At 44.6% G+C, this 72089-nt stretch overlaps 1 protein-coding gene across 3 annotated transcripts; it reads left to right on the top strand.

Moving 5' to 3' along the window:
- The first annotated feature begins 3620 nt into the window (after nucleotides 1-3620).
- On the top strand, nucleotides 3621-44301 carry SCARA3 (scavenger receptor class A member 3). 3 transcript variants are annotated; one of them, XM_037813321.1, is made up of 7 exons: nucleotides 3621-3724; nucleotides 4384-4525; nucleotides 24704-24802; nucleotides 26054-26173; nucleotides 31127-31225; nucleotides 32200-33243; nucleotides 42414-44301. In XM_037813321.1, exons 2-7 carry the CDS (start codon nucleotides 4519-4521, stop codon nucleotides 42863-42865), a joined length of 1821 nt encoding a protein of 606 aa, XP_037669249.1. In that variant the 5' UTR covers nucleotides 3621-3724; nucleotides 4384-4518; the 3' UTR covers nucleotides 42866-44301. The 3 variants fall into 3 exon arrangements, with proteins under 3 accessions (XP_037669249.1, XP_037669248.1, XP_037669250.1); XM_037813320.1 differs by lacking the exon at nucleotides 3621-3724 and having other exon boundaries at nucleotides 4167-4525; XM_037813322.1 differs by lacking the exon at nucleotides 3621-3724 and having other exon boundaries at nucleotides 4167-4525; nucleotides 24746-24802.
- Nucleotides 44302-72089: the final 27788 nt, after the last annotated feature.

A 72089-nucleotide genomic window follows, 5' to 3' on the forward strand; every position in this document is an offset into this window, starting at 1 on the left:
CTGCTTTTGACTATATTTAGCAAAATAATGCAAGGACGACATGAGCTCAGGAGAATTGAGTGGTTTGCAAAGAGAGATGAATGGAAATAGAGAGTCCAGAAAGTTTAGGCCTGAAAGGGAAGCAAACACCATCTCCATCTAGATCCAAATAGCAGAAAATAAGATTGAGAAAACTTTTCAGCAACAAAGACCCATTAAGACCTAGCCTTGGCAAAAAGATCAATTAAAGGACCTGGCATTTCCAGTCCAATCTGTTAGTATCAAGGTAGCTAACTGCCCTTTACGAGAGGGAGAGGAGGGGGTGGGAGGAGGAAACGAAGAAATAAGGCAGGTTTAGAAACTATGTCCAGGGAAAAACTCTGGGTGTGGTCACAGACACGTGATACTGGAAGCAAAAAGATCAAACTTTGTTAAAAATTTAAGGACCTTTATTGCCATTTATCTTTTATCTTGATTGTTAGAGCTGAAAAACATTCTTGCTCCAGGAGGAAGTGGAGTGTGAGAACTGAGCAGCCCCCAAGGATGGCTCACTCCCCAGCATCTTCTACAGATGTGTACAAGAGGGTAATAGGCCAGGAAGAACCTTGCAGAGGCATAGCCTGGAGTTTAATGTGTAAGAGCGTTCCTCCAGAGAGCTGAATGAGCTTCTAGGCAAAGAACTTCCCCCACTCCAGGCTTAGGGGCCTTTACACTGCCCAACCCACATTGAATTGTGATGTGAGTGAGAAATGAACTCTTCTAGTTTTGAGACAGTGGGATTTGAGGGTTGTCACAGAAGTGAGTGTTACTCGCCCTAAATAATGTAAGGGTAAGGAATGCCTATATTTAGAAAATATACTGGAGAGTAAGAGTCAATAAAGAAAGAGGGATCAAAGATGTTTAGGAGGAGAAGCAGAAATACATAGAATCAAAGGAACCAGAACAGAAGAGAGATTCAAAAAGGAGCTGTTAATGGTGTTAAATGCTACAAAATAGTGGAAAAGGATACAAGATTTTCAAAAGGTTGTTATACTTGGCAACTAGGTAGCTCCTATTTTCCAGAGAAAGAGGAAGTTCAGCAAGAATTGAGGGCTGAAGCTACATTGTAAGAGTTAGAGGAAGAGAACAGGTGGAAGGGGAAATGGAAGTAATGCCCTAAGTCAGTCATTTCAAGAGGCTTAACTGTGAAAAGGAGACAGGCCATTTGCTGGAGAGAGCAGCAAGGTCAAGGTTTTCCTTCATATGACATGAGACCAGCATGGGTTGAGTCAGAGGCAACAAATTCAGACCAGAGAGATAGATAAAGTCCCATGAAATATAAAATAAAAGCTAATCAGTAGAGAGGGGCATGGAGGGGGTAGGGGTGGATCAAAGTAGCTGAATTAGTCTTTAGGAGAAATAGGGATATTTTTTGCCTAAAGTAAAAAAGAGAAGGGGAAGCCTGGGGGTATTCACTGGGAGATTTTGAAGCCAGGGGCTGGGGCAAACTAAAATATCCTGAGCAAGTCAGGAGACTGCTCAAGAATACTAAGATAGGACTTTCCACCTTCATTAATTCACAGAGGTTTCAACCATTAATGATTCTGTTTTTTCCCTCTACATGGCCCCTGCTTTTTAGTTACTTTCTTTGAATTTCCATGTAGTATGACTTATGTGCTGCAATCAACTGCTTTCTGTCCTACCCTTACCCCATGTCAAGTTAAAAGCAACATTAAGCAGTTCTCCTTACCCCACCCTACTCCACCCCATATGCTGCCTGCCCCTTGGCCTGAAATCCCAATCTGAGTCACATCCCAATGGCCCCCATACTCTGGTCTCTCTGGGGGAAGCTGTTCCAGTGGACCCTGGGTCCACCTTTCTATTTACAGAAAATTAACTAAAATTGCAGACGAAGGTTTTCAAAAGGCTGGTGTAACCCTGCCCGGACTCTGGGAAATCCTCCTCCCCTTTTGTTCTGTGATGTGAGCGCTAATCCTCCTTTACTCTCTTCTTTCTGCCTCTTTTTCTCTTAACTACTGTGGGGTTGTGGCCCCTGGCGGCTGCCAGCTCCTCTTTTCTAGCCCTTTCCTGCCACTCCACAAGGCTGGACTCCCTCTCTTCAGAATCCTTTTGGAATTGAAGTTCATCCTCTGTAATTTTTCAGAGCTGGAGTCCAGCTCTGCTCACCCAGGGCCCACTGCAATCGGACACCAGCATATTTCATATCCTAGCTGATGCACCTGCATCATCATAGCAACCCCACAAGTTACAAATATCCTCCAATCCCAAAGAGGACAGGGCTAGAGGTGGGGGGGACAGATCGGGTATTCTCTCACACTACTCACACCAGGGTTAGGCCTTTTTCCCACCAAATGTCTTGGACCTCACCAACTAAAGAAAGCATGAATAAAACCAAGGATCACTTATTTGTTCTTTCTGTCAACAAATACTGGAGTACCTACTATGAGAGGTGGTGCATGGCTAAGCACACAGGCACTGCATTTAGGCTGCCTGGATTTAAATCCCCAGATCTCCACTTACCAGCTATGTGACACTAGGCATGTTATTTTTACTCTCCATGCTTCAGTTTCCTTATCTCAAAAAGGGGTATGATAAGAGTGAGTGTAAAATAAGTTAGTACAAGGAAGTCCTCAGAGGAATGCATGGCAACATGTGCAAAATACTTGCACTAGGGTGGTTAAGCAGGTTTTTTTTACTGAGTGCAGAATTTTCCAGACCTGGAAAAATTTTACAATTTTCAAACTGTCTAGGTTAATTCGAGGTAACCCCTTAGGTAAAGATTTATTCCATGTGTTTACAAAGCTGCTTCCCCGATCCGTGCCACAGTCCTGGGAGACTGAGTGAGGCTGGTGAGCTAGACTGCAGACTCAAAATCCAAACACAAAGCTACAGGAGTACATCTTGGCCACTACCAGGTAGGTGAGGTCCTCTCTGAACCTCAATCTCCTCACATCTAAAACAGGCATCATCCTTCTTAGGCTCCCTCCTTTGCAGGTTTTTGTGGGAATTGGTGAGATCATGCACCTTTGTAAAAAAAACTGCAGTTGGGGCACAGAGATTAGCGAGTGGCCTGAATATTGCCCTTTTCAATCTGCTGGGATTTATGAATAGGGGAGACCCTTGTCCTCAGCCCCTTCTCTGAAGAATGTTTCACTTCACCTTGGGTCTCCCATACTTTACTCCAGCTGTTACATGGGAGTGCGAGTGAGAGTGTGGAGAAGAGAAAGACAGTAGCAATCAAAAGCATCCTGGGAGGAAAGACCGGGCTGGGTTGCCCCCTCTTTGTGGTCCTCTTTCTCCCTGCACTTTTCACACTCATCCCACTTCAGTCTTGTTTAATTGTTGGCTTTCCTCACTAGACTGAAACTCAGGAGGACAAAGACCGTGTCTGACTTGCTCATCACAGTCCCCACAGTTTAGGACAGAGCCTGGTACACGGTAGGTACTCAATAAATGTTTGCTCAGTGAAGAATAACACAGTGAGGTTGCAAAGAGAAGTAACAACTCCTTGCTTAAAGTCGGGTCTCTTTTTTTTTCACAGTTGAGACCCTTCCAGGGACGTAATCCTAGAATTTGGGAGCGCTTCCGGCCCAGCTCTCTCCTTTAGAAAACCGAGGCCCAGGTCAGAGCGAGGGTGACCAACCCGGCTTGCGGAACTTAACTTGCTAAAATTGGGACAGTCCCAGGCAAATCGGGACGGCTGGATTTGGGATTGGAGCCGAGGAATCCTTTACCCCATAGATGGGTGAGAAAAACGCCCAGATCTAAAATCCAGGGGCTTCCCCAGGCCTAGTCTAAGCCACCTCTAGAAGACCCTTCCTCCCGCGTCCTGCCCTTCCCCGCGTCGCAGCCGCGCCCCGGAGTGCAGCCTCCGGGGTTCCCGGCGCGGAGCAGGCGGCGTGCGGGGAGGGCAGGGCAGGCGGAGCCGGCGCTCGGAGCCCCAGGCCCGGCGTCTGCAGCGTGGGCGCGGGGCTGGCCCGAGGCCCTCCACCGGGTGCGGGGCGCGGAGGCGTGCGCGGGCCCTCGGGAGCTGGTGGGCGCGGGGACCGGCGGCGCACAGAGGCCTGGCCGCGGCAGTTTTGAAAATACCAAGGAAGTTGATCTGGGCCAGGGCCCAAGGAGTGACGAGGGAGTGAGGGAGGAGAGAGGAGGAGAGGGAGGAAGCGAGGGGCTCGCGGGGCCGGGATCAGACCGCGGAGCGCCGCCGCTAGCGGGGAGCGAGCGCCTGCCGCGGGGCTCCGGGCGGCCGGATGCGCGCCGAGGGCGGCGGGGCCCCGCGCTAGGCGCCCGGCGGGGGCGCCCCGAGGCTGCCAGACCCCGCGCGACCCTCACCTCCGCCGCCGCCTTCCGCGCGGGGGCCCGCTCCGGCATGACTGTGGCCTCGATCCCCCCTCCCGCGGGCAGCGCTTAGGGGGCGGCGATCGGGGGCCCTTTAAGGACCCGCAGGCATCACCCTGGGGGTCACTGCCTCGAGGGAGCCGCAGCCCGAGGCGCCTTCAGCGGGTCCCTCCCTTCAGCGAGGCCCCAGCAGAAGAAACCATGAAAGGTAAGCCTCGCGGGGCCCGGGGAAGGAGTTCGGAGGGTGAGACCTCACACCTGACCAGGGCACGGTGGGCGCCTTTCCCTGCAGGGCGGGCTAGGAGGAGGGGAGGACTCGGGGAAGGAATTCAGGGATCGTCTCCCCGCCTGCGAAAGTTATGGAGAGCAAAGGGCCCTGAAGTTAAGAGGGAAGGAGAGAGAAGAGGGAGAATAAAGTTCTCTCTCTCTCTCCCTCTCCCTCTCCCTCTCTCTCTCTCTCTCTCTCTCTCCCTCTCCCTCTCTCTCTCTCTCTCTCTCTCTCTCTCTCTCTCTCTCTCTCACTCACACACACACACACACACACACACACACACACACACGTTCACAGTCCTTTTCTCATATCCTTCAAAAGCAAGTTTAAATTCCAGAGATGTTTCTGGTGTCTTTACCAGTCAATGCAGGGCCAAAAGCTGTCACCAGCTCTACCTTCCAGCAGTTTGTAAAACCCCACCCATAGGACCAATCTCCGAGTCTCCTGCAGCTGGCACCCAGCCTTCTGCCCACATCCAGACCCAGGATTCTCCTCAAGGAACTTCAGCCCCTTCCCCTGGAGAGGCCTGCTGTGCCAGAGCCCCTCACCCAGGCATGGCCCTTCCCAACCTTTGAACCTTGTCTGACCTTCCCTCTGAGCTCCTCAGGACAGAGCAGCTGGGGAAGACCTGTGGCCCAGGGCTGAACTCTCCCTGGGGAGCATGAGTCATCACCGAGATAGACCTTACAGCCAATTTTGGGGTCAGAAATAAGAACCAGACTTGGTCCCATAGGTTCCTGAACCTGGCTTTTTTTGAAGCCCAGGAGAAAGAGTGCTCTTGGCCTTCAAACCCATTTTGAGGCCGGGATAAGGCAGGCTTTGGAGTGATGGTGAGAGTCAGGCGTAATCTGTGAGGTTTTTTTAATACTTTCGTTCATGCCTTTCAGTAATCCTTGCATAGCATCCCTGACAGAGGTGTATGCTCCTAGCCATGAGAAGCTCACCACCTCCTCGACTTGAATGTTGCAACTGAAAAGGACCTTCAGCTGCAGGGCTTTAAATGATACCCTCAGGTGTTATTGAAGAATGAATGTATGGGGAGTGAAAGAGGTGGGGCTGGAAACTCTCAACCTTCTTCAACCAGAGCAACTGTGTTTGTCTCTTTTACATGTAAGGTTCTCAGGGTTCATGTGAAGAAACAGTTCCCCACACAAACCCCTGATTGAATCCCAACTCCATAGGGTATAGTTGAGAGGCTGGGATAGGCAAGGCCGGCTTCATGCAGATGCAACCTGTGTAGTCACACAGGACCCCATGCTCAGAAGAACACTGCACTTGGTTTAATGCATTGCTGTTGTCTTGAAATTCTTTAATCACTTTTTTTAACAAGGGGACCCTGCATTTTCATTTTGCTCTGGGCCCTGCAAATTATGTAGCTGGCCCTATGGGCAAGAGAGGTGACTTGAGCCCAGGACTCTTGACTTCCCCTGCCTCTCCACTGCTTCCTTCTGTCTGCCCACTGGCCCCTTCTGTCTGTGTTTCCTGATGGCCTCCCTGTCCCATGGACTGTCTGGGATGAGCCAAGCAAATCCTAATCAACCCCAGCAAGTTCCCTTGGCAGCCAGAGAGGAGCCTTACCCACTCAGCTCCTGACGTGCACTACCTCATCCACGGAGCTGTGCGGGCACCACTCAGCAGGCCCTGGTGCAGGTCATTGCCCAAAAGTCTCCAGAAAGGTCTTAGGCCCCATCTGAGCACAGGTTTCAGGGCCCACGCTGCTCTGGACTGTAATGGTGATGCTAAGACACGGCTCGTTCTTAGAGTGGTTCTGGCTGCACCAACATTCCAGAAAAACACTGTAAGAGAAAACACAGTGAGGGAGAGGCAGGCGGGGCTGAAATCCTCTGAAACTGAATAGATATCCAGCTGCCAAGGAGCGGGTATGTTAGTAAGATGCAGGGACCCACCTTTCTGAACTCTGAGAGGCTATTCCGTTCCTCTGAATAAAGGAGAAAAGAGCTGGTGTGAATGAATATTCCAGAGAAGGTACCAGATGACCCCCTGAAACATTTTGTCTGTTTCCAGGTTCCTTCTTGTCTGCTGGCTGGGAGGCTTGTGGGCCTCTAGAAAGTCCTTCTCACCCCCTTTTCCCCTGCTCTGAACCAAAAGACCCACCATTCTGAGGGGTGGGATTCTGGGTCCACTGAGGCCTTCAGGGCAGACCCATGTATGTCTTTCTCCAGTAGCCAGGAGACCCTCAGCAACCTACCATAATATCCCAGGGACTGAGGCTGCAGAGATACCCAGGAAGGCAAAGGATTGACTCCCAGCCCATCTCCGCTTAGGGAGTCTCCCATCAGTTCTCCCTGCCAGTGGGAACCCTGCTGACTCTACCTGAGACGGAAACAGCAGAGCAGACAGCAAATATTTGGCATTTGGGAGCACTGGAGTGTGAAAAATCAGGGTGTTTTTTCACCCCCATGGAAAAAAAATAAAGTGCCTGGCATAGCAGGGAGCCTCATCCAGCACAGCCCTTCCCTGAGAGGAAGCCAGCTTCGGCACTCCTTTTCAAGGAGCCCCACCAATCTGCAGATTTACATCTGCTGGCAAAGATTCACGGTTTCTAGCTCACAGCAAATACTGTCAACATGCTTTTGGAGGAGAGGAGCGTTGGTGGGCACGGATCTTAAAACAGGAGAACTGGCTTGTTGAGGAAAGCTGCCCACCAGTGGTCAAGTGCCTGGGGCCACACCACCAGCTGAGCTTGTTTCAAAGCCTCTGGCCAGCTGGCTGGGCCCCCCAAGCAGCCCTCTTTTTTGTTGCAATTGTGCACCTGGCTCGCTGCAGTCCCTCTCACAGGTGTGTGAAGGGCCCACCTTGGAGCTTCCTGCTGGCTTGTCGGAGCCATTAACAGCCACCCATGGAATTGTTTACACACCTCCCAGTGAGCCGGAGCCTGATGAATATGAAACTGCCACCCCCACAAAAAGCAGCCCAGTGCACTGCAAAGACATGGGATCACATGCGGGCCCTGTGGGAGGCTGTGGTCAAATCACTTTCCTTCCCTGGGCCGTGTTTTCTGACTAGGTGGTCCCTGAAGCCCCGTTTTGCTCTGATGTGTTGTGACTTGACCCCGGAGCTGAGCTTGAGTACCACTTCGAGAGAGGAAGTGGCTTGGTGGAGATAGTTGGATGCTGGCCTGCTTCTTGGGCCCCTCCTTGCCCCTGAGAGATTTGCCTTTGGCTGCCATAAACAGGGCAGAGCCACACCCTGCTGTTCTCCAGGCGTGGGTGGAACAGCCCCTCCGGGCAGTCAGAGTGCAATACCCACACTACATGAGCCAGGGGCGGGCAGGGAGAGGAGGGGCTGCAAAAAAATACAGCAACATGATCCCAAGAAAAATCTACCTCACACCGCCTGGCTGGGAGCAGGCCCATGATCTCCTTTAAAGGGCGACCTCCATCCTTAGACCTTGGGGCACTAGGAAGAATCAGAGGCTAGACGAAAAGGAGCTGAAATGGCAAAGGTGTAGAAGAGCCACTAAATGGGGGACCCAGAGGAAGCCCCGGGAGCTTGATGTTGGATGTCAGATATCAGAGAGCAGCTCCAAACCCTCAGGCAAGCAGCACCAAATGGTCTCCCTGCCATCCAGCTGGGGTCATTTTAGTAATTGAAGACTCACATCCTAAAGTTAATTTGGGAGAGAGGAAAAAGCATCCTGCTTCTCAGTAGACGTTGGTAGGTTTCTTGGTGGTGTTCACGAGAGACAAGCAGCCGCTCTGGGTGTTAGCATCGGCACGCTGGGCAACGTGACCGAGTGTGCCACTCTTACGTGCACCACCCGTGTTCATGTTTAATCAAGCAATAGTGGGGTGGGTGGTGTGTGTGTGTGTGTATGGGGAGGTCCGTGTTGTGAGCCCTGGAGCCCTGAGTCCAGGCCTAGCCCCGTTACGGACGAGCTGCATAACCTTGATGAAATCACTGGTACTCCCTGGGCCTCGGTCTCTTCATCTAGAAGTGAACTGGTTGAACTGAGGTTCTTTCCAGCTCTAACATTCTACTCTACTGTTTATCCTTCTGTGAGAAATATCTTTCTATATACTATATATCTATATCCATATCCATATATGTATATCTATATCATTTTTTTCCTCTCCAGAACAAGACTGTAAAGCCCACAGGCTAATTATCTGAGCATGAGTTTCATGAGGGTGGGGACCCTGTCTGCCTTTTCACAGTTTCACTCCTGGCTCTATCCCTGGCCTCCACTGGGCTGAAAACCTTAAAGGCAAGATTCTTATATTCCTAGAACTTAACGTAGGATTCCAATAAATCTTCATGCTTCTTCCCACCCACCCCCTTTATTAGAGAAGTTGTAGGTTTACAGAACAATCATGCATATGATACAAGATTCCCATACACCCCACCACCACCCATACCTTGCACTGGTGTGGAACATTTGTTAAACTTGATGAAAGCACATTTTTATAATTGTATGTTTAATTAAAGTCCATGGTATAACTTAGGGTTCACCGTTTGTGTAGCATAGTTTCATGGATTTTTTTTTTTAATTTTGTATTCTGTTACCATATACATAATCTAACATTTCTCCCTTTTAATCACATTCAGATATATATTTCAGTGCTGTTAATTGCATTCACGGTGTTGTGCTCATCACCCCCATCCATTACCGAAGCTTTTCCGTCATTCTAAATAGGAGCCCTGTGCATTTTAAGACTTAATATCTCATTCCCTATCCCCACCCAATCCCCTGGTAGCCTATGTTCTAGATTCTGACTCTTGAGTTTTTCATGCTTCTTTTTACCACACATTTATTGAGCAACTGAAAAATACAAAGAAGAGCTCAGACACTGTCCTTTCTCTCAAGGAGTTTACTCTTTACTAGAACACCTAAGATGTGTGCACAAATCACTGTAGAAATAGTGACAGTGGTGTTTTAAGAGAGACCCCAAGGAGGGAGTTTGCAGGTAGTCTTAGTCTTCTGCTGTCTCTACTGCTTTGCTGCTCTTCTTCTGGATGAGTCTATGCTTTCAGCCAGTGACTCCTTGTTTCTTACCAGGCACCCATTTCTTGAATGGTCTCACCCAGTCTCCTAGTGTTGATGTGTGGGTATAGGCTGAGCTCTAAGGTCCAGACCCATATTTCTAACAGTGCCTTGAACATCTCTAGTTGGCATACTGCAGACACCTCCTTTAGGGTTCAGATAAGATAACTTCACCTCCACCTGAACCCAAGCTAAAAATTGGAGCATTCTGAGATATCACACCAAACTTTTCAGTCAGCAAGCATGTATTGAGTACCTACTTTTGCTAGTTCAAAGATAAACAAGGATGGTTCCTGCCCTCAAGGCAGAAATTACATACATACTTAATAAGAGAACCAAATAATCGCAGCAGATGATGCCAAGGAACAAATGAGTGGCATGTAAAATAGATTCAGTAGGATTCCCCAGGAGAGAGAGAGAGCATTTCAAGTTGGAGCAGATTGGAAAGGCTTCATGGAGGAGTTGAAAGGTGGGTAAATTTGGGATGAGATCAGTCCGGGGATAGGCAGGAGAGGCAGGAGATGACGTTGGTGAGAGCTGTGCACTGGGTTGTTGTGTAGGTGTGTTTACAGGTGGTGGGTGGAGGATTTGCTAAGAGAAGCAGGGAGCCATAAGGCTGGGGAGGTCTTGAATGTCAGAGTAAGAAATTCTGATGTGTCCTGCCAATGTTGGAGGGTCTCTGGAAGGCTTGAAGCAGAGGAATCCCTCTTTGCCACTTCTCCCTTGAGATGTTCTCTAGTGACTTTAGCCCACATTGGGAAATCTCTCCTTTTAGGGAGTGGGAGGAAGACAATGAGCATGTACAGGAACCAAGAGGAGTGGTCAGAGACAAGCAGAGAACTGTGATGGCAATGTCATGGAAATTGAAAAGAGAGAGTTTCAAGAAGGGAAAAGGTCAACAATGTTGAATATTATAGAGTTAGCATAGGATTATTTGATTATTAGAAACACTGACTGCAAAGGGTGAGAAAGGATTGGGTAGATTTGAAGCAAAGGCACAGATACGCCTCATGTTAAAGAAGTTTTGGACAAAAGGCACTAAGTAGTTACAGTGAGAAGGGGGGCCGCGTAATAAAGATTTCTCAAAGTAAGGTTGACCTGTGGTCAAGGTAGAGTGAAAGAAGAGAAGGGGAAATGGGGGGTGCACAGCAACAGAGGAGGTAGAAGTCGGTAGGATTTGCTTTGGAAAATGGAAAGGTTCTCTTCTATAGAGACTAAAGAGAAGGGTGAAATAATGGATGTAAACATAGGTCATTTGCATTAGTAGCTGGATTTAATCTTTTATGATATGTACTCATTGTAAAAAAAAAAATTGGAAAAATTCAGAAAAGCAATTCATAACACTTACATGACATCCTACCCCTCAGAGAGAAAAAATGACAAGATTTAGATGAACATTCTTCCAGAAATCATTCTGTGTATACTTGCACAGATTTTTTCACATAGGTAAGATTATACTATCCATGTTATTCTGTCATATGGATTTTAAAATTTCAACAATTGGACATAGATATCTTTCCCAGGCAATAAATATAGATTCAGATTATTCTTTTAAATGGTTGTATAACATTCTTTGGCGCTACAATAATTTATTTAACCAGTCATCTAGTGATGAGCATATAAGCAGCTTACTTTTTCCTTCAGGTTTATCATAGCATATAATGATTATCTTTGTGACTATGTTTTTGCCTAGGTGTATAATTATCTCTTTAGGAAAAAAATTCCTAGAAGGGATTACTGAGCCGAAGGGTATGTTCATTTGAAGATCTGAAACGCATGACAGGGTCCTCACTCCATCACCCATGCTGGGTTTGAGGTGTAGGCTTGAAAAGAAATTACAGGAAAGTGAAAAAACTTAACCCTTTTGATCTTTTCAGAAAAGGCCTCTAAGAAGACCCTAAAATCTCTACCTTTAGGTGGGCTGGGAGGAGGGGACACTCAAGAAGAGCAAGTGAGCATCCAGCTGGTAGAACTTGGTGAGGACGAAGTCCACAACCCTCCCTGACTTGCTCACACAGTGCTGTGTTTCCCTGGCTCCGGGCAGAGAAAAAAAGGATGAGGAGTGAATGGTACCAGAGCCAGGAGAGAAAGCTAAAGAGTCCAGGGAGGTGAAGTTGACGCAGGAAGCTTAGGCTGGCCTGGAGTTCACCGTAGCTGATAGCATGGGTGAAGTAGGGAGTGTAAAGGTTTAGTCCAAAGGACATTAGGAACAAAAGGGGGGAGGTGGAAGGAAAGGAGCTTTGTGGTCTGAGAGAGGTCCACCAACATCGAGATCATGCAGATGGAATAGCAATGAGCTGTTGCCTTCAGAATGTGGGCAGGCTAAGCTGTGACCAGTGTGGAGAAGAGAAGTATAGATTCAAGGTCAAGGAGCCCTGAGGTCTAAAGAACCAATGGGCTTTCAGCATAAATGTTGCTTCCATTAAAGTTGTTGGTAGGAGACAGTATGAAAAGAATGCAGTCCAGGCTGATGTATAAATCCAGAACAGGGTTCCCCCAGATAAGTGCACCTTTGAATACCAGTTCCATGGGATTTAATAGATAGTTTTTTTTAATAATTAAATTCAGTTTTATTGATATATATTCACATACCATGCAGTCATCCATGGTGTACAATCAACTGTTCATAGCACCATCATATAGCTGTGCGTTCATCACCCCAATCTATTTTTGAACATTTTCCTTACACCAGAGAGAATAAGAATAAAAAAGTAAAAGTAAAAAAGAACACCCAAACCATCCCCCCCATCCCACCCTGTTTTTCATTCAGTTTTTGTCTCCATTTTTCTACTCATAATAGATAATTTTTTTAAAAGCAGGCGGTTATATGGTCAAATAAGTTTGAGAAACATGGAATTAAAGATATAAATGGGCTTATTTTCTGCATGGTTTTTCAACATTTTTACAATGTTATTGTGAATCTCTGACATGATGACATAGTATGCATTTTCCAAACTTACTTGACCAAAAAATCCTTTTTCACAAAGAACATTTTGGAACCCTTGTTCCATGGGACATGTTTTGAAAAACAGATTTCTTACAAGTTGGAGATTGGTCCTGAGAGTGAGGGATACGGGGAAAGGGCCATAAACTACAGCAGTAATTTGAATAGGATAGAAAGAATACTAATAAAAATGACTACTACGATTTATCAGATATTTACAATGTGCCAGGTACTTTTCAAGTATTATCTCACTTAATTTTCACAGCAGTTCTGTGAAGTAGGTGGTATTCCTGGTACATTACACATATGGACAGGGAGCTCAGAGAGGGGAGGGGTGTTCTCACCCGAGAGGCAGTGTGGACCTCAAGTGGTGAAAAGCAGAGATAGGGGCGGGGGGCGGGTTGAAGGGCCAGGGGCGGCATTAGGGCTCAAGAAAGCTGGTGATTCCTGCCCCTCCGGTCCACTGAATTCCGTGGAGTTCGGGAGAGAGGGGAGGGTGCTGACTCCACAGAGGAGGCCAGTGTGTAAGGGATGGGAGAGGGGTGGGGTCTGTTGTATTGGGTGAATAGCCTGGTTTCTCTTCTCTAGTAGAGGCTGCACCACCCCTCGAGGGAGGTTACTTAGAAGCGGGGGGGGGGGGGGGGGGGGGGGGGGGGGGGGATGTGAGGTTGTCAGCATGACCGCGGATTGCTACTGGCATTTAGCGGGAGGGTCAGAACACTGAATGTCTGGGCATTGTGGGTAAATCCCACCTGGTGAAGAATTGTGCCACCCAAAATGCCAATTGTGTCCCAGTTGGAGAAACAAGAGAGGGGAGGAAAGGTGTTTAGGATAAAGAGAGTTTAGCTTAAAGGGGGAGTTTACCCACCACCCCTGTGGTTATCAAGAACAGAGAGGGTGGAGGCTGTGGGCTGGGTTGAGAGTCAGGTGGTGATAGTGTGGGGAGAGAGGGAGCCTGGGATGGAGTAGCTAGTGGTTGCCTGTTTTAGGAATGAAGGCACTTCAGGATGGGAAGCAGAAAGGAGGCAAGTGTGAGAAGAAAGAAAGAGGCAGAACCAGGGAAGCAGATAATGGCCACTTGTTGAACAGGAGAATCTGAAAGGGAAGGACCAGTTTTCTTAGAGCTGGGAGGTGCAGACTGACTCCCACCCACCCAAATGCAGAAGTGCTGGCAAAGGAAGCCTGTAGGGATGGGGTGGGGGCAGGAGGATTCTAATGAAAACAAATTTGCAACCTTAATTATAGCATTCTCGAACTTTAAACTATAGCCATTTTGCAATTTTAAATATAGCTTTGACTCCTGAGAAGATCCTGAAAGCTTTACTTGTACTGACCCAATTGGCTGTTTTGAAAACCCACTCTGTTAACTCCATGGAAGATAATCATCAAAATATGTTCCTTGAAGTTACCCAAAGAAAGACCTTTTATTCAGTTCCTCGAATCTCTCCCCCTTGCTGGCTCTTCTGGAAGAATGCAGTCCCAGAAAGGCTAAAGAGTGAATCGATACATATTTTTGGTCAACCAAAAGAAAGCTGTAGTTGGTGACCACAATTGAGTTAGCAGTTGGTTGACAGCTCCAGGCTATTTTCCACTCCCAGGGAAGTGAACGAAACTCGACCCCAGCATAGTCACCAGCCACACATAGCAATGTGCCAAGACGTGTTCCTTCAATCAAACTTCCTACGTGGCTCCATGGGAGAAGAGGTTAAAAAAACAAACAAACAAGCAAGTCTTTTGGTTGGATATTCTGATCTTGGGTGTGAGAGGAGCAGAGATGCTTTCAAATCTCCAGTGGTTGCCACTACTTTGTGGGTCTGAGCTTGCAATGTTGGCCTTAGAAAGCATGTTTTTTTCTAAGCACACTGCCTGTGATTTGGGTGGCCATCACCAGAAAAAGAGTGGAGCCTGTGTTGTCACTAGATGATCTGGGAGCTGACTTCTTTATGGGACCAACACCCTCCCTCATGACAGCTGTGAGCCCTTAGGGTGTCTGGTATGGCTCACAGAGGCTTAGATGTTTCCTTCCTCGTGATTCCCAGGCAGCACGTGATCCCAAGCTCATCCCAAGAGACACTTTCACAAATGTTTATAAGTCCAGGCTTTACAGTATCTTCTCCAAGTTTCCATCCCTTCCTGTCAGATAGCCTTTATCCTGGAATCAACAAAAGGGGGAAGAAAAGAAGGTAATAGTTTATTCCTGATTTTTGCCTTTCTGGAAGCTTAACAGCTCTTCAGACACCCATGGCCTATCATATGGTGATTTCTTCAACCGTTCCAAACACCCAGCACCCCAAAACATTTCCAGCCTATCAAAAGTCCTATATTACGTGGAGTTTTACATGTGATATAGAGAAGAACCAGGCCTTATCTTAGACAGCCATAAAAGGGCAGATGGTAAAGCAATGAATTGGAACACCTATGGAAACAAAGAAAACCTTCCACTCCCTGCCCCACCCCCAACAACAGCTTTAGGAAAGGAGTATCATATCCTTGTTCTCCTTCTGAGAAAGGGAGGGTAGGCAGATCCAAAATGGCATTACATTCCTCCCCAACCCCATCCCATCTAGTTCATTCCTTTTGTTAGGCCCCTGTATGTTGATTTGTAAGTCATTGCTGCTTTAGTCCTTTGCATCCTCAGTGCACTGATCCTCTCCAACACTCCCTAGCCATGGAGAACTCTGGGAAAGAATAAACCATATTTTAAGTCACTAATTGTTATTTTTTTATATATATAAATGAGTCCTTGATTAAAACAGCAAAGCCTGACGGTTAGGATACAAGCGTTCTCAACTGGTCAGTGAACTCATCTTTGTTGAACACCTGCTATACTATGTGATCAGTCTTGTGATGAAAGAGGCTTAGGAAAGGTGTTCTGACCTCAGTGAGATGACAACCTGCTTTGTGGGGGTGAGGGTGGGGGGCAAGACCTGTAAGCAGATGTCAGGCCTGGGTGGAAAGTATTTGGACCTTGCTTCAAATCTCTGGACATTTAGGAACTACTAAGTAGCTGGCAGGTCACTTCAACCTCTCCGAACCTTGGTAACATGATGGAGTTGGATTATATGACGTATAATTCTCTTTCGACTCTCTGTCTATAGCTCTCTAACTCTAATAACATTCCTGGAGGCAGGTGTGCCCACCACTAAATCAGATTTCCCCAGAGGGCATAGGAATAGGCATGGGATGTGGGGAGGAGGAGGGAAATTCTCTCCTCTCTCTATCTGCCCCACTTGGCCCAGTGTAAGCCTGGAACATAGATCCCTGTCTCATCAATCATCCTCTGATCAATCACTGCCCCTGGATCCTCAGCCAGGCTTTTCTCACTGTCTGTTTCTTCATCCATACTCTGACTGGAAGGAACAATCTTGGTGTAATGTGAATATAATGAGTCTCTGCTTTGCTAAGGGCTTGGCTTCTATGAGCCTTACAACTGCTTTGGATTTAGTTCTCATGAAATCAGCAAGGCTGCAGTGAAAAGTGGCTGCAGCATTCCAGACATAGGTCAGTCATGGTCCCCGGGGTCCAGGGTCCAGGGCTCGGCACTGCTGAGCAGGAAGTCCAAAGGATTAGAAGGATGGAGAAGCCTCTTGGGGAGCTGGGGAGGGCTGTGAGTAATGGAGATGAGATGTCAGCAGAGGGAATGTGGCCAAACACTTGTGAATTCCCTGGTCTCAAGAAAGCAGAGATCCGTGCCGGCGACTGTCATTTTCCTTCACAGGCCTACTCCACAAAGTACCGGAAACGGTCTTTATTAATTCCTGCTTGCTAACGAGTGCCCATTGCGGGGCTCTCAATGGAAGAGTAAAGTTAGGACAAAGCTTTCTGCTTTTCGAGGGGATGTTGGCTGAAGGGCAGTGTCAGTCTTTCTTGATTTAAGTCTTCCCATACTTCCTGCAAAGGCTGTAAACAGTGAAGTGATGAAATTGGCCTTGGAGCCAGAACAGGGAGGAGGCCCCGTCACAGGGGAGGGGAGAAGCACCACCGAGGAGTGAAATGGGAAACATGGACAGGAAGGCCTGGAAAGCACGTCTGCTCCAACAAGTGGAAGGAATGCCACCCACCCCACCCCAAAAGGGGCAGAGACAGCCGGATGTGCGGACCCCGTGGAGGGCTCCAGGCTGAGATCTCCTTGGGGTGAGAGTGTGGATAGAAGGGATGAGGTTCTGGTCAGACAGAGCACAGAAGGCACTGTGGAATTCTAGCCTGCCTTGTCTGAGGAGTTTATGGGAAAGGGATCATAATCCTGGTAAGCTCTCCTAAATTGCTGGCAACCTAAGAAACAGAGGAGGGCTGGAAAGTTTGGTTTCTCAGGATACATATAAAGGGATCCGTCATACCCACATATCACCCTTTCTGACCCTCCTTCCTTCTGCCACTTTACCCACCCTCCACCCCACCCTCAGCCAAAGTGCAAGTGCGCACACACACACAGACACACACATACATATGCACCTGCAAACACACACATGCACACATGGAGAATAACACAGTGTCCCTATCAGAGAGAGAGGCAACCTGCAATCTGCAGTGGAGAGGAAAACTCAACCAGGACTCAGGAGCTTGGCCATCAGCTGGCTCTGTGACTTTCGTCAGGCAATTACAGTCCCCCACCCCACCCCATCTCTGTTTCCTCACTTGTAAAACTGGGAGACTAATTTCTCACCATCTCTATTGGTCAGGCTAGTTGTAGGGATCAAATAGGGTAATGGATGTGAAAATGCTTTCAGAATCCCTAAAGCTCAGGTTTCTGTCCCCCCAAAATTAAATCAGAATCTCTGGAGGTGGGGCTCTGAGCTTGCTTGGTAAATGAAAGCTCTCCAGATGATTCCATCTGCAGGTGAAGAACCAATACTGTAAAGCAAACTGCAAGCCATCCACGGGATCATTCAAAGTTGTGTTTATTGGGTATTTCTCGGTGCCAGCCACTGTGCTTGGTGCTTTGGATAAAGCAAAGAACAGGACAGACCCAGCCCCACCCTTAAGCACTGGGGAATACAGAGGATGGGGGGCATATAACAAGGGACTTAATCTAGCCTGGGAGGTGAAGGAACACTTCTCTGAGGAAGAGATGTTTAAGCTGTGATTGGAGGATGAGCAGGGGCCATCCACGATGATGATGGTGATGTCTTTGATTTGGGTTCACCCACAGTCCCTGAGTCCATTCAGGGCTGCTTTAGCTCCGCAAGCATTCCTTTTCTCCTCTACCTCTTGGCTTCCATGGTAGCCAATGATCACAACCATACAGTGTCTCGACTGTATTTGGAAAGGGAGGTTGCAGGTGCCGGAGGTCCCAGGACGCTTACAGATCATGATGAGACGTCTCTGTCTCCATCACAGTCTCACTCACGTTTAGGGCTGTCTTCACTTCTACCCTCTCACCTTGCAGTTGCAGAAGCAAGGTTTCTTAGCATTTTGAGGAGGCTTTGCCCATTACTTTGAAGTAGTAGTAGGTATAGTAGAAAAGATTTCTGGGTTCAAATTTCAGCTTCACTACTTATAATCTGGGTGATGTTAAACAACATTCTTAACTTTTCTGAACTGTGGTCTTTTTGGCCATAAAAGTGAAACTTTAGACCATAAATTTTATAGGGTGATTGTAAGGTTGCCTTGAGGCAAGAGTCAGTACTTTGTCACATTGAGGGGGAAAAAAAAAACATATGAAAAAAATCTAGGAGCTTCTACTTCCAGCATTACAGACTTAAAATATTCTCATACTATAAAAATTTATGTTCCAGATAAACGACAAAATATACTGCTAACTGGTAGCTAAAGTAGAAAGAAAACAGGGGAAATCCCCAAGGACCCAACAAAACAAAACAGGATTTAAAAACTGAAATTCAAATTAGGAGCTGAAAGCAGAACAGTGAACAAATACAGAAGGTGGGTAACAGGAACACAGAGTCTTGGGTGCATGAGGAGACAGACCAGGAGTTGCACTAGGTGGGCAGCTGGACAGAGCTCTCCAGCATGAAGCCCAGCTCCAGGAAGCTGCTTCTCCCAGGCTGCTTCCCCCAGGTCATGCTGGGACAGCCAGTTTGGTTGTTAACGGCCTCGGCCCTTGCTGATTGGTCACAGCCCTCCTTCTGATTGGCTGGCGCCCGTGGCATATCTGTTGAATATTTTGACTCTCGCCCTTGGCTCATCTCCTCATGGAAAAAGGTGGGGGTAAGGAGTCTAGGGGAAAAAAATCCACCTGCCAAGGGGAGCAGACTAGGAAATGCAATATCCCCAGAAACTCTAAGCGAAGGGGGAAGGCCGCCTTGAGTAAACATGGGCCTGCCCTTGCATTTGTCTGGGGTTGCAGTTTATATACTACGTGCACACTTCGGCAATCTGATCTAAATCAGAAATCAGAAGCTACCAGATTGGTAGTACCCCAGAACCTGACAAAAGTCCAGGAAATCCCCTCTTGGGAGAGTCTTGAACACACACCTCTCAGGTGATACAATGTGGATACACTCAGCCGGCCCCTGGCGTTGTGTACTGCAGTGGCCCTGGGTTGCAATAATTTTTAGAAATAAGTTTACAAAAGCATCTTCAAGACACATGATGAAAAGTTATGTTCTTGTAAAAACCTCACATAAAAAGAACACTCAAATCAGCAGCTCAACAGAAAAATGCGTAAAAGCTACAGATAGACAATTCATGGAAAGGAATGGACAATAAACTTTTTTTTTTGATTAGAGAAGTTGAGGGTTTACAGAAAAATCATGTGTAAAATACAGAGTTCCCATATGCCACACTATTATTAACACCTTGCATTAGTGTGGTACATTTGTTACAATTGATGAAAGCACATTTTTATAATTGCACTAATAACTATAGACCATGGTTCACCTTACAGTTCATTGTTTGTGTTATTCAGTCCCAAGGATTCTTTTAAAATTTGTATTCTGGTAACATCTATACAACCTAAAATTCCCCTTTTAAACATATTCAAATATATAATCAATTCTGTTCACAATGTTGTGCTACCATCACCACCATCCATTGCCAAAACTTTTCCATCACCCCAAACAGAAACTCTGTAAAATTTAGGCATTAATTAACCACCCCGTTCCCTGGTAACCTATATTCTAAATTATGACTCAGTGAGTTAGCTTATTCTAAATATATCAAATCAGTGAGATCCTACAGTAGTTTCTGGCTTACTTCACTCAACATGATGTCTTCAAGGTTCATCCATGTCAGCAGAACTTACTTCCTTCTTATGGCTGAATAATATTCCATTGTGTATATAAACCACATTTTGTTTATCCATTCATCAGTTAATGGACAGTTGGGTTGCTTCCATCTTTTGTAATTGTGAATAATGCCGCTGTGAGCATCAGTGTGCAAATATCTGTTCAAGTTCCTGCTTTCAATTCTTTAGCATATATGCCTAGAAGTGGGATTGCTGGGTCATATGGTAATACTATACTTAACTTTCTGAGAAACTGCCAAACTGTCTTCCACAGTGACTGCACCGTTTTCCATAACCGCCAAAATTGAATGGGTGTTATTTCTCCACATCCTCTCCAATACTTGTTATTTTCTGTTTTTTTTTTTTAATAGTAGGCCTTCTAGTGAGTGTGAAATGGTATCTCATTATGGTTTTGATTTGCATTTTCCTAACAGCTAATGATGTGAAGCATCTTTTCATGTGCTTTTTGGCCATTTGTATATCTTCTTTGGGGAAATGTCTATTCAAATATTTTGCCCATTTTTTTTTATTAGGTTCTTATTTGTTCTCCTGTCCTCTCCTTTCTTTTGCCCATTTTAAAATTGGGCTGTTTGTCTTTTTGTTGTAGGATATTCTGGGATATTTTGTTGTACATATTCTGGGTACAAAACCTTTAATTGGATATGTGGTTTCTAAATATTTTCTTCTGTTGTGTAGGTAGTTATTTTATTTTTATGATAAAGTTCTTTGATTCACAAAAGATTTTAATTTTGATGAGGTCCCATTTATCTATTTTTTAGTTTGTTGCTTGTGCTATGGGTGTAAAGTCTAAGAAACCATAGCCTAACACAAGATCCCAAAGATGTGCCTACATTTTCTTCTAGGAGTTTTATAGTTCTGGCTCTTATTTTTAAGTCTTTACTCCATTTTGAGTTAATTTTTGTATATGGTGTGAAGTGGGGGGCCCCTTCATTCTTTTGCATATGAATATCTAGTTTTCCCAGCACCGTTTGTTGAAGAGACTATTCTTTTCCCATTGAGTGGACTTGGCCGCCTTGTGAAAAATTAGTTGGCCATAAAAGTGAGGGTTGATTTCTGAACTCTCAATTCAGTTCCATTGGTCTATATGTCTTTCCTCTGCTAAACTTTTGAAAATGTTCAATTTTATTAAAAATTTTTAAACATTCATAATAAAATATGAAAAATCTTTGAGTTAAACTTATAAATAACATTTACTTTTACAATTAGATTCATTGGGAGGATAGTAGTAAATTAGTATATATTCATATGCTCTGGGTAGATTTGTGAATTTGTATATCCTTTCTAGATGGTAATTGGTTAATTTGTCTCCAGGACATTAAGATGTTCTTACAGTCTGATCCAGTAAATTCACTTCTAGGAAACTATCTTAAGAAAATACTATATGTGCAAAACATCTTGTGTACAAGGATTTTTACTGCAGTGTTACATATACACGTGCACATACAGACATTATTCATATATATATATATACACATGTACATACATATAGATATACGCATATAATTTTTCTGAACCATTTGAGTGTCCTTTACCTCTAAACACTTCAGTGTTTATTTCTTAAAAATATAGTCCGAGTACAGTTATGAACTTAATTAAATTACATTAATATAATACTTTTATCTAATCTACCAATTTATCTAACCTATTCCAATTTTTTCAGTTGATCTAATAAATTCTTTATAGATTTCCTTTCCTCCTCCAGTACAGGATCCAGTCTAAGATTAGGTATTGCATTTAATTGTCATGCCCCTTTTGCCTTTTTTTAATCTGGAACATTACCACTGTCTGTCTTTGTCTTTTATGACACTGTCATTTTTTAAAAATACAACCTCCTTCCTTTTTTTAATAGAATGAGCCTCATTTTTTGTTTTCTTTATATTTCCTCATGATTGGATTGAGGTTATACATTCTCAGTTGATATACTGCATAGATGATGTTGTGTGCTTCTTCGGTTATTACATCTGAATGTGATATCACACCCAATGCCCTATTATCTCTTAGAGGTTATAGTAATTTTGATCACCTGGTCAAAGTATTATCCTATTTATCCACTGCATAATTAATGTTTTTTTTTTTTTCCTTTGCCAACTAGCAAGTAGGCAGTGGGGACACACTTTGAGACTGCATAGATCCTGCTTCTCATCAAAATTTCCCCTGGAGATACATCTATTGATGATTCTTGCCTGATCCAGTCTTTGTCATTACAGTTGCAAAATGGTGATTTTCCAACTCCAGTATTCCTTCACATTTACATTCAACCCTAGGCATTCTACTGTAAGAAAGAGCCCTCCCTTCTACTTACCTGCCAGTCTGTCTGTCAACCTATCTATCGAAACTATCCATCATTGGTATGGGCTCATGAATTCCTATTTTTGTCAATGGCTGATAATCACATTAATATACTTAATATTTTTGCTCCCAGATTTGACCAATGGGAGTCTCTTGAAGATATTTTCTGTGTCCTTATGACATGCCCGTATCATATTTTTTGAATATGAAATAGCAAGATATTCCAGGCTCATTTTATATCCAACTTGCCCCAACCCTTGAAACAGCCATTTTTGAAGAGCCCTGGTTCTTTTCAGTAGGGAAAGCTGTTAGAGATCAAGGTCTGTGTTTCTACAGGGATGCTCATTGTTATTGCAGTGTGTTTGCTTCCTGGACCTTTCAGCAAACACAGCTATATGTCTACACATACCTACAAACGTCATACACATACATATATATGCACAGAAACATGAATATATACATACATATTTTACAAATTATGAGTTCATAGCAGTACCTCGAATTCCAATCATTTTTATGGGGCTCCTTCTTGCCTTCCCCTATTCCATATTTCTATGTCCCTTCTTCCACAGTGAGAACCCTGGATCCCAGCCACACCAATGCATTTACTCAGTGCTCATTCATGTGTTAGTCTAAAATAATTTCGGAATTGCTTCATCCAGGCCACAACAATAAACAATAAACAATAAACCTACTAGAAAAAGCTCAGGACTTGTTTGCACTCCTTCCCTTCTCATACATCACCCTACTCCAGGCAGAGGTTATGTAGTCAAAGCTGTGTCATAAATTACTTAAATTTGTTCTTTTCTTCGTTCTTTTTTATCCCTTCAGTGTACTTATTGTATTTGTTCCAAATACAATTAGTTTCATTTGTTTCATTCATTTTTCAGTTATTGATTTAATTTTGACTATATAGTTAATATATATGCATGCTTTCAAAAGTCAAAACTGCAAAAGGTAATAGTCATAAAAGTGTCACTTCTTCCTGTATCCCTTCCACGCTTCCTCCCTCATCCCTTGTATGAAACAACTTAATTTGTTCTATTTATTCTTCCTGTGTTTCATTTTGTAATGATAAGAAATATACATATCTTTCCTTATTTTCCCTTCTTTCTTGCAAAAAAAAGTTAGCATACTATAAATACTCTCTTGCACTTTTCCCTTTCCACTTAATCATAGCTCCTGGAAATTACTACACATTAGTTAATTGAGATTTCCTTATTTATTTTTACAACTGCATAGAACTCCATTGTGTGTATGTATACCATTGTGGGTACATTGAACCAATCTCCTATGCTTGTACATTTAGGCAGTTCTCAGTTTTTGCAATTACAAATAATCCTGCAACAAATAACCTCATCATATCTATCTTCATATTGTTGGAGTCGTATATGCAGGGTAAATTCACACAAGTGTGATTGCTGGGTCCAAAGGTAAATGCGTATGTCAAATTCTCCTCCATAGCATTTGGGCCATTTTGAAATCCCACCAGCAGTTCCCCACAGACTCACCAACAGAATATTGTCAGGCTTCTGCATTTTTGCCAGTCTGATGGGTGGAAAATGGTATCACAGTGTAGTTTTAAACTGCTTTTTATCTTATGAGTGAAGTTGAACATCTTTTCCCTTCTTTGAGGGCCTTTTGCATATTTTTTTTATAAACTGTCTGTTCATGTCTTTTGTCCATTTTTCTATGGGGTTTTAGTTTTTTATTTCCTCCACTTAAAAAGCTTTTCATAAATTTGATATATTAGTTCTTCATCTGTGATATATGTTGTGAATATTTTCTCTCCTAGTTTGTCATTTGTCTTTTGGCTTTGCGTATGGTGTTTTGTTTTGTTTTTGCCATGCAAAAGCTTTTATTTTTATTTTAACCTTATGTTGTCAAATGTATCAGTCTTTTCTATTATTGCTTCTGGATTTTGAGGCACAGTTTTAAAAATCTCCTGAACAATCACCTCTGAAGCAATATAATTCACATCGTCAGCTTGCATCCCCCGCTCTCCCAAACAGAAGCTGGGGTGGCTCAGTCCAAAACCATCTCTCATTTCCTTTCTCAAACCCTCCCTGGGGGATTTGATTCATTCTGCCATATTTTAGCCATCTTCCTCCTCCTCATTCATAAAAGGCCAAGAATCCCAAGAGGCAGGTGTAAGGTGTATAGGGAGCTAGAAGTATCTTCTGAGGGAGGAAGTATGTAATATAGGTCTTACTTAGGGCCCACGTGATCTGAGAGAACAAGTACAAGTCTTGAGACCTGCTCCTCCCACAGGTCCTTCAGATGCCCTGGCTGGTCCGTGGCAGTGTGAGGCAGGGTTCTGTGCCCATGCTGCATCCTCTCACCTCATGTGCAGCCCCCAGTGCTGAGCTGGTCCTAAAGTACACAATCAGTGGCTTGCAACATGGTCTGTTTCTTTGCCAGCTTATGGGAGGTCGTGAAATCTCCTCACCCAGAGGTGTTTGGACATCCCAGTTCCTCAGCCACTGATTCTTACCTCCATCCTCCTTTATCTGATTACAGTCAGGTCACCTGGAGGCTAAAGTGGGCCGACTTGGACCCAGGGGCAGGGATGAGCATGGGGCGTGGGGACTGGCAAATGGGTGGGGCAGTTGGAGAGGGGCAGGTGTGGTTGAGGGCCACTGCTGGGGTCTGACAGCACTGGCTCCATCACAGTGAGGTCGGCCAGTGGTGACGGAAATGCGTTGTGTGTTACAGAAGAGGAAATGGCTGGTGAAGACGAGGACGCGCCGTCCTTCCCGTGCACACAGGAGGGTAAGGGCTCTGGGGACCGCCCTCTGATCTCCTCTCTCGCCTGAGGAGAGCCCCTCCCTGCCCCCATCACCAGGCTGGTGAGAGACTTGTTGTGGCTCTAGATGGCCTCAAAACTCAGCTGTCCTTCCCCACTCCTTCCTGGAGGGAAAGGGGCAGAGGTGCGTGGCCTTGGGTGGTGCAGCACAGATGAAATCAAATGTTGACACAAGTGACATTTGTCTCCAGGGCTCCTCCTGAGGTCTGTCAGTGACCTCTGCCCCAGCCAGGCACCTAGTCCCCAGGGCCTGTCTGTCGGCCCAGAACTGCTTTCATCATATCCCCTGGCTCCCAAGTCATCCATCCATCTCAGGCCCTTGGAACCCAGCTTGGCATTTAGTTAATCTGAGAAACAAATGCACCTGAGCTGTTACTAGGCATAGGGCCTATCTGTGGGTTTCGGTATAGACTGGAACAGTAATCATTGACCTTGGTTGCACATTGTACTCACCTATAGAGTGTTAAAAAATACTGATTCCTAGATTCAGCCCCCAGAAGTTTTGATTAAATTTGGTCTGGAATGTGAACTGGGCAATAGGGTTTTTAAATGCTCCCAGTAGTTATAATGTGCAGCCAAAGTTGAGCTGGGCTGAGGACTTTCACAGTCAGGGGCTCACTGTATTCCTGGACTCTACCTCTGCGTGTTGGCACCTGCCAGAATAGCCAGGAACACCCTTACAAATATATATACACATATATAGGGTCCCTCCTTTTTCCACACCAGGGGCCCAACTGGTGGACCGCAGCTGCTCATTTGGTTTCGAGGAGAACGGCTGGGTGTGGGTTCTGGTGACCAACCATCTTGGTTTGCCTGATAATGAGGGATTTCCATGACACAGGACTTTCAGTGCTAAAGCCCAATTTATCCTGGGAAAACCAGGATGAGTTGGTCACCTAATGGTGGAACAAGGCCAGCTGGCCCATTTTGTGGATTATCAATAGAAAAAAGAGGTGTTTCCCCACACCACGGGCTGCATGGTGATACCACATGGGGAGGAGGGTAGGGGTTGGGTTCTTAGAGGACCTGACTCTGTCTCTTCTACTCCTGAAAGCTCTGGGACTAATACAAAAGGAAACAAGATGGCAAGAGAATGAAGATTGGGAGCAACTCCCCTTCTGCCTGGTGTGAAAGGTGATGAGACAGGCCAGAGCAGGATCATGGAACTGGCCCCTTAGCTCCAGCCTCCTAAACTGCACTCCTCTGTCCCCCAACAGGCCAGCCGGGGCCCCGCTGCAGCCGCTGCCAGAAGAACCTGTCCTTGCACACGTCTGTGCGGATTCTTTACCTCTTCCTGGCCCTGCTCCTGGTGGCCGTGGCCGTGCTGGCCTCTCTGGGTGAGTGCAGGCATCTGGCTGGCCCAAGGCTCCCCCAGCCCGGGGCTGCAGGGATCTCTGCAGGGGTCAGGCACTGAAAACCCCCCTGCAAAGAAGAACTCGGAACTCTGTAGCCCAGGGCCTCACAACCAGCATCTTTCTGATGAGAGAATCTTAATGGCTGATCCAAACTGCAAAGACTAGCTCCTAATTTCTGGTCAATAATGAGCTCTGTGGCCTTGAGCAAAGTACTTCCCTCCCAGGATCCCTGTTTTCCCACTGGTAAATGAAAGGCTAGGACTAGGTCAGAGGTTCTCAACTTCAGCTGCATGTTAGAATGACCTGGAAGCTTTAAAAAAACATTGATGCCTGGATTAATGGAATTACAATCTCTGGGAGTTGGGGCCTGGGCATTAGCATTGTTAAACTCTGGATGACTCTGTTACACATTTAAGGGTTAGAATCACTGGATCAAGTGATTTCTATTTCCCTTCTGTTCTGGTTTTCTAAAGCTGCCAGAATGTAACATACCAGAAATGGATTGGCTTCTATGAAGGGGGTTTACTAGGTTACAAATTTACAGTTCTAAGGCCATAAAAGGGTCCAACTAAGGCATAAACAAGAGGATACCTTTACTGAAGGAAGGTTGATGGCATCTGGAATACCTCTGTCAGCTGGGAAGGCACATAGCTGGCATCTTTTCATCCTTTGTTCCAGGGTTGCATTGCTCTCAGCTTCTGATTCCAGTGGCTTTCTCTTTAAGTATCTATGGGTTCTTACTTTGCTTCTCCAGGGCAAATTTTGGGCTTCATCTCTTAGCTTAGCATCTACAAACATCTTTTTGTCTGTATCTCCAAACATCTGGGTCTGTGTCAGCTCTAAGCTCTGTCTCTCTCCCTGAGCTCTCTTAAGGACTCCAGTAAAGTAATGAAGACCCACCTTGAGTGGGTGGGGTCACATCTCCATGGAAACAACCTAATCAAAAGATCCCACCCACAATAAGTCTGCACCCACAAGATTGGATTAAAAGAGCATGGCTTTTCTGGGGTACATAACAGTTTCAAACCGGCCCACCTTCCATGTTCTATGTGAGTGTTTTTCACAGTGTGATTCAAAACCAACTTGCATAAAAATCATCCCCAATTTGTTAAATTTGAAGATTTGTTAAAATGCAAATCCCTGTTCTCCACCCAGGTCTATTGAATCATAGTCCTGTAGGTGAGACCCTGGCATCTGAAGTTTGGTGCTTCTCACACATACTACAATTGGTATGAATATGGTAGCTGACCCAGGCGATGATGTGCTGCCAGATTCATGCATTTCTATCTTCTGGACATGACCAGTTTATGGTTAACTGATTATAGCAAATTTAGTGGCTTCTCACTGCAGTCTTGTTCCACTTATAGTTTCAATGGAACTTCTTTACTAAGGGAAGCCCATAGGCTTACTTGTTCCAATCTACCAGCTATTAGGGACAAGGCTGGGACTAGGGTGAGGCAAGCGAGGCACCAAGGGTGTCACTCACTCCCAGGTGCTGACCCTACACTTGCAGGATGCCGAGAGTAGGTGCCTCCTTAAGACTGAGGCATCACGTCCTCTCTCTGGTTAGAGATATTTGTAACCAGCCTTCTTGACTTGAAGGCAAGAGCCAGCATATTAATGATTTGGATAAATACTAACCATCTTCCAGTAACCCAAAAACCCAGCACCTACTCTGTGCTAAGTACTGAGAACACTGAGATTGAGTCAGTTACATTTCCTTCCTTCAAAGATTTCACCGACAAAGGGAGTGGTTCTCAACCTTGTCTGCACATTAGAACCCTTTGGAGAGCATTTTAAAATACCAGTGCCAGAGCCCCACTCCAGATAAATAAAATCACGATCCCTGGGACAGGACCCAGGCCTTATATTTTTTTGGAGCTCCTTAGGTGATTCCAGTGTGCAGCCAGGTTTGAGGATCACTGATTTCACGAATTTCCCTCTGTCCCATTCAGCATCACCTCCTGCTAAATCTCTTCACAAGGCTTCGCCTTTCAGAAAGTGACCAAAATCCTTGACTGGAGGAGGGGAGGAGCCGTGGTCCCACCTCTCCGAGGCAGCGAACTGGCCAGGAGAGAATTTATTCAAGTTCCAGGTCAGCCCTTTGGGGGGCCTCGACCCAGTGCTCCAGGGACCTGGACACATTCACGAAGCCCCAGTAGCCACAGACTTGAGCCCAGAGAAGGGCTCAGGCACCAGTGCACCTCAAAGGGGACAGGCACATATTGAGTACTGAGTACAACAGTGTGCCAGGCACCATCACATACATGATGTCTTGAATAATCTCAAAAAAAAAAAAAATAATTAGAAACCAAACCCTGAAGAAGGAGGTTATCCCCATTCCACGTATGAGGACAACAGATCTAGGAAGGTGAAATGATTTGCCCCATGATCCAGAGTGAATGAGCAGAGGCTTATAAGACTGAGGGACGGAGAGTGTGCACTATGGGAGTCATGGAGACCTTTAGGGTTTCCTTCATTGTTTTCATACTCCAGCCTGGGTCCCCCAGGCACCTAGAACAGTGCTGGCACCACCCTGGCCTGGATGGTGGGTGCTCAATAATGTCGTTGAATGAATGACTATAGATTTGTAGTGTTGTATGTATGTGAATGACTTAGTCCTCGTCAGTGCTTTGTGATCAGGACTGTGGGCAAAATCAGAAGGGTTGGGAAAAACTCAGTCTTACTCTTGGTGGACATAGAAAACCCACTATGCTCATTTGATCCAGTAATTTTTGCAAGTATACTATAGGCCGAGAACCATATTAGACGCTGGGCATATGCTGCTTAATAAGACCTAGACCCCACCTTCGTGGAGGGACCCTAGAGCAGAGGTCAGCAAACTTTTTCTTAAAGGGCTAGATAGCAAGCCTGTAGGATATGCAGGCCACGTGGTCTTTGTCAACACCAGCCAACTCTGCCTCTGTAACACAAAAGCAGCCAAAGCCGACATGTACACAGTGGGGGTGCCTGTGTTCCAGCAGGCATTGGACTGATGTTGGCCTGCAGGGCATAATTTGCCAACCCTTGCTTTAGAGCATTACTCTATGAACATTTTTGATTGTGTACCCTTAGAGTAAAAAGTTGATTTAAAATGCACAGAAAAAATTTGATGGCCTGATGGATGAATAAAAGGAGAAAATAGATGGAATATGATAAAACGAATGAGGCAAAATGTTAATTGTAGGATCTAGGTCGTGGGCACTAGATTCACTGTATGATTCTTTCAGTTTTTCTGTTTGAACATTTTTATAAATAAATGTTGGAAAAGATAATAATTGATAGGCTCTCACCTCCAAAATATACCTATTTATGTGTGCTCTTCACTATATATTATACATTAAAAAACACAGTTTTAAAAGAATGAAAAAAGAACAAGGTCTAAAAAGTAAGGAAAACAGAGAAATAAATGAATATATAATTACAAATTGTGAGCTGTGCAATGAAGAAATTAACAAGGTCAATTATGTGGAGCAAGGCTGTTGGCTATAGGTAAACTTTACAGAGCATATGAATAGAAATCAAAGCAAGCAGTCTCCTCCACTTCTGTTTCCCTGTCTATACATGGGATCTTAATTGGTGGCAGGCTCAAATGGAATAACTTTCATAAACTGTAAAGTGCTAGTCTAATATAATAGCGATTCCTAGGCTCTCTCAACATGTCGCTATTACTAGTTAAACCTCTTGAGAGCTCCGAGACAGACAATGTTAATTAAAGCCCAGAGATTCCAAATAACTTGGAATTATAGAATCTTGGCACCTGATAAGAGCCTTAGAAGTCATCCAGCTCCACATTCATTTTACAGATGATTAAATTGAGCCCCGGAAAGGCTAATTGACTTGTCCAAAGTCACCCAACAAATTTAAGGCAAATCTGGGGCTAGTATTTGAGTTACCCACCTCTTTTGGCAGTGCTAATTCCATACCCCCATACTTGACCTTCAGAGGATCTCAGAGAACAACTTCTTGATCTTCATTTCAACCGATGCCCTCCTGTCCCTAAACAGGCCAGCCAGACACTGGCTGGAGAAAGCCAGGAGTCCTGCTGTCTAGAAGTAGTCTAACACTGACCCTTTAATAGGGTGTAAGGCTGCAGGTGGTAGTGTAAACCCATATAATCTTTTCTGTGAGGCAATCTGGCATCTCATGTCAAGGACTTCAAAGGCGTTAATACCCTTTGGCCTGAATTTACCCTAGAAGAATAATCATATATATAAAACGATATGTAAGGATTATTGCTAAGATCAGCACTACTTATAATTACGTATCAAGCTTTATTTAGAGGCTTAGAAAATGAGGTAACTTAAGTGTCCCCAACAAGAGGGAATTTTTATATAATTGATAAATCATTTATATAGACTATAATGCAAACATTAAAAGTAACTATTTTTTAAATTATTTAATTCTCATTGGGGTAATGCCTGTGATTCAATATCAAAATATAAAACAAAATTTAAAAAAATAGATGAGATATTCAGAACAATCCATCCCAATTTTGGTTTTGTTTTCCAAAAAGTATGTATGTGTGTGCATAATTTATATATATATATATAAAATATATACTATATATATAGTAGAAGAGATTTATGATGATGTCAATGACAGTTATCTTTGGGTGGTAGGATTAAAAATATTTTTCAATTTCTTTTTTATATTTTTCTGAATCTTCCCTATTCAATTGTATGATCAGGTCCTATTTCTAAAATCTGCAGGGAGTGGGGAGGGAGTTGGGAGGTTTTATTTTGTTTTTTAAAGGAATGTGTGGCCAACTCTGGCTGTAAGAAGCATCTTTTCTTACCACTATTGGGAAGCTCACGAGAGAAGAGCACATGGTTTGGCTTCAGAGGGGATGATAAAAATGGCTTCTCAACAAATGACCATTGTTTATCTGGGCTAAGATCTCACCCCAGTATCTCATCTGTATTTCTCCTTCAGTTTTCAGGAAAGTTGACTCTCTCTCCGAAGACCTCTCCTTGGCCCAGTCCATTTATGACAAGAAGCTCGTGTCTATGCAGGAAAACCTCCAAGGACTGGGTAAGTGTTCTGTGTCCAGTTGTGCTAATGGCTATAATGTAAGGCCAGTATAAATCGGGGTCGGACAGGGGTTTCCCCCCATGACATGGGGCCCAGAACAGGGCAACACCACTAGGCACAAGGGAAGGAGCGGACAGCCATGGCTGCCTGCTTCTCTCTCCAGTTAGAACACTGTCCATCTGAAGGAGCTGCTACCCTGGGGCAGAGGGTTTTGTGTGGGGCACAGCTAGCCTCCCACAGATCTAGCCAGCCTACAGGTGCAGAAGGCAGCCAAATACAGCCACATTCCCAAAATATCCTCAGGTATCTGACATTATTTTGAAGGCCTTCCAAAGCCTTCTGACAGGTCAGCCCTTGACTGATCACTACCTTAAGCCGTGCCTCAATTCATAGTGCTCTTTGCATCCTGCTTTAACAAGGAAACTTTTCAGAGAGAATGAGACTGAAGGAACCAGTAGAAGGTTTAGAGGTGGTCTGCTTCAAGGGAAAGAAAATGTCCTGGCCCTGCTGGGTAACATTTGGGAAGCCACTTTTCTGTGCCTCCGTTCCTCTTCAGTGACAGGGAGAAAATCCTGTGCGTCCTTCACAAGTTTATTGTGGGAGGATCAAATAAGATAACAAATATAAAGATATTTGGAAACATTTTAAAATAAAGTGTAAGTGGGAGGTTCTCAGCAACCTGGGAAATGTCATGAAGATATATTCTTGAGAATTTGGTGGTGAGACACAGAAATGTCCCAAGTCCTAAATTTCTGATCATTGTAAAGACATTTGGTAAAAATGAGATTTCATAGAGATGACAAGGTTCTCTCAAGAAAGATTTTGTAGCAGGACTTAGGAAAGGAAGGAGGGAAAGGGAGGGGGGTCGGGAAGCCACTTGTCGATTCATGATGCTCTGAAACATTTAATTTAAAGAAGCAAGCTTTGTCCCATGATCCCTTGGCAACTCAAAATTCTGTCCCTTTCTCATGAAGACCTGAAAGCCCTGAACAACTGCTCTTTCTGCCATGAGGCTGGGCAGCTAGGGCAAGAGATCAGAAAACTGCAGGAGGAGCTGGAGGGAATTCAGAAGATGCTTCTGGCCCAGGAGATCCAGCTGGACCAGACCTCTCAGGCCCATGAACTGCTCTCCACCACCAGCAGTCAGATCACCCAGGAGATGGGCAATTGTTCCTTCTCCATCCACCGGGTCAACCAGTCTCTGGGGCTCTTCCTGACCCAGGTGAGAGGCTGGCAGGCCACTACAGCCAGCCTGGACCTCTCTCTGAAGGACCTCACCCAAGAGTGCTACGACGTCAAGGCTGCAGTGCAGCAGATCAACTTCACCGTGGGGCAGGCTTCAGAGTGGATCCATAGGATCCAGAGGAAAACAGATGAGGAGACCTTGACCCTACAGAAGATTGTCACTGACTGGCAGAACTACTCCCGGCTCTTCAGCAGCCTGCGCACCACCTCAGCCAAGACCGGAGAGGTGGTCAAGAACATCCAGACCACCCTGGGGGCCTCCTCACAGCGCATCAGCCAGAATTCTGAAAGCATGCATGACCTGGTGCTGCAGGTCATGGGCTTGCAGCTGCAGCTGGATAACATCTCGTCCTTCCTGGACGACCACGAAGAGAACATGCACGACCTGCAGTACCACACCAACTATGCCCAGAACCGGACAGTGGAGAGGTTTGAGACACTGGAGGGACGCATGGCTTCTCACGAGATTGAGATCAGCACCATCTTCACCAACATCAATGCCACTGACAACCATGTGCACAGCATGCTTAAGTACCTGGATGATGTGCGGCTCTCCTGCACGCTGGGCTTCCACACGCATGCCGAGGAGCTCTACTACCTGAACAAGTCGGTCTCCCTCATGCTGGGCACTACGGACCTGCTCAGGGAGCGCTTCAGCCTGCTGAGCGCCCGACTAGACTTCAATGTCCGCAACCTCTCCATGATCGTGGAGGAGATGAAGGCAGTGGACACGCAGCACGGAGCAATCCTTCGCAACGTCACTATCCTACGAGGTGAGAGCCACATCCAGGCAGGGCTGCCACAAGGCTCTCAAAGGGCCTTGGTGATCTTGCTATCTACAGGAGTAACCAGTTTTAGGCAAAAATTCTAGTGGGCTAATAAATCCAGTAGCAAATGCCTAGGGCAACTTGCAGCTTTAAGAAAAGTAGTTGTGCACCTCCTTTGTAAAGTGTATTATGGCTTCCAAGACTGCCTGGCATGCAAATTTGGATTTTCATATATTAGATTATTTAAATTGGGAATAGAGAAATAGGCAGACCTTGTCTTTTGGAGACTCTGGCTTCTCTTGCTTTCTCCTGTGCCCTCAACCCATTCTGCCCCTCAGATGCCCATTACTCTGTTGCTCTTTTCTCCTTCCACATCTTCCCATGCTCCTCATCCCCTCCCCACATCTCAGCAAGAGACCTGATGATATCTTTCACACTTAAGTCCAGAAAATGGAAAAGGATTGATGAGTTCCTTCTCTAGAGGGCAATTTATATTTGAACTGGAGGGACGTTGGGGTGGAGTTCCAACACCATGAGTTATCCCTTATAACTTTCGGAGGTTAGCAAAACGCATTTGGGTTAGGAGGGGGTGGCAGGCAAGAATTTCTTGACAGTTTTCATGCCCTGCCCAGTAATTTTTTAGAGAAAATGTTATTCCTTTGGTTGTTGCTTGCTTTCCTTCTGGACTAGATCATGGTCAACCACTTTTCTAAAGTTATGAAAATAAGGGAGAGAAGCCAATATTGTATGGGTCCTTCCAGTGTGCCAGGTACACTACTCATTAATTTATACATTCACTCAACAGAAATGTGGTGAAGACTGTGTGTTAGGTCACTATGCCGTTGGAAAGGATTGAAGGGAAATCAGAGAGGCCTCTCCTTGCCTTCATGGGTTTTAGAGTTTGGTGAGGGACCAGTGACGAGACAATCTCAGGACAGTGATAGGGAAGCACATAGAAGGACCTCAACTCCTTCCTACAGTGTGACTGGGTGAAATCTGAACTGAGACCAAAAAAGATGAGGAGGACAAGGGCAGGTGCAGGAGGATGGAGATGGGTGAGCAGAGGAGTTCCAGTCGGATATGTAAAGGCCCGGAGGAGAGAGTGTGTGGCACAGAGTATCTCCGTTCATTCTCACTGCCCCTGAAACTCTGGACCCAGAAAGCCTCAGTTCTCAACACCAAATAGAGGCCTAGCCAAGCTCACGCAGCTAGCAAGGAGTGAAACAGGATTCAAATTTAAGGCAGTTCAGCTCCAGGGTTCCAAGTTGCCTTGAGTAGCCTTTTATCTCCAAAGTCGCATAAATCCCCGACCTTCTAAAAGCACCCGAGCAAATGAGCTATGCACCTAGGTAACAGCACAGCTGTGGAGGACAGTTAGGGCATCTGCTCCTGTGGACTCCCCCACCAAGTTCCCCAACAAGGGATTAACCTCTGCCTCCCCTTGGGACAGCTCTACCCTCAGTTTGCCCTTAGAGTCTGTATTGAAGTGGGTTATCTGACCCACTCTTTTAATTTAGTAACTTGAAATACCCTATGGCTTCTGCTTATGAGTATTTTATTCTAAAATGAACATGGTTTCATTCTTTCCTCAGTAGTATATTCACTGAGTTTTTCTAAGTTTTCCTCCCGGAAAATGGTCCAAAGGACTCTCAGTCTGGGTTCCTTTACACTAGGAATTTGGACGGCTACACGCAGGTTCCATGACTCTTCTGCAGGAAGTGTGTGTCATTGTGGGAAGAATGTTAAACCTGAAAGCTTAGCAGATCTTGGCTCTAGGGAATAGAGTAAGTAGCAAATGGAGATTTGGCGGATACCAGACCTGAAATTTACATTAGGGGATCCAAACATCTGGGCCCGATCATCCAGGGAACTCCAGAGGAGCCACTTACTGGCAAGAAGAAGGCCCCTGTGATTGCACACAGCTCTGTTCTCTCCACAGTGCTCAGATTTGGAACCAACCTCGCTGATTCTCTCATTCTTTTTAACCATTCTGTCCCAAACCTTTTTTGACTTCATTTGTCATTGGACACATCTACTGCCACTAGGGCTAATTTTTTCTTTAATGTAAATTAGTTAGGGGGGAGGAAACAGTCCTCTTTGCCTTTTGTTATATTTTTGCAACTAAACCAGGAACTGAGTATTTCTATGGTAACTGAAAACTTCCCATAATATTTCACCTAAAATATGTATTGTATGACCCCTAGTGCACAATGTTCCAGTGACGGGATTACTAGATAGTTCTTACGGTTCATCCTCGAGCAGTTTTGCGTTTTTGTTGCCTTCGATCTAAGAACAAATGAAACATAAAGCTTTCCTGGTGACAAAACCCATTCATACACTTTGTGTCATTTCATATATTTGTTGTCTGGGTGTTGAAGAATGAGCTCAAGGTCACTGTGTTTTAAAATCCTGAACTTTTGCCGTGATTCTGACATGCACATATCCAGGGCTCAGCTAGAGGAGGAAACAACGAGAGCGTGAGCAAGCAAATAGCAAAATCACATGCCATTCAGGTACTTCTTAGGTTTCATGGGAGGAACCGAGAGCGAGGAAGAGAGAGATGGTTCCAGTGTTGGCAGGGGAACCATTTGAGAACCTCATTCTAAGTCTAACCCAACAACAGCCATGGGGATTTATACTTGTTCCTGTCCTATTAATGGCAGAGTCCTCAATGAAGGGCCTCATCTTAGCTTGAGGGCACAGGTGGGACATCCGTTTGAGCTACATCTGACTCTTGGTTCAATCTCTGGCATGTTTGTCTATTGGCTGACATTCCTTCTGATCATTAAAGTCACCATGTGTAAAATCTCTCACATCTGAAAGAAAATTTCAGGAGCAGAAGGCATGTCTCTTCATCCATTCATTCCATCCCCAGACAGGTGCTGGCAGACTCTGATGCTGGAGCTGGAAGTGAGGTCTCCTGCTGCCTCCATGCAATAAAGGGAGAGGGATGGGACTGGCCAGAGTCAATGCGGAAGGTGCCAAGTGCTGCCTGAAGGGCTGGGACTTCTGAACTACATGGGAAAGGGGCCTGGCTTCTAACCTGCTGTGGGTCTTTAGACACAATCACTTAATCTCTTAGGGCCTCTGGATTTTTAAATTTGTAAATGAAGGGGTAACATTCTCTGATCTCTAAGACTTCTTCCAGCTCCATAATTTATTCTGAGTTTCCATTTGCTCAACAGAAAGCCTGTGGCACTTCCATAGTCTCAGACATTTATCTCTTTTTACTCTGTAGGATAATTGTCTGTGTCTATGCTAAGCAGTATCTAAGCTAGGACTATGGCCTGGGAATTGGAGATAGAAAATCATCATCATTTATTAGCTGAGTGACCTTGGGCAAAGCTCTTGGCAACTGTCAACTTGATCTCCTCATCTGCAAATAGGACTATTAATACCTGCCTTGCTCATCCCACGGGGCAGTTGTGAAAATCAACAGTAACAATGGATGTGAACAAGCTTTCTTAAAATCTAAAAGTGTATCGCCATTAAGGGATTATTATGAATCTAAATTGCTTGATAGGAGAGGCCTAGTCTAAGTCATAAGTACCCAACAGAGGGCCTGGCCTTTGGAAGGTACCCAAGAAATGTTTGCTCAGTGAATGAATGAATGAAAGCATGAGCAAAGTGTAGAAGTTGAGGATGGGCAAGAAGGGTGAGATACAGAGGGGTGTAGTGTGCAAACTTGTTCTGTACACACAACCCTCAGTCCTACTCCCACATCCGCAGTGTTCAGGAGTTTACACGCTAAAAAGGAAAAAGCAGAAAATGTCACATCATTCTCTTGTTTAGACCTTCAGGGTTACACCCTTATTTCTAAGGTGTAGCCCTCGAAGGGTGTTTACCAGGGCCTCCCTACCACTTTGTCTAGCCTTGAACTGCAATTATTGTCTCCCCAACACCACAAAACTGCCAGATGCTCTGTCTCAGCCTCTCTGCCCCTTGTTCCTTATAGCAAATGCATGCCCAGTTCCCTTTTCTCCTGGATCTCAACTCCTCGAGTCCTGGATGCCTCGAGAGTCCTGAACTCCAATTTTGTTTCCTCAGCCCTGTGAACCTAATAGCTGCAGCTTTTCATTTGGCTTTGTTTTCATTTCCTGAGCTGTTCAAGTAAATACCATGAAATGGTTTGACTTACACAATGGGAATTGATTAGCTTACAGTTTTGAGCCTAAGAGAAAATCCAAATCAAGCCCTCATCAAGGCAATGCTTTCTCCCTGAAGACTTCATTCTGGGGCTGGCTGCCAGCAATCCTTGGTCCTTAGTTTGTCACCTGGCAAGGCACATGGCGGCATCTCCTGGTCTCTCCCTTCTGTCCAGGTTCCACTGATGTAGCTTCTTGCTTCCTGTGGCTTTCTCTCTCTGTGTCTGAATGTCATTCTCTTGTAAAGGACTCCAATAATAGGACTAGGGCCCACCCTGACTGAGGTGGGCCACACCTTAACTGAAGTAGCTTCATCCAAAAGTCCTATTTACAATGGGTTCACACCCACAGGGATGAATTAAGCTTAAGAACATGTTTTTCTGGGGTATGTGCAGCTTCAAACCATCACAGGCTTCTAGGCCTATCTTCCCAAACCAATTACCAACAACAAATACCTTCAGAGGAAAAGCAACATGGAATGTCAGCCTTCTTTCACTGAGTCTCCCTTCTCTCTGGGATCTTGGCCCTTGGCATCTCTCCAGTGCCTTCCAAAAGATGTTTTAGCATTTTATTTCACCATTCTCTTTGTTCTCAGTGGGGGTTTAGTCTGCTACGAACTAGTCCATCATAGGCAGAAGTGGAAGCCCATTGGCATTTTTCCAATGCTCCTTGGGTGACAACAGCCAGAACTGAGAGTCCTGAACCCAGGCCAGTATTCTCACTGAACAGAGGGAGCCTGAGGTCCAACGAGGGACAGAGACCTTTTCAGCCACCCAATTTGTTAATATCAGAGCCAGGGTTCAAACCTAGGTCTCCTGATTTCCAGGGATGTCAAACCTGGGTCTTCTGATCTCCAGGCCAGTCTCCCAAGAGACACTGCTTCAGTTTCAGTTTCCCTTCTACCCTTGCCAGCTGCCAGTTGCCTCTGACTGTTTGATCCACTGTGTGCCCCTCCTGTCCATGGGCAGGGAAGGTTGCTGCCCTGAGAAACGTGGTACTTCTGCCAGCACCCTCCTTCCCCCAGCCCCCGGCTACTCACAAGCAGGCCACCTACTTGTCACAGACATGCAATCAGCTGTGGCTTGACCCTAAAGGGCCCGCACTGCCTAATTACAGCCTATGGCTTCCTCAGTAATTCTCGGCCTCCCCAGGGCTCCAGGATGCTCTGTTCCTCCCTCCCAACTCTGCACTCAGCCACTGCTGCTAGCGTTTCCTCCTTTAGCTTAAATCCTAAATGTCACCCCTCTGCTCAGAGCAGCAGTTAGCCCTCTCCTTCTTTGCCCTTTACTCCTGCCAATGTCAACCTCCGGTCAGGGACACCCCATTCTGGAGAGTGCCGTGGTCAGCCTCATCCACTTCCTTCCCGCTCCACTCTCCGGTGCACTAGAGCTGTTGACTTCCTCCCGAGCCAGACCAGGCCCCTCCCAGCGCCCGAGTCTCTCGCCCCATGATTCATCGCTGACCCAGGGGCAGGGAGGCTCTACTCACCTGGGAAAGACCTCCTTCAGGTGACCCCTTCCCTGCTCTGTAGAGACCCTCAGTACCCCTCAGGGAAAGGCTCAGGGGCCTTCTCCCTCCTCCAGGCGGCACCCAGGGTGGGAGGATGAGAAGCTGGGGAGAGGCCGGGGAGCCTCTGTGCTCTGGAGGAGCAGAGGCAGCAGAGTGTGGTGGAAGGAGCACAGGTTTCAAAGTCTCTAAGGCCTGGGTTTGAATCCTGGCTCCACCACTTACTGATTAGGAACCTTGGGCTAGTCATGACCGCTCTGCCCTGCAGGTTCCCATCAGTCAGATGAGGTCATAGCCTCGATGCATGGACCCTGGGAGGCAGCAGGCCCTCGGAAATCTTAGCTTGTCTCCTCACTCTTCCCGCCTCCACTGGTGGGACATGAGCAAAGGCAGGACGTGGAGCAAGTGGAGATGCGGGAGCCTGGAGAGCCAGGGGCTGAATATTGCAGCGCCCTTGTAGACACCCTGACACAACGTGGGCTCCAGCCACTGGCCTGTGACGTGGGCAGTGGCTGGGAGGAGTGTGGAGTGGGAGACAACCCTTTACCTCGAAGCCCTCCCTCCACTCAGGCCCGGGGCAGCAGCCCCTGGGGGAAGGAAGCAGAGGATGTGCCTGAGCACAAATTTCTACCAGGAGCACGTAGGGGGCTTGGCCTTTCTCATCCAGGCAAAATGCCACGGAGCTTCTCGTTCTCTTCAGAAAGGAAGTGGAAGGTGAGGGGGTTGGTGTGGAGGAGGGAAGAGAGCCTTTATGTACACTTCCCCACTTTCTCCTCCACCACTGGCATCACAACAGTTAGAAAGCCTCAAAGCCGGCTGCAGTGCTCCTCTGCAGGTCAGGGAAGGGAGGGCATCTGTCGAAGATGGCGGCAAAGGAAGGAAGGGGGCCCCAGGGAGGAAGCAAGCAGCTTCATCTAGATCTGGGGAAAGAGGAGGGAAGGGCGTCTTGTGGAGAAGAGATGTCCCAGGCCTTTCCTGAGTTGAGGCTGGAGATGGGGCTCGTTGAGTCATCCACCCAGAGGTCAGCAGTTGAAGCCGTAGGAGTGGTTGAGATCATCTGTAAGTGGAGAGAGCAAAAAACAGGGAGCTGGGGCAGGCCCTGGGTGGGGGAGGCAGAATATTCCTACAACAGGTAGAGGAAGAGGCCCAAGAAGGGGACTAAGAAGGAGCAGTCAACAAGGAAGGAGGCAAGATGCCCACAAAGCCCAGGAGGAAAGAATGTCCGAAGGGAGGGTGGTGGTCCCAGAGCCAGAAGAGCCCTTAGGAACCGTGAAGGCCCACTCTTGTGTTTTATAGAGAAACACTGAGTTCTGGAATGGGAAGGGAGTTGCCCAGACTTGCTCCACTGCCATCTGGCACCAGGTCAGTGCTCCTTGCAGCACCACACACAGCCCCTTGGGGCCGTTCCACTCTCTGCCAACAGCAGAGTTAAGGTGAGGATAGGCGCTGTGGCTTTGACAGTGTCCAGCAAGTCCTGCCAGGCTGGGGGAGGCGGCCCCCACACTGGTGTCTGCAAGTGCCCTGTGATTCTGCCTTCCACGCATGCCTGGGAGGCAGGGCCCGTCTCCGGGCTCCTCAAGGCCTAGCTGCTGCCAGCCCTGGCCAGCCCCACCCCCTGCCCACAGCCAACCCGATGACGGAGAGAATTCCAGCCTCCGCCACTGGCACACCACGCGAGCCAGCACCTGGTCACATCCCTGAGGGTGGGAGGTGGGGATGGGGCAAGGGGGGCAGGGAACTGACCTGAAGGCTTTTACTGGCTCCAGAGCTGTTATCCAGTTTCCATCATAATAGAGGACAGTATTCATGGATGCTCTGTTCCATTTAGAAACATTCCAGGAAGGAGACAGAGACAGGGAATGGCAGGCCCAAGACAGGGCAGAGGGTGGGCAGCAGGTAGAATGGGGACAGGGTCTCCAGCAGCAGTGTGTGTATCAGATGGGGAGATGGGAAGGGGGGCCCGATACCCAGAGCTGAGTTATGGCAACTCAGAGGACTCCCAGCTCACATAGCACACAAGATGCCCTCTCTCCACTCTAGAAGCCATGGGGATATCGTTTCACCTCCCTGGGCCTTAGTAGCTGCCTCTATAAAATGAAGGAATTGGACTAGGTCCCACGTGGCTCAAAAACTCAAGGATTCTATTGCAGAGGAGGTGAGGGAAGAGCACAGTTTTCACAGAGGCCTGGGTGAGGGCACTTGGTGCCACCTCCACAGCCAGCAGTGGCTCACTCACTGCCCCTGCCACCTCCACCCCCGATCCCTGGCCCAGACCACCGAGCCAAGCCAGGCCCATGCTGTGCTGTGGCCCCACGATAGCTAAAGCCCTTGTTCTCCACAACTACCAAACTGCTGAGGCCAGCGGTTCTTTTTCCTCTGTGCTCCCGGGGTATTCCAATGTGCTTGGGCAGAGTGATGACCACATCCTGCTATGTGTCTTCCGTATTGGTGCAGCTCTCAGAGGCAGCAAGTCTCTGATGTCTAAAGGCAGAAGTGAGTTAAGGACATCTGACTCCTAGCCTAGACACTAGACTTGGTTCCTCCCAGAAGGGCCTTATCTTCATCTTGGCATCTTCCGCTGGCCCTAGTCTGGGGCCTGAGCTGTAATGGATGTCCATGGCTATTTAGCCAATCACTCTCTATAAGCATATGCTGAGCTTTCTCTCCCATGTGCCAGGCCATGTCCAGGGCTAGACATGTGGGACGTGGCTTTTTTCTCTCCTCCTGGGGCTCCACTGTTTAGTGGGGTACACCAGATACACAATTAGGGTTTGCTTTCAGTATACCATTACCCTTTTTCTCCATCAAGTAACAGATTCAGAAAGTAGTAGGCACAAGAGCTCAGAGAAGAGGCTGCAGTGGTCAGGGTAGGCTTTCTGGAGGAACTCCCCATTGAGCTTTTTTGTGCCCACTTAGATCAGTCTGCGTCTGGTTCTCATGCCTCGCTTCCTTGACTTTCTCCTTCATATCACTTGACTCCATCCTCCCAGATGCTTACATCATCATGGGCAAAGCCTGGGTGTGAGGCTGGGGGTTGGGGAGAGGGTGTAGAATGCAGCCTTCAAAGACCCCAAGAAGCTGCAGAAGGCCAGGCTGGCTTCCAGAATAGGAAAGACACTCCTGGGCAGCCTCAGCCTTTCCCCAGAGTGGCCCAGCTCTCTCAGTCCCCAGAGCACATGCACACGTGTTGCTACGCACAAGCCTTGAGTCAGAGTAAGGGGGGCCACCATTTGTGGAGGGTCTTATGCTGGACACTTGACATATGTTCTCTCCCAGAATCCTCTCAATGCACTGGCAGGTGAGTATGATTTTCCTTCCCTCACAGATGTTAAAGCAGTCAAGTAATCAGCCTAAACTATCAAAGCCGAGAGCTGGCCCACCCTGGCTTTGCGTCTGTCTAACCCTAGGGCCATTGGTGGGCCCACTGCCCCACACCCCTCTCTATTCACGGGAAAACCTCATATGAGCAGCGTTCCTAAAGCAGCCCCGCATGGAGTGACCGCTCCCCTTTTCTTTCCAATCCAGGTGCCCCCGGCCCTCCAGGACCAAGAGGACTCAAGGGGGATGCGGGTGTGAAAGGGCCAGTTGGCAGCAGAGGACCAAAAGGAGACCCCGGCAGCTTGGGCCCTCCAGGACCCCAGGGCCCTCAGGGGCAGCCTGGGGACACCGGACCTGAGGGGGAAAGGGGACCGGTTGGCCCACGAGGTTCCCCAGGCCTCAAAGGCTCCAAAGGCAGCTTGGGAGCTGGGGGGCCAAGAGGACAGCCAGGTCCCAAAGGGGATGTGGGGCCCCCAGGGCCAGAGGGGCCCCCAGGGTCTGCAGGGCCCCCAGGGCCACAGGGAAAACCGGGCATCGCAGGAAAGACAGGATCACCAGGCCAGCTGGGGCCCATGGGCCCGAAGGGGGAACCGGGGATCCAGGGTCTCCCTGGCCTGCCCGGGCCCCCAGGCCCACCAGGGAGCCACATCACCTACTGAGGAGAGACCCAGTCCAGGTGACTGCCTCACAGAATGCCAGGAAGGGGAATCAGAAAGTGCCCCAGGAAGTCTCACCTCGAGACTGTTAGGGTTCTTTGATCCCAATAGGGGTCCCCTCAGGGCTGACCCGACAGCTTCTGGCTCCCCAGTAGTGACATAACATAGGAAAGAAGCCCCCCAGCCACCCACTCACACATGTACATTTCCCTGCTGGCCGGGGGGCTGACTGGGGGCTCCCTGGCTGGGCAGGAGGAGAGGGCAGACGGACGCCCCGTCTCCTGTGACTGAGCCTGGCGGGGAGGTAGCTACCTCAGGAAGGTCTTGGAATCTATCTCTGAGTCAGCAACAACTCCAGCCTTTCCAGCCCGGGGCTCACAGCGGGTGAGAAGGCCTGGGAAAGCCTTGCCAGGGGGTTATGGTCAAAGCTCTAGGGATAAGTGGATTTGGCAACCACAAGACCCTCCCCATAATCATGGGAACAGAGTCCTCAGGGAGCTGCCCCCTGCTCCCAGAGGATGGTGGGACTCCTCCTGGGTGAGACAAATGCAAAATTGTTTCACCCTTCTAGAAAACTCCTCGCTTCTTCCTGGCCTTAGCCTGTCAGGAGTAGCCTGAAAGGAATCCAAATGGAAAGCAGGAGATTCATCTGCACAGGGAGAATAGCCAGACCCTGGAACGTTCTGCCGAGGTGGTGCTCAGCACCCAGGAAAGACCACGGCAGCGAGGGGGAGGGAGGGAGAGGTAAACGTGGAGGAGCTGCGCTCCCCGGGGCTCTTGGCACTGCCACCTGCCCTGCCCACAGGAGGCTGGCCTCTCTGATTCCTGGGTGAGCTCCTCTGTGGCAGCTGGAGGAAGACCAGGCTGAAGGAGGGGCCCCTGATGACAGCGGGGCTACCCCACCCACTCCCTGGGCTCTCCTGCCCCCAGTTGCACGCTGACCTCCCCCCACCATGGCCCAGAATGGCCTAAGCCCTCTGCCCGATCAAGACCAGACTAGGAGTGACAATGTCTCACTGTCCAAGGGCCCAAACATCCTGAGCATCCCCAAGAAGCTCACTCTGACATCATCCCCTGCCCCCCTTAAACTTCCTGCACACACTGGCAGACAGGAGTGCTGGGAAGTTCCCGACAGCAGGGTGAAGGCCTGGAAATCCCTGCACCCATAGGCTAACATCCTGTAAAGCTGCCCTGCGTTTATGTTCGAACAAATTCAGGCTTGCAGGGGGGGTGGTACAGAGCTATCTCCTCCCAAATACTGACTACTCTGGGACAAACCCTTTTCTCCCATACAAAAAGCCTTTTTTCCACCTCCTTCGTGGTAAGAGATGTGCAACTGGTTTGCATTACCCAATCCCCCAATGCCATGTAATTCTTCTATCTACATAAGATATCACACAGCTTAGTATTACTGCCTCAATAAAGAGCTGTTTCTATGAGGGAGGTGTCTTCTGGTCCTTTCTGCCCAGCGTTCGGGCATGGTGCCTTCAGGGGCTCCTTGTCATGTGGCCTTTGAAGGAGAACCAGTGAAAGAGGGTCCCCTAGATATTCAGTCCCACTGTGGGATCTGGGTATAAACCACTGGCTTTTCCCTCCAGAATCACTGAGTGCTGCTGCGAGTTCACAATGGTCGTGTGGGGGCCTGGGACTGTGGCCAGAGTGAAGTACACGTAGAGAACAGGAACCAAGTGGGAAACAAAGTGTGCTTTATTAATCTGGCATCACAGTCCTATGGCTCTGGTTAAAATGAGATTGAAAATAAGACAAGCCTGGACCCCCGAGAGATGCCTCCTGCTTCTCCCTTTTGTCTCTAAGACAATGTGATAGGACAGAAAAGGGGAAAGAGACCAGGCCATACCTGCCCCAAAGGGCCTAGCTTGCCTGGGGCTGCAGGAAACGGAGGACAGCTGGGTCTGCTGCAGGAAGCAAGAGTACAAGAGGGAGCTCTGCCCTTGAACTAACTTTTCAGGCACAATTACCTCGTTTGGGCCTAGCACAAGCCCTGGGCCCTGTCTTTTAATTATTGTTGTTGTTTGCTTTGTAGCTTGCTTTGAGAGGGGGTGGATAGTAAAAGGAAGTTTGCAGAGTGGTGGAAGAATGGGGGTGGGACAGAATGGAACGTGTACAAGCGACTCGATCATCTGTGGTGGCCTGGGGTCCCTCCACCCCACCAAGCACCCATGATGTGTTGAGTGTTGCATTACGTACTGTGGGGGTTACAGGGATGAAAGAGGCCTAAAGCCTGCCATGAGCAGTCGCCCCCTCTAATAGGAGAAGCAAAAGACAGCCCTCCACCTGGAGCTGTGGGTGGAGGGTGCTAAATGCAAGGAACCGGCCAAAGGGCTGTAGAGGAGGTAGCCCCGTGGGCAAGCCTGGCAGGTGAGGCTGTGCTGGTCACAGAATGTTCATAAAAGTGATGGCGCAAAGGTGATGGGTCTTGAAGGATGGTGGGTGGGGGAGTCACTCCAGTGCTGTCAGCTCATAGATTGGGACCCCAAGTAAACATCTAGGAAGCACACCATCTCTTGTCCAAGGTGGGATGGAGATACGGCTGGAGGGCACTGTTAAGGCTGACCAGTGTGAGGGCAGGTCCGGGAGAGCTGGGCCAGGCAACCAGGAGCAGGAAAAGCCCCAGAATGAGGGTAACCAGTCTCCTGAAGTCAGAATCCAGAAATGTTAGGTCTGTGGTCAATTCCAAGGGATGAATTTGGGGGCAGAATGAGACAAGTAAAGAAAAACTCCTGGGTCCTGGACCATTGCCACAAACCAGCTCTCGATTGTGTGGTTTGGGGATCAGCTGGATTTAAAGGCAGAGGGTGCAGACAGACACCCTTGTACCCACCTGTACCCTCACCCCTACCCTAAGGCCTGGAACTCTGATTTTCCTGGCCACAGATGTCCTCTCAAGCTCCATCAAGGAAATAAGAGAGGGAGGCTGTAGTGCTAAGGATACGGTAGGTGGAATCAGGGCTACAGAAATGGAAGCACAGCCAGGTCTCATGGTTCTGGGACTTGGGAAGCTGCCAGAGTCTGAAGTTTCTCTCTCCATTTCAGAGAACTGACTGGTCTCTCCTCCTTGTGTCTCTTAGTGGCCGCTGATCTCTCCTCTCTCCGTCTCCTTGTCTCCTTTCTCTTGAGCAGCATCTTCTGTTTGCACAGGGCCTGGCATAACAGGCCTAACATTCACCACCAATGGACTCAGCCTTTCACTTCCCAGTTCCATGCTCCCAGGAGGGAAACCTGGTTGCTCACCCCCTGGGTCAGGGATGGACCCCGATCCAATGAGTTGCAAGATGGAGGAAAGGGAGTGGGGCTGGGAAGCAGTCAGGTGGTAAAAATACAAAGAGTAAGAGGAACTACGAGCAAAACTGGCAATGAAATCTGTGATTGGCTTTATAGAAATAATACGAGCCACCACAACATCATACACCGACAGAGGATTTACTATGCAACAGAATACTTTACACATATCATTCATTTCATCCCCACTACAACTCTACAATGTAGCTATTCTTGTTATCCTCACTTTACAGATGAGGAAATTGAGGTTTGGAGAGCTTAATTAACTTCCCAAAGCCACATAGTGTGTTCAGACATATCTGTGGTGAAACTCAACTCTACCACTTCTCTGTGAAACTTGGGCAAGTTACTTGACTTCTCTATGCTGCTGTTTCCTTCCCCTGTAAAGTGGGTGTGCCGGTTTGAGTGTATTATGTCCCCCAAAATGCCATTATCTTTGATGTAATCTTGTATGAGCAGATGTATCAGTGTTGATTAGATTGTAATTCTTTGAGTGTTTCCATGGAGATGTGCCCCACCCAACTGTGGGTGATGACTCTGATTGGATAATTTCCTTGGAGGTGCTACCTGAATGGGTGGGTCTAAATTAAATCACTGGAGCCATATAAATGAGCTGACAAACAGAAGGAACTCAGTGCAGCTGTGAGTGACATTTTGAAGAGCAACTGAGGGTGACATTTTGAGGAGGAGCTACAGCCAAGAGGGACGCACAGGCACTGAGAGAAGTTTCAGCTTACAGAGACATTTTGGAGATGGCCTTTGAAAGCAGACTTTTGCTCCAGAGCAGCTAAGAGAGGACAAATGCCCCAGGAGCAACTGAGAGTGACATTTTGGAGAGAAGCTGAAGCCTAGAGAGGAATGTCCTGGGAGAAAGCCATTTTGAAACCAGAACTCTGGAGCAGATGCCAGCCACGTGCCTTCCCAGCTAACAGAGGTTTTTCCGGACAGCATTGGCCATCCTCCAGTGAAGATACCTGATTGTTGATGCGTTACCTTGGACACTTTACGGCCTTAAGACTGTAACTGTGTAACCAAAGAAACCCCCTTTTATAAAAGCCAATCCATCTCTGGTGTTTTGCCTTCGGCAGCATTAGCAAACTAGAACAGTGGAGGTCATAGCTGTGCTTACCCCACGGGGTGGCTGAGAGGACTGAGCGAAATGATGCTGTAAGCCAATTGACCGGCAATGGTTAAACTCTGTAAACACTGTCCATGGTCACTATGCTCCTTAGGAAATGGATCCAGAGCCTCCCCAGCCCCTGTGCGCTCCTGCCCTGCAATAGTAGAGCCAGGGGAGACCTGGTTTCAAGTGATGGAACAGGCTGAGAGAGGATGACGGGTTTATGGCACATCTGGGATTAGAACTCAGGTCTTTGGGTTCCTGGGCAATGCAGTTTCTCATGCCTCTGGCTATGCCGCAGCTCCAGGTCGCAGGCCACCTACCTGTCAGCTAGGACCCTGGACAGCTACTGCTGCCCATCCCCCAGGAAGTGCCCCCCATTCCTCTCTCTGCTGCATGTCATCAAATACCCGTCAGTACTGACATGGTTCTTCAGCATGTCTGGACAATTTTAGGTACTGATGACAATCCTATGAGCTGACCAAGGGTGTTGGGGGGAGGGCAGCAGGAGCCACAAGGCTTGTGCTAAGTGCTGTGTTATTACATGCATCAGTTCAACCCGCATCAGTCAGTGCGGGGCGATGGGCGGGCCCCATGAGGGAGCTCCCTCAGTGGACATGGAAATGGGGCAGATCAAGCTTTTGCCCTGCTGTGCCCTTTATTTGTCATGGGACCTGACGCACAGCGCCTCCCTCAGTGACTCTCAGTTTCTTCATCAGAAAACAAAAGAAGCAGATGGTCTTGACTCTGTCCAGGTCAGGTGTGCTGCATTCGTTTGTCCTGCAGTTCGAACCAAATGTACTTTTTCCTGCCATGCTCAGTTGCTTTCCTGGAACTTTGAAGAGCCAAGGGCAATAAAATCTGAGCCTGGATTGAGAGGTGAAAGGGGATGGGATTTCAGTTGCTGGATTAGAGTGATGACTTGCCGTTGAGTTTTTTAATTTGCAAAGCCCTGAAGTAGCTCCTGGGCCTCCTTCTAAGGGAGCAAGGGGGCTTCCCCAAAGCCGCAGTCCTGGGGCATGTCCTTTGAGTGCCTCCAAAAACCCAGGCCTGCCCACTCACCCTGGCAACCTCACTGCCTCTCCAGCCCTAGTGGGAAAGGGGGCTGGGCAGAAGAACCTCAGCCCTTCCTCGCAACTCCTCTTCTCTGTCTGGTGCTGAGCTGGCAACTCCTGCTGCCCTAGCCCTGGATACACCTGTCAAAACAGATCACTGAGAGAGGAGGCAGGGAGCTGGAAAACATGGTCTGACCACACTGTACTTTCCAGTGGAGCTGCACTGGGCTGGGCTGGCAAGGGATGGCCCTTCCCGAAAGCCTTGCCACACAAGGGAACTATGGGCAGCTTTCCGTCAGAATTGCTTGACCCTGCAAAAGCACAGGTTATGTGTTTTCCTTGCTCTCATTTATTCAGGACTTTTGTTTTCTCTTGAGCACTACAAAGTGCAAGGCTGTGTGCTAGACGTGGTAAGAGGCAGACAACGGTTGGTACAATCCCGTGGGAGTGCACTAAAAATGCAGATTCCTGGGCTCCTCTCCAGACCTGCTGATTTAGACTCCCAAGAATGGTGGGAATGGAGAGAGAGAGGAGGAGGAGCTTCCACTTTATGCAAGTTCCCAAGGGAATTCTGATGCCCAATATAAAATTTAAGAATCACAAGTGTAGGAGATGAAAAGAAAGGAAAATAATATTTTTATTTATGTATATTATCTCACGTAATCCCCACAAACAAAATGCACTTGCATTATATAAGTCAGAAAACAAGACTCTGAAAAGTTAAGTAATTTGCTCAAGGCCACATAGATGTTAAGTGGCAGTGTTGGGATTTGAACCCAGGATGTAGGGAAGCCAGCTACAGTGAGCTGTTCCTTATAGGATCGTAGCATTGAGAACTAGACGGGGTCTGTGTTTTGTACTCGAGAATGTCCAGAACCCACAGCAATTAACTTGCCCAAGGTCCGTGAGCAAGCTAGTGATAAAGCTGTGTCAAGGCCTCAAATATCTGCGCTCCCAGGCTTCCTCTGCCCAGCCGCCTTGCCACTAAACAACACTGATAAGAGTGCAGGAGTTAGACCTGGAGCAGTGGCAGCTGAAAGGCTTCATGAAGGAAGTGGGGGGCTGGACTCTGAAAGCCAGATGCTGACCCTCAGCCAGGCTGCTTCCCTCCCTGTGGTCTTTTCCCTAAGTCAAAGTTCTCCTACATAGGTGCCCAGGCAAATCCCTTGGGGTGGGGAGCAAACTATTAAATATTAAGACTTCTACTTATTTTATTTCATCTATTCCAGACTACATTTTGTTTTCACATAACCAATCTGAAAACAAGTCAGTCAAATGTTTGTGATAACTAAGAACACAATTTGAAAACAGATTTATATTTACTATCCTCAGTGACGACCATCTCCCTAAGTAATAGCACATGAAAACAAGAAATAGAAAACCTGAATAGCCTGAAACCATTAAAGAAACTGAATCAGCAAATTAAAATATGCCCACAAAGAAAATACCAGACTTACGTGGAAAAACTTACAGGCAAATTCTACCAAAACATTAAAAGAAGTTTCAATTCCAATCTGACACAAACCCTTCCAGAGAGCAGGAAAAACGGGAATATCCCCTGTACTCAATCTATGAGGACAGAAAATTTTGTTCCCAAAACCAAAAAAAGAAAATAGACGCAGAGAAAGCATTCAGTAAACTAATCATCCATTCATGATTAAAAAATAAAATCCTTGCAACTAGAAATAAAAGGAAATTTTATACCCAATAAATAGCATCTCCCCCCAAAAAATCTGCAAACATCTTTCATAAAGGTGAAAAGTTGAAAATATTCCCTTTAAGAGAAGCAGACATTGCGCGCCTCCTGAGATGGTAGGATAAAAAGTCTACAAAGCCACCTCTGAAGTAGACTTGCCAAAATAAAGAGAGAAAAGAAAACTGACCTGAAATGTAATCGATTCTGTCTTCCAGTTCCTAGGAAATACCCTCAAAGGAGAAGAACATGTTAAATATCATCATGATGCTGAGGTGTTGGTCAGTCAAATCCAGAATGACCCAGTATCTTCAACAAATAAATAGCATTGAAAAAATAAGGAGTAGAAGGAATGTTATAGATTAAAAGACAAAATCAATCTTCAAATAAAAGTTTATTAAAGAGAGATTTAAGCAACATATCAACCAAATGCAACATATGGACCTTCTTTGGATCTTAATTCAAACAAACCAAATATAAAGACATTTTGAGACACACATGGAAACCTGAACACAGACTTGCTATTAGATGATGTTAAGAAATTATTATGTGATAATGTGCTGTGATTATGTCTTCTTTTTAAAGCTTCTCAAAGTTACAGACACATACTGAAATATTTAGGGGAGAAATGATTGACTTGATGTCTGGGATTTTCTTTACAATACTTCATGGGGTGACAGAAATAAGTCAAGACTGTTGCCAGTCATTGTGAAACTGGGGATGGGTACACGGGAGTTTCTCACCTAGTCTCTTTACCTCTGTGCATATATGAAATTTTCCATTGTAAAAACTTTAAAAGCAATCATAATAGATGTATTTTTAAAAGAAAACAGAGAGCATGAGGCTTCTCTTCTTGTTCACAACCCCAGGGCTTCTCAGGGGAACCAAGCTGCTAGCTAGCTGCCTCCACCCCACCTCCAGGGCTTATGCTTGTGCCATTTCCTTCTCGAAGAACTCCCTTCCTGCTTATTTCTCCAGGTTTAGATCCTGCCCATCCTTTAAAACCAGCTCAGATGTTGTTGTGTTAGTTTACCAAGAATCCATTCCCTTTTCTTCATTTAACCACACCCCCCATTTTCTTTTGAGAAAACACCTTAATCATTTCATGTGGTTCAAATGCAGACCTTGACACTCATATCCCCCAGAAGTGGACAGTGACTCGAATTTGACCAATGAGAATCCCACATTGCTCTAACCACGCTGATTGCAAAGTTCAGGAATGGGCAAGTTACCCAGGCTGGAACAATTCTCCAAAGAGCATCAACCCCAAGACTTTTGCTGGAAATACTAGAAAAGAGGCACATCTTCTGAGCGAGGTTGCTAAGTCAGAAGTCTGAATGCCTGGGACTGCTGTGACCATTTGGCTAAAAATGAGAGAAGACCCTGTGTAAGAAGGAAGCCGCTATAAGAAAGCAGGGACACAGAGTCTGGTGATAATATTACAGTGTCTGAATCTAACCATACCTGTAATCAGTCTACTCCCTTTTTCCAGTTTGCTAATGCTGCTGTTAAGCGAAGTACCAGAAATGGATTGGCTTTTATAAAGGGGGGTTATCTGGTTACAAAGTTACAGTCTTAAGGACATAAGGTGTCCAAGGTAAGGCATCAACAATAGGGTACCTTCACTGGAGAAAGGCCATTGGCATCCAGACAACCTCTGTTAGCTGGGAAGGCACGTGGCTGGCATCTGCTTGCTCCCAGGTTGCCTTTCAAATTGGCATTCTCCAAAGTGTCAGCTTTCAATGGCTGTCCTCAAAATGTCTCTGTAAGCTGCAGCAGCAAGCTCCTTCTGTCTGAGCTCTTATATAGGGCTCTAGTAAACTAATCAATACCCATGCTGAATGGGTGGGGCCATGCCTCCATGGAAATTATCTAATAAGAGTTATCACCTACAGTTGGGTGGGTCACATCTCCATCAAACAACCTAATCCAAAGGTTCCAACTTAATCAACACTAATACGTCTGCCCCCACAAGATTGCTTCAAAGAATATGGCTTTTTCTGGGGGACATAATATATACAAACTGGTATATCCCTCAATCTTTCAATACATGAATTAATAAAAAAAAAAGTACCCTTTCAAGAGAGAGACAGATCCCTTGTGGGATTAAGAACAAGGTGACAAGGATGCTTGCTATTAACATTTGTATTCAACATTGAACTGGAGATTCTATCAATTTCAATAAAGTAAGAAAAAGAAACAAAGGGTAAAAGGTACAAAGTGGCTGACTAGCTAGTGTCTGAGATCTTTTTCACCTCTCTTTTTCTATGATGATGCACTAATTCAGCCAACATCCTTTATTTTGCCTTTTATCATGAACTTAATACACCTGGCTTCCTGTGATTATATGTCCTCCAGTCAGGGAATTCTTAACTCTTCTCTCACCACCCACTTCCATCCACAATGACTCCAAGGAGATTTCCGTTGGCCCTTCTTCTCTACTGCAACCTGGAAGCAGAGGAAGGACAAGGCGCAGCCAGGTGAAGGCAAGAGGAAAATACGTGCCTCGTGTCTAGAGTTGAATCTCAGCTCCCACATGTACAAGCTGTGTAGCTTTCCAAGCCTTATTTTCCTTTTCTATAAAGTTAGGATAATAGCTTTCCACAGGGTTGTTGAGAGGTTTAAATGAGTCAATATATGTGCGAGTTCATAGCACCCTTCCTGGCATCCTCTGGTCTTCCTGCTTCCATCTTTGTTGCTGTTCTCCACAGAGCAATCAGAGCCATTTTTTTTTGTTTTTGTTTTTGTAGAAATCAGATCCCATCTATTCCAAGCCTAAAACCCTTCCAATCATTTCCTATCATACTTAGAATAAAATCCAAACTCCTTATCAAGGCCCCTAGGGCTCTGCCGGCCGGACCCCATCGGCTTCTCTTACCTCTTCTATCACTTTGCCCCTCACTCACTCCATGCCAGCCACATTGGCCTTCTCAACATTCCTCAAACAGGCTGGGCAGGTTCCAGTCCCCAGGAATGAACACTTGTTGATTCCACTGCCTGACACTCTCTTCCTCAACATCTTCTTACAACTGACTACTTCTCATGCTTCAGAACACTACTCAAAAGTCACCTCTTCAGAGGGGCCTTCCCTGATTACTTTACGTTCCCAGCTGCTAAAATAAATACCATACGATAGGTTGGCTTAAATAATGAGAATTTACTGGCTCATGGTTTTGAGACTTGGAGAAGTCTAAAGTCAAGGTGTCTTCAAGATGATGCTTTCTCGCTGAGGACTGTGGCATTCTGGGGCTGGCTGCCAGCGATCCTTAGTCCATAGCTTTTCTGTCACCTGGTAATGGACATGGTAGTTTCTTCTTTCTCTTCTGGGTTCCACTGACTTCCAAGTGCTGCCTGCTCTCATGGCTTCTCTTCCTGTGTCTGCTTTCCTTTGCTTATGAGGACTTCAGTTACGTTGGACTAAGGCGCACCCTCATTCAGTTTGGGCACCCCTTAACTAACAACACCTTCAAAGGTCCTATTTATAAGTGGGTTAACACCTACAGGACCAGGGGTTGGAACCTTGAGCATATCTTTTGTGGGAGACAAGATTCAATGCCCAACACTGGTTACTCCTTCTAAAGTAGAGGGAGAAAATAAGTACAGGGATGGGTTAGCTGCAGCTAGGGAGCAGTTCACACTTACTGCTTGCACTGTAATAGTCTCTACACATACATGCTCTCCCACTAGACTGTAAGTCCTTGAGGGCAGGCACTGTGTTTTATATGTTCATCTCTGCTTCTCCAGATGCATAGGAGGTATTTATTCCAGTTTGCTAAGGCTGCCATTATGTGAAATACCAGAAATGGATTGGCTTCTATAAAGGGGATTTATTAGGTCACAAATAACCTAAGTTCTAAGGACATAAAAGTGTCCAAACTAAGGCATCAGCAAGAGGATACCTTCACTGAAGAAAGGCCGATGGTGTCTGGAACACTCTGTCAGCTGGGAAGGCACATGGCTGGCATCTGCTGGTCCTTTGCTCCCAGATTGCATTTCAAAATGGCTTTCTCCAAAATGTCTCTGGGCTTCTGTCTTAGCTCCTCTCTCTCATCTCCTGTGTATCTTTCCTTCTTTCTCCCAGAGACTTTCTCTCTAGGCATCTGGGGGTCCTCTCTTAGCTTCTCTGGGGCAAACTCTGGGCTTCATCTCTTAGTTTAGCATCTCCAAATGTCCTGCATCTCCAAGGATCTCCAAGTGTCTGGGTCTGTGTGGGCTCTCAGCTCTCTTAAGGACTCCTGTGATTTAATTAAGACACACCCTGAATGGGCAGGTTCCCACCTCCATGGAAATAATTTAATTAAAGTTCTCACCCATAGTTGGGTGAGTCACATCTCCATGGAAACATTCAATCAAAAGGTTGGATTAAAAGATCATGGCTCTTCTGGGGTCCATAACAACTTCAGACTGGCACAGGGTTCAATCCCTGTTTGTTGGCATGGACTAGATACCGCCCTGGGCTAGTGGTCTCAGAGGAGGCAATCTTAGGTTACCTTTCTGACCAATTGTGTCAGTTATTAAGCTACTTCTCTCAGCCCTAACATCTGTATTCTGCTCTCTACCCTTTTTTATGATACTGTGCTTGTTAGGCTCTGCCCTTAGCGGGCACTGGAGGGAGATTGCAGGCTGGAGCGGGGAAAGGGACTCACTCCTTCCTGTCTGCTTCTTCTGGGCTTTTAGTTCACTTCTTCACCCTGGAATCAGAGCAGCAATCTGTTCTTGTTGTAGCAAGCAAATCCAGTTTGCAGTTTTTCCAACACAGATTCAGCGTATTGCATCCCCCTCTGCTTTTTGGAGACATCAGCACCAGTGGGCCTGTATCCCCCACCCCACCTCAGGGATCTGGATTCCTTCTCTGAGCTCAGAGACATCAGTGCCAGCTAAGCCAAGCCCCCTTCTCGGAGATCTGCGTTTCATCACCATAAGCCCCTCCTCCATGTTTGTAAGTTTTAATAATTCAGTCTCCTCCCTTTGTTCCCCCAGGCCTGGGGGTGGTACATGCTTCCTCCACGATACATTAGGGTTCTCTCCTTGCCTTTTCAGTTATCTTGTAGACAACTTTATTCCACTTAAGATTTCTTAGTATTAAATTGTCTGTTGAAATAACTGGTGTGGTTTCTGACCCTTAGTGGACCCTAAATAAGCAACCCAGGAGTTAAAGAGCAAGAAATCAGACCATTCTGTCAACTCCAGGGCTAAGAGGGTTAGAGGATGCTCAACTTAGACCACAAGGGGAAGCCAGAAAAAAACTAAAAATCTGGTAGGCATCTTAAGGGTCCAGAAAGAAGAAACTCGGGGCCAGAACAGGGCTAGAAAGGAGGGACTGGTACAGGAAATTTTCGTTCATTCAAAAATATTTATTGAATTCTCCTGTAATTCTGGTCTTCTAACTAAAAATGATGGACAAAACTGGATCTGCAACCAGGAGTTACCTGTCTCTAGTAACCTGTACATGGTTTGTACTGTAAAATGATTGCCATCTACAAAAGAGAATGTTTTGTTGAACTCATGACTGATGGTCATGATGACTTACAGTGGGGAAGGAGAGAAGGTAGGGGATAGGAAGGACACAAGATAAAGGGAAAGAATCACCCCACCCATATCCTCGATATTGCTGAAACAAACCAACAAACAACAACAACAACAACAGGAAGATGTACCATAGAAAATCACTTCTCCCTTACCTATACTTTCTATTTGTTAAGTTTTTACTAACTAATGCTTCTTCCTAACATAATTGGGTAGTGAGCTACAGGGCAGGGGCTGGGAGACTGCCAATTTTCAGAGTTTCCTAGACTGAAGAGAAGATCACGGTATGATTAGATGTAATGAATATGGGTGTGGTGGTATTCAGGAAGGAAAACTTAACTCAGTGTTTTTCACAGTCCTGTAGGAGGAGAAATCTTACCTGCAACTCCTACACGTGAAATAGATCAAGGCGGGCCATACAGGGGGCTTCAAGGGTATTTACTGGTAATATTATATTTTTTGAACTGGGTACAGGCTACATGGATGTTGACTTTATAATTATTTTTATATTGTATATATATTTCTAGTTCTTTTCTGAATATATATTTCACACTATTTTAAAGATGATGGGGTGGGGAACCCTGTGGTTAAAGAGGCTGTCTTTAGCAACCCCAAGATACCTCCTTAGGAACTAGAATTCCATGGGAAATGCTTGAAAGCTTTAGTGACCAGAAGCAAGTAACCAGAAAAAGCCTGTTCTGAAAACATAAATAACCAGAGGCATGTTAATCAGAAAAGGCCTGAAAATCAAAAGCATCAGCTTGAAAAGAATGGGTCCAAGCAGCCAGAAAGGGTCCTGAGAAGAGAAATTTGATAACTCAGTTCTGGAACATCCAGGGAAGATGGAGCCTGTGCAGGTTTGAATATATTGTGTCCCCCAGAAAAAGCCATATTCTTTGATGCAATCTTGTGGGGCAGACATTTTAGTGCTGATTAGATTGGAATTCTTTGAGTGTTTCCATGGAGATGTGCCCCACCCAACTGTAGGTTATAACTCTGATGAGATATTTCCATGGAGGCATGACCCCACCCATTAAAGGTGGGCCTTGATCAGTGGAGCTAAACAAATGAGCTGATGGGCAGAGGGAGCTCAGTGCAGCTGTGAGTGACAATTTGAAGAGGAGCTACAGCCAAGAGGGACACCCTGAAGAAAGCACAGGAGCTGCAGATGAGAGACAGTTTGAAGATGGCCATTGAAAGCACACTTTGCTCTGGAAAAGCTGAGAGAGGACAGATATCCCAAGTGCAACTAAGAGTGACATTTTTGAGGAACTGCAGCCTAGAGAGGAACGTCCTGGGAGAAAGCCATTTTGAAACCAGAACTTTGGAGCAGACACCAGCCACGTAACTTCCCAGCTAACAGAGGTCTTCCGGATGCCATTGGCCATGCTCCAGTAAAGTTACCCGATTGCTGTTGTGTTACCTTGGACACTTTATGGCCTTAAGACTGTAACTGTGTAACCAAATAAGCCCCCTTTTATAAAGGCCAATCCATCTCTGGTGTTTTGCATTCCAGCAGCATTAGCAAACTGGAACAGAGCCACTCTGGGTTTCAGGGATCTATAGTTGCCCAGTTCCAACCAAAGGGTGGACTTGGAGGGACAGTGGGAATAGATTTTGTTTCCTCAGAACCTGGAAAGCCAAGAAGGAAAAGGGTGGACACTCAGGAGAAATGAGGAGGTGAAACTGGAGCTGCTGATAAAAAGCTTAATTATTCTGTGGCAGTTCCAAGATAAACTGAGTAACCAAATGCAGTGTTTATAATGCATTGAGCTGTGTCTCATGTCCCCCACTCTCCAAGGGCAGTTTTGTATCCTGGTTTCTGCTGCTCAAAAGGACACTGCAGATGAGGGATATTGGCTTCCCAGAACCCTGTCTTCGGAGACAGAAGACCAGTTGTGTTCGGATGTGGGTGTGCAGACACCAAGAAGACACCTAATTGCCATAGAATCCAGGGAGCCCTGAGCTTGGGGGTTGCTTGACCAGGTCATCTCAGGGTCCAAGGGCCTTGCAGAACCTGGTAGGACTGGAACAGGTCCAGGTGTGCTCTCCCAGCTCTGCTCAAGCTGGGCTGTATCCAGCAGAGGATCCTGTGTCCACTTCCAAGACCAATTTGGACAAGAAAGTCAATTTAAGTATTTATTATGAGGAACATAAATTTCTAGAGACCCAGTATCTATATCCTCAATCCAGAGAGATGCTACCTGTCCCAGTATTGGGCGCTAGAGGGACTCACTGGAAGTTGCCTGATTGCTTTGGAATCGCCACCACCTTGATGATGTACGTTCAAGGATGTGTATCATAGCAGTTTTTAATAACAAAAGATTGGAAATTAACCTAAATTCCCGCTAATATGAGACTAGTTAAATTATGACACATCCATACCACAAAAAACTATATGGATGTCAAAAATTAATGACTGCTCTCTCTTGCATTGATAGCGAATAACTTCTAAAATATATTATGAAGCAAAAAATTTTAAAGCAGGATATGAAGAGCAGATACAGTATGCTATCATTTGTATGAAAAATATAAATACGTGTTTAGAGAGATGTTTCTAAATGCTGAGAATATCTTTGGAAGGATCCGTAAGAGACTGGTGATAGTAGCTGCCTCTGAAAAGTGGAAATGGGTCACTGGGCGACAAAGGTAGGAGGCAGATTGACTTTTCCATGTATAACCTTTTGTAGCTTTTGGATTTTGTGATTGTATTAAACACTGTTTTTACTTTAAAATATAAAAATGCACAAAAAACAGGCTGCATTTCCAAAGCAAAGAGTATTAGCATTTAATCCAGACTGGGGAGAATGTAATAAATCATCAGTCCTCATTAGTGAGTACAGCTTTCTAGGGACCATATATTTGAATCCCCCAGCTCAGTCTTTCTATCCTTGGCCAGAGTTACAGAACTGATGACAGATTCTTAGTTTCCTTTTCTCTTTCTCAAACTCTCTGACTCTTCTTTCTCTTGTACTTGTCATGACATAATGCTTCATTTCAATATAGTTTCATAGCAGGTGACCATTTCCAACCTGACCACTTATTTCATCCTGATTATAATTCATGTTGGCAGCCCCCTGCTGAGACTGGGAAGGCTGATGGCACTCGTCATGCCCATGGCTTTCAACTTGTGGGTAGCTTCTTGGAAGCCTCTCCCTCTGCTGCATTAATCCTGCCCCAGTGTGTGGATTCCCATCAGTTTCAGTGCATGGCTAACCCTTCTCTCACCTGAGTGTTCTTTTCTTCCTTCTGACCTCATCATCAATCCCTTTTCCTCTTTGGGCCCATTTTCTTGTGAGTCCTGTAATTCCCTTTCCGCACTTTTCAATTACTTATATCTCTAATCCCCTCACAGCTAAATTCTCCTACCCTTATCTTCAACTATTCTCCTGTGCCTGATCACAAACCCTCCCAGATCACCCTGCTTTCAGGTAGGAGGTTGTAATAGAGGGCCTCTAAGACCCTACAATTTCCAATAAGGCAATACTAGCCTATGGGTCTACTTCCCCAAGTATCTTCTGTGCTTTGTTCCAGCCTTTGCAGTAGGGAGCTATGTACCTTTTGCTCACATTTCTTAACAGACATATTTCCTGGGAAAGGGTGTTCAAAAGAGCCCAGAATTGGAGCCAAAAAGATGTTGGTTTGAATCCTTGCTCTGTTAATTCCCAGCTGTGTGGTCTTGGGCAAGTTACTTGACTTATAGATATATATTTAAACTCAAAGATGAATAAATAGAATCTAAACTGAAGAGTGAAAAGAAATCAATACTGCAGAAAAATGAATAGATCTTCATGTTCATACAGGAAAATATCAAGCAATCTAACATAAATGACTTTGTAGGCAAAGAAGAAAAAGAGGGGATGGATACAAAGAAAATCACACCTTTACACTTACTAGTCAAACTTTAAAAGCCACAGGTAAAGATAAAATCTTATAAGCAGAGCAATAAAGGACACATCACACACAGAGGAACAATGATATGAATTACACCTGGGTTCTCACCAAAAACTCAAGGGGACCAGAAAAAATGAAATAGAATCTTTGGAGCACTAAAAGAAATATACTGTCAAGACAGAATTTTGTATCCAGTGAAAATTTCCTTCAAAAATGAGAAAAACCAAAGACACATTCAGAAAAGCAAAAGCTCACAGAATTCATAGCCAGCATATTTTCACTACAAGAATTACTAAAGGATATTCTTCATGCTAAGAGGAAACCATATCAGATAGAAACTTGGAAATACAGAAAGGAATGAAGAATTGAAGAAATGATAAATAAGTGGATACATATAAAATATATGGGGTTCTTTTCCTTCTCTGAAAGTTTTTAAAAAGACAACTGACTCTTTAAGGCAAAAATAGTAAGATTGTAGAATAGGATTTTTAACAGATGAAGAAGTAAAAAATATGACAACAGGAGCACAATGGACAAGGGGAGGTAGGTGAATGAAATTATGCTGTTGTAAGGTTATTACATTGATGAAGTGGCATATATGAAGCCGAAAGTGTTAGGGATGAAGAGAGAAGTGGAGATTGTGAAATATGACATGCGAAGGGGTACGACACATGGGTACAATATTGACTCTAAACAGACTTTTTTTGCATCTCTATTTTTAACAAAATAGACTTTTATAAGTGAAAGATACATATTATTAACCCTAGGGCATGCACTAAAATATAATAAGATGGATAGCTAAGAAGACCATAAAGAATAAAGCGGAATATTTAAATTTATTCAATTAACCCATTTGGTAGCAGGAAAGGAAGAACATAAAAAATGAAAACCAGAAGGAACAAATGGAAAACAAATACAAGATGGTAAATTTAAACCATACTATATCAATAGTAACATTAGATGTTGAAGGACTAAACACTCCAATTAAAATTCAGAAATTATTAAACTAGATTATTTAAAAAGTAAGACCCAACTACATGTTGTCTACATATAGGCACTTTAAATACAGATTGCAAGTAAAAGGATGGAAAAAGATACACCATGCAAACAGTATGCATAAGAAAACTGGCATGGCTATATTAATAACAGATAAAGTACACTTCAAGACAAAAAGCATCTCATGAGATTAAGAGGAATGTGTCAGAATGATAAAAGGAGCAATTCACTAGGAAGACATAGCAATCCTACAAATGTATAAACTTAATAAAAGAGCTCCAAAACTCATGAAACAAAAATGAGACATCAAAGAAAGAAATAGGCAAGCACACAATCATAGCTGGATATTTTAACATCCTTCTCTCAATAGCTGACAGAACAAGTAGACAAAAAATCAGTAAGTGTTTAGAAGATCTGAATAAACTCGACCCTAATTCATAGTTATAGAATACTACACCAAATAATAGCATAATAAACATGTTTTTTTAAGGAAATATGGACCTTCATCATGATAGAAGTTAAGTCTCCATAAATTTTAACAGATTGGAATCTTATATAATACATTCTCTGATTATGATGGAATTAAATTACAAACCAATAAAAATAAAATATCTAGAAAATCTACAAATTCTTATAAATTAAATACCACACTATTAAATAACACCAAGACCAAAGAAGAAAATGAACTAGTATTTATAATAAATAATAATGGAAGCACCACATATGTAAATTTGTAGGATATGGCTACAGCAGTTCTTAGGGGGGAATTTATAGACTTAAATGAATGTATTAGAAAAGAAGAAAGGTTAATGTCAACCTTAAGAAGTTAGATGTAGAAAAGCAAGTTAATCCACAGTAAGTAGGAAAAAAAATGAAGATAAGAACATGACATGAATCAATAAAACAGAAAACATGCAAACAAAAGAGAAAGTTAAAGTCAATTTGATTAAATTAATAAAATTGATAAATCCCTAGAAAGACTAATAATGGACAAAAGAGGGAGAAAATATAAACTTCAGTATCATGATTAAAGAGACGCTATCACCATAGAACATTCAGACATTAAAAGGATAGTAAGAGAATATTATGAACAGCAGATTTATTGTCATAAATATATTTAATAACTTAGATGAAAGGGGCACATTTCTTGAATAATACAACTTACCAAAAACTCAAAAAGAAAAACTCAAAACCTCAAGAAGAAATAGAGTCTAAATAGTCCAATATCTACAAAAAGAAATTGAATTTTTGTTTAAAAAAAATGTTCTCATGAAAAGAACATTTTCTGATGATTTCACAGGTGAATTCTATAAAATATCTAATTCTATAAAATATCTAATTCTATAAAATATCTAATATTCCCTAAGGAAGGTCTAATAACCATTCTTATGCAAACTCTTTAAAAAAATAGAGGAAGTGAATCTTACCAACTGATTTTATGAGATCAGCATAAATCTGATAACAAAACCAGACAAAGTAACAAAGGTAGTAAAGAAAATTACAGCAAATAATCTTCATGAACATAGAAACAACAACTCTTAACAAATACAATTAACAATATTAACAAATCAAATCCAAAAATATATTAAAAAGATAATATATCATGACTATGTGGGACTTATCCCAGGAATGGAAAGTTGGTATAACATTTGAAAACCAATCTTTTCACCAAACATCAATGTAATTCACTACATTAACATAGTAAAGGAGGAAAAGTATATAAATATTTCAGTATATGCAGAAAAACCATTTAACGAAATTCAATATTCATTCATGATTTTTTTTAAAAGAAACCTTACAACAAATTATAAATAGAAGGAAACTTCTTCAACCTGAGAAAGGACATGTAGTGTACAAAAAAACCTACAGCTAAACTTATATTTAGTGGTGAAAGATTAAATGCACTCCTTCCAAGATCAAGAACAAGGCAAAGATGTTATTTTTCACTACTTGTATTTAATATTTTACTGGGAGTCCTCCCTAGTGAAATAAAGCAAGCAAACAAAGAAATAAATATTGGAAAGGAAGATGTGAAGCTGTTTTTAATTCACAGACAGCATGGCTGTTTATGTAGTAAATCCAAGGAATCTGCAAGAAAACCATTATAATTAGTAAGTGAAGTCAGCCAATATCACAACATAGAAAGACAATATACAAAACTCCATTGCATTTCTATTTACTAGGAAAAGAAAAATTGGAAAATTAAAATTTTAAAATGGCATCTAGAATATCACAAAACATTAAATACTTAGGAATAAATTAAATGAAAGATATATATGACTTCTATATTGAAATTGCAAAAATTGTTGAGGAAATTTTAATTATCTATAAAAATGGAGATATATATCATGTTAATGTATAAGAAGACTCAATGTTATTATAATGTCCATTCTCTCTATATTCATCTATAGATTCTACACAATCCCAATAAAAATCTCAGCAGGTTTTTTTTTGTGGAGATTAACAAACTGACTCTAAAGCCATTTATGAAAATGCAAAGGACCTAGAAACAATTTTGAAGAAGAGTTAAATTGGAGGGTTTACACTACTTGATTTCAAGACCTACTCTAAAACTGTAGTAGTCAAGGCAGTGTGATCTTGGTGTAAAGATAGACATATAGATCAATAGAACCAAATAAGGAATCCAAAAATAGATACAAATGTATTATGTCAGTGGATTTCCTCAAAGGCACCAGAATAATACAATAGGGAAAGAAAAGTCTTTTCAACAAGTGATTTTTTTTTTTCCATTTGGATAAAATGAAACTTGACCTTACCATACACCAAATGCAAAAAGTTATTTGATAGAGGACACAGACCTAAATGTAAGAACTACATCTATAAAACATTTAGAAGGAAACATTAGAGATAATTTTGATGAACTTGGTAGGCAAAGATTTTTTAGCATATGAAAGTCATGAACCACAAAAAAAACCTTGATAAATTGGACCTCAACAAAATTACAACCTTCTGTTCTTCAAAATATAGCTTTAAGAAAATAAAAAGGCAAACCATAGACCATGAAAAAACATTTGCAACATACGTCAAAGGACTTGCATTCAGAATATATATTTTTAAAAAAACCTCTTACAACTTAATAAGAAAAAGAAACACAAGCAAATTTAAAACTGGGTAAAAGTCTTGAACAGATATTTTGCAAAAGAAGATATATGATAGTGATGTCATCAACATGGCAATGTAAGACAGTCTCTGAAAAATCACCCCAGAGATTTAATGAATAAAAGGACAAACACCACTTGTTTAGAACTCTGGAGGATGGTAGAGACTGGAGGAGGACTCCACAAATACTGAATCAAAAGAAACAGAAAAATGTCAGGTAGGAAAATTCCATCCTGGACTGCTAGCCAGTTCCCATTCCCTAGCCCCTCTCTTGTGGGGACAGCTTGGGAGTCACATGGAGGCAGCACAGCCTGGGTCCCTCCCACCATGGACGGAGACTGTACATGACTCAAAGCAGCGAGTTAGAACTGCACACGTATCCAGGTACAGAGACTTAAGTCCACAGAGACCCAAGGCAGGACACAAGCCACTGAGGAGTGCTGGGGAGTAAAGTCTGCACAAAAAGAAACAAAATAGATCAAGATTTCTGGAGAAGGAACAAAGGAAAGGAAGCTCTCTTCTGGAGGTGAAGCAATTGCATAAAAAGCGCAATCTTAAAAATTGCAGTGTAAACCCAGGCCAAGAATCAGATGAAGAAAGCTGAGAAAATCTGAACAGTTAAACATGGGCTACTCTAAAGATCTAGAATAAGTTGGACCAAACATCAAAGAAGAGCCTTAACACAAAGCCAATCAACAATAAAACCCTAGACAAGAGGGAGAAACTGACTTTCGGAGTTAGCTCATCAAGATAATCAGATGCCTATAAATCAGCAAAAAATTGCAAGCCATACTAAGAATTAGGAAGATATGGCTCACCAAAGGTATCAAACTAAAATTGCAGAGGAGACTCAGAAGTTGGAGAAATGAAACAATGTTCAAACAAATCTCCTAAATCCATTCAAGAATATAAAGAGGCAAAGGATATTAAGAAGACAGTGTGTAAGCAAAAAGACAAATTTGAAAGTATAAAAAGAACATCACAAATTATGGGGATAAAAGGCACAAAAGTAGAGATTAAAAATACACCAGAGGCAAACAACAGCAGATTTCAACAGGAAGAATAATGATCCAACAAATTAGAAGACAGTACAATTGAAATCATAGAGTTGGAAGAACAGATAGAGAAAATAATAGAAAAAAAATTGAGCAGTGTCTCAGGGATTTGAGTGACAGCACAAGGCACACAAACATACACTTCATGGGTGTCCCAGAAGATGAAGAGAAAGGAAAAGGGGCAGAAAGCATTTGGAAATAATGGCTGAAAATTTCCCAAATCTTATGAAAGACATAAATATACATTTTCAAGAAACACAACTTACTCCAAACAGAATAAATCCTAATAGACCTACTATGAGACACATACTAATCAGAATGTCAAATGCCAAAGAAAAAGAAAGAATCCTGAAAGAAGCAAGGCAAAAGTGATTCATCACATACAAGGGAAATGCAGTAAGATTAAGGGACAGTTTCTCATCAGAAACCATTGAGGTGAAAAGGCAGTGGTATGATATATTTCAGGCCTGATAGAGAAAAACTGACAAGCAAAAATTCTTTATCTGGCAAAATTTCCTTCAAAAATGAAGGAGAGTTTAAAATATTCTCAGATAAACAGAAACTAAGAGAGTTTGTAAAGAAAAGATCTGCCTTACAAGAATTACTAAAGGGAGTTCTGGAGTTTGAAAGGAAAAGACAGGAGAGAGTGGCTTGGTATAGTCTGAAGAGACGAAGATCATCAGTAAGGATAACTAAAAGGGTAAATGCAAAACCCAGTAGTACTGTATGCTTAATATACAGCTCCACTCTTTAAATCATATAAGAATCTGAATATAATTGAACAAGAAAAAGGCATATTTCCTGATACGCTACTGATATAAAGAAGTAAAGTGGGACAAAAACTACATACAGAGGGGAAAAAGAGGAAAAGAGCAGAGAAATGTTTTTGCTATTGAAGCTAAGTTCATATCTTTTCAAATTACTAGTTTATAGATATAGGTTGTGTAATCACAAAGAAATATTTTTAAAATACACAGAAACAGAAATAAGAAAGGGATCCAACAGATACATCACAAAAGATCTACTAAACAGAAAAGAAGTCTGCAATAAAGGAAAAGAGAGACAAAAAGAAGGTATGTCATAAAAACCAAAGGACAAAATGGCTGAAGTAAGTATTGCATTTACAGTAGTAACACTGAATGTCACTGGATTAAATTCCGCAACCAAAAGACACAGGTTGGCATAATGGATTAAAAAAAAAAACATAATCCAATCATATGTTGTTTACAAGAGACTTCTTTAGACCCAAAGACACAAATAGTTTGAAAGTGAAAGGATGCAAAAAGAAATTTCATGCAAATAGTGACCAAAAAAGAGCTGAGGTATCTACACTAACATCAGACAAAATAGACTTTAAGTCAAAAGCTGTTATAAGAGATAAAGAAGGACACTATATATTAATAAAAGGGGCAATCCAACAGGAAGAAATAACAATCATAAGTATCTATGCACCCAACCATAGTGCCCCAAAATATGTGCAGAAAACACTGGCAAAGCTGAAGGGAGAAAACCTCTATAATAATAGTTGGAGACTTCCATTCACCACTCTCATCAATAGATAAAACATCTAGATGGATGATCAATAAGGAAACAGAGAACTTGAATAATATAAATGAACTAAACCTAATAGACATAAAAAGAAAACTGCACCCCAAAACAGCATAATATATATTCTTCTCAAGTGCACATGGATCATTCTCCAGGAAAGACCACATGTTGGGTCACAAAACAAGTCTCAATAAATTAAGAAAGATGGAAATCACACAAGCATCTTCTCTGACCATAATAGAATGAAGCTGGAAATCAGTAAAGGTGGGGAACTGGAAAATTCACAAATATATGGAAGTTAACCCTCTCTTAAACAATCAGTGGGTCAAAAAGAAATTTCAAGGGAAATCAGTAAATATCTTGAAAAGAGTAAGAACAAGAGCACAACATATCAAAACTTATGGAATGCAGTGAAGGCAGGGCTGAGAGAGAAATTTATAGCCCTAAAAGCTTAGGAAACGAAATTTATAGCCCTAAAAAAGAAAAAAAGTGCTAAAATTAGAAACCTAACTGCACACTTGGAGGAACTAGGAAAAGTACAGCAAACTAACCCCAAAGCATGCAGAAGAAAAATAGCCAAGATTAGAGCAGAAATGAATGAAATTGAGAATTAAAAAAACAGAATTAACAAAACCAAAAGTTGGTTCTTGCGGTCGTCTTTGACTTGTCTAGTGGGGGGGAGTGGCGGCCGGTTGCTAAATCCTAGGCTCTCAGGATTGCTCGGAGGGTACCGGCGGCGGGGGCTCTTTCCCGGAGGCGAGGGCGAGGCGGGGGACTGGGCCCGGTCCCCGGCGGAGGCGTGCAAAGTATGGAGGGCGGCGAGAAAGGAACAGGCGGGACACCTTTCTTTTAGGATGAAGAAGCCAAGAGAGTTTATTAGGGGAGAGTACAAGCTTATATCGGGCGGTTTAGAGGGCGGGGTAGCTGTAGGGGTTAAAGGCTTGGATTGGTTCTGAGAGGGCGTGAAGGTTGATTGAAAAGGTGCGGGAGTTGCTCCGGTAACGAAGAGGGTGGAGGGTACGGGTAAGGCACGGGGGTGGGGTTTTTCTCCGGCAAGCCCTCCCCAACGATTGTACTTTGGGGTGAGGAAATGGGGCCTGCCTCCGGCCTCACTTTCTCAGGCCTGGGGGGCTGTGGAGGGCGCTGTTGCCCGTGCCCACCACCCTCCCCAGGGGCTGATCAGGTCCCCCAGCCCAGGCCCGCCAAGTCGAAGCACGTAATCAGTGTCCCGCAGTTCTTTGAAAATATCAATAAAATTGACAAACCCTTAGCTAGACTGACAAAGAAGAAAAAGGAGACACAAATAAATAAAATCAGAAACGAGAGGGGGGACATTATAAATGACCACTCAGAAATAAAGAGGATCATAAGAGGAAACTATGAACAACTGTACACCAACAAATTAGACAACATAGATGAAAAGCACTATGAATTCCTAGAAACACACGAATAACCTACACTGACCTAGAAGATATAGAAGATTTCAATAGACCAATGGAAAGTAAAGAGATTGAATCAGTCACCAAAAACCTCCCAGCAAAGAAAAGCCCAGAACCAGATGGCTTCACAGGTGAATTCTACGAATGCTTCCAAGAAGAATTAATATCAATTCTGCTCAAAGTCTTCCAAAAAATTGAAGAGGAGGGAACACTACCTAACTCATTCTAAGAGGTCAACATCACCCTAATACCAAAGCCAGATAAAAATACTTGAACAACAATTACAGACCAATTTCTCTTATGAATATACATTCTAAAATCCTCAACAAAATACTCACAAATTGAACCCAGCAGCACATCAAAAGAACTATACACCATGATCAAGTGGGTTTTATCCCAGATATACAAGGGTGGTTCAACACAAGAAAATCAATTAATGTAATATACCACATTAACAAAATGAAGGAATAAAACCACATGATCATCTCAGTCTACGCAGAAAAGTCATTTTACAGAATTCAGAATCCTTTCTTGATAAAAACATTTACAAAAATAGGAATTGAAGGAAACTCCCTTAACATGCCAAAGGGCATATAAGAAAACCCACAGCTAACATCATATGCAATGGTAAAAGACTGAAAACTTTCCCTCTAAAATCTGGTACAAGTCAAGGATGCCCATTGTCACCACTGTTGTTCAACATTGTACTGCAAGTTCTAGCCAGAGCAGTTAGGCAAGAACAAGAAATAAAAGGCATCCAAACTGGAAAAGAAGAAGTAAAAGCTTTCACTATTTGCAGATGACATGATCCTATTTTTAGAAAGTCCTGAAAAATTGACAACAAAGCTACTAGAACTAATAAATGAATTCAGCAAAGTGGCAGGGTACCAGATCAAGGCACAAATATCATTAGTGTTTCTATACACAAGCAATCTGAGGAAGAAATACAGAAAAAAATTCCATTTACAATAGCAACTAAAAGAATCAAATATCTAGAAATAAATTTAACCAAGGATGTAAAGGACTAACACACAGAAAACTACAAAATATTGCTAAAAGAAATCAAAGAAGACCAAATAAATGGAAGGATATTCTGTGTTCATGGACTGGAAGACTAAATGTTAAGATGTCAATTCCACCCAAAATGATTTACAGATTCAATCTAATTTTGATTCAATCCAATCAAAATTCCAACAGCCTACTTTGCAGAAATGGAAAAACCAATACTCAAATTTATTTGAATAAATTTGAAGGGTAAGGGACCCAGATAGTCAAAAACATCTTGAAAAAGAACAAAGTTGGAGGACTCACATTTCCTGCCTTTATAGCATATTACAAAGCCACAATGGTCAAAACAGCATGGCACTGGCACTAGGATAAATATATCAACCAAAGGAATTGAATGAAAGTTCAGAAATAGACCCTTATACCTATGGCCAATTTATTTTTGACAAGGCTGCAAAGTCCACTCAATTGGGAAAGAATAATATCTTCAACAAACAATGCTGGGAGAACAGGGTATCCATGTGCAAAGAATGAAAGAGGACCTCTATCTCACATCATACACAAAAATTAACTCAAAGTAGATCAAAGACCTAAATATAAGAGCCAGGACTATAAAACTCCTAGAAGAAAATGTAGGGAAGCATCTTCAGGATCTTGTGTTGAGCAATGGTTTCTTAGACTTTACACCCAAAGTACAAGCGGTGAAAGAAAAACATAGATAAATGGGACCTCCTCAAAATTAAAAACTTTTCTGCAGCAAAGGCCTTTGTTAGGAAAGTGAAAAGACAACTTATTCAATGGGAGAAAATATCTGGAAACTACAAGTCCAATAAGGGGTTAATATCCAGAATATATAAAGAAATCCTACTACTCAAGAATAAAAAGACAACCCAATTTTTAAAAAGACTTGAATAGATATTTCTCCAAATGGCTAAAAAGCACAGGAAAAAGAAAGCACAAACATGGCAAAAATTTTTAAAACTGAAATTCTAAATTTGGGGAAGATGTGGATCAACTGGAACACTCTTACACTGGTGGTAAGATTATAAAATGATGCAACCACTTTGGAAAATTTAGGCAATTTCATATAGGGTTGAACAGATACTACCCCAACACCCAGCATTTCCAGTTCTAGGTATTTACCCAAGAGAAATGAAAACATAAATCCACACAAAGAATTGTGTATAATATTTATATTCATAATGAAAAAAACTGGAAATAAATGTTCAACAGGTGAATGGATCAGTTGTGGTATATTCAATCTAAGCAATAAAAAAAGCAACAAACTACTGCTAAACATGACAACTTGGATGACTCTCAAAAACAGTATGCTGAGCAATAAAAGTCAGATTCAAAGGAGTACAGACCATATGATTCCAATTATATGAAGTTCTAGAGCAGGTAAAACTAATCTGTAGCTGCAGAAATTAGACAAGAAGTCACCTGGGGCGGGAGGTCAGGATGGGATTAACTACCAAGGAGTACTAGGGAAGTTTCTGGGACGATGTAAATATTATGATTGGCATAGCTGTTACATGGGTGCTTGCATTTGTTAAAATTCATCAAACCATCCATTGAAGTGTGCACATTGTATAGTATATACATATCTCAAAACATATGTATTTTTTTAAATTCATTTTTATTGAGATATATTCACATACCATGCTGTTATACAAAAAAAAAGCATACATTCAATTGTTTACAGTGCCATTATATAGTTGTGCATTCATCACCAAAATTAATTTTTGACTTTTTCATTACCACACACACAAAAATAATAAGAATAAAAATTAAAGTGAAAAAGAACAATTAAAGTAAAAAGGAACACTGAGTGCCTTTTTTTTTCTTTTTTTTTTTTTTTTCTTCTCCCATTTTTCTACTCATTCATCCATAAACTAGACAAAGGGGAGTGTGATCCATATGGCTTTCCCAATCCCATTGTTACCCCTCATAAGCTACATTTTTATACAATCATCTTCAAGAACATGGATTCTGGGTATAGTTTGATAGTTTCAGGTATTTACTGCTAGCTATTCCAATTCATTAGAACCTAAAAAGGGTTGTCTATATTGTGCATAAGAGTGCCCACCAGAGTGACCTCTGGGCTCCTTCTGGAATCTCTGTGCCACTGAAGCATATTTCATTTCCTTTCACATCCCTCTTTTGGTCAAGAAGATGTTCTCTATCCCCATGATGCCAGGTCTAGATTCCTCCCTGGGAGTCACATTCCATGTTGCCAGGTAGATTCACTCCCCTGGGTGTCAGATCCCATGTAGGGGGAGGGCAGCAATTTCACCTGCCAAGTTGGCTTAGCTAGAGAGAAAGGGCCACATGTGAGTAACAAAGAGGCATTTGGGAGGAGACTCTTAGGCACAATTATAGGCAGGCCTAGCCTCTCCTTTGCAGCAAGTCTTCCCAAGGGTAAGTCCTGTGGTAGAGGGCTCAGCCCATCAAACCACCAGTCCCCTGAAAACATATATATTTTTAATCCCATCTGTAGCTTCCCATTGCGACAGGTGTCACCACAGTTTAACATTTCCCAGCTCCCCTACAAACATTTAGTCTCTGCCTCCACCCAGCTCCCGTGCCTTTGTGTGCCCTCTACTATACCAATCATCACAAATTCATTATAATTGGTCATTTGTACATCTGTTATCATTTCAAGATCATGAACTGTTTGAGGTCGGGGCTAGGGTGACCAATCATCCCAGTTTGCCCAGGACTAAGAGGTTTCCTGGGACATGGGGCATACAGTGCTAAAACTGGGAGAATCCCAGGCAAACCAGGACAATTGGTCACCTTCTCAGGAACATCTCTGAAACCGCTCTCAGGCTCGACATCATATCAGGCTCATGGTGGACACTCAGGAAATGCTTGTCGAAAACAGGTTGTGTGGTTTAGTAGGGATCTCAAGGCTCCTCTACTTTGGTCCCCTTGTGCACACTGAGGCCTGGAGAGGTGAAGTCCAAAGCAGCGCCCCTGGTCAGCGGCAGCTCCGGCCCCAGAAGCAGGGCTCACTTGTGTCCTGCCCAGCGCTCTGGCTGCTCTGCTGTGCTGTTGGGTATTCTGGGAGGCAGATAAACAGCTAACTCCAAGCCCTCATTAAGTTTTATGGGGTAGAGGACGTCTTCCAGAGCCCCATCTCCAGGAAGCAACCCTCCCAGCCTCCTGGCCTGGCATTCCCACTCCGGTGAAGTCATCTGACCCTGGTGGCCCACAGTTTCCTTTCTCCCCACTCCGCCCCAATCTGCTGCCCAGGCCCAGTGCTGCCTGGGATTAGGGCTGACCTTTCAGGGAGCAGTTTGCTCTGAAAGTGACTTTATGTAAACAAAAACAGCTTCAGGTTTTCCAGCAGCCCAGCTTGTTTTCCCCCTCAGGTCCCATATAGAAAAATAACCAGCGGAAAGGAAGACAGGGCTACAGAGGGAATGACCCAGCCTCTGTGGACCTTGGGCCTCTGTCCTCTCAGCCTTGTC

Source organism: Choloepus didactylus, chromosome 20 (assembly GCF_015220235.1).
Source record: "Choloepus didactylus isolate mChoDid1 chromosome 20, mChoDid1.pri, whole genome shotgun sequence".
Lineage (NCBI taxonomy): Eukaryota > Metazoa > Chordata > Mammalia > Pilosa > Megalonychidae > Choloepus > Choloepus didactylus.

What these genes read in the sequence shown, in the direction of transcription:
- SCARA3 (XM_037813321.1), top strand. An exon ending in GGCCGTGCTGGCCTCTCTGG is followed by an intron (nt 26,174 to 31,126) that starts GTGAGTGCAGGC and finishes TTTCTCCTTCAG; the next exon opens with TTTTCAGGAAAGTTGACTCT. An exon ending in CAACGTCACTATCCTACGAG is followed by an intron (nt 33,244 to 42,413) that starts GTGAGAGCCACA and finishes TTTCCAATCCAG; the next exon opens with GTGCCCCCGGCCCTCCAGGA.